At 38.3% G+C, this 72,089-nt stretch overlaps 1 protein-coding gene and 1 long non-coding RNA gene across 2 annotated transcripts; both read right to left on the bottom strand.

Moving 5' to 3' along the window:
* Nucleotides 1-22,048: 22,048 nt before the first annotated feature.
* Nucleotides 22,049-45,429, bottom strand: LOC134595143 (uncharacterized). The gene is made up of 3 exons (XR_010090328.1): nucleotides 45,361-45,429; nucleotides 37,038-37,097; nucleotides 22,049-22,112 (listed from the first exon to the last, which is right to left on the bottom strand). It is a non-coding gene; the product is annotated as an uncharacterized LOC134595143 (long non-coding RNA).
* Nucleotides 45,430-51,604: 6,175 nt separating this feature from the next.
* POU4F1 (POU class 4 homeobox 1) lies at nucleotides 51,605-53,710 on the bottom strand. The gene is made up of 2 exons (XM_063444686.1): nucleotides 53,267-53,710; nucleotides 51,605-52,630 (listed from the first exon to the last, which is right to left on the bottom strand). The coding sequence occupies exons 1-2, from the start codon at nucleotides 53,387-53,389 to the stop codon at nucleotides 51,629-51,631; spliced, it is 1,125 nt and encodes a 374-aa protein (XP_063300756.1). The 5' UTR covers nucleotides 53,390-53,710; the 3' UTR covers nucleotides 51,605-51,628.
* Nucleotides 53,711-72,089: the final 18,379 nt, after the last annotated feature.

The raw sequence follows: 72,089 nt of genomic DNA, 5'->3' as shown, positions 1-72,089 counted from the left end.
ACTTATTTATTATTTTTTCACTGATTCAACACAAGAGACATAATATTATTCCCTGGTTTACACTATTCTGTACTGTTACCTCCAATTCTCTTTTTTTCTTTTATATCAACTTAATGCAGGGGTTAACCCCCATATGGAGGTACCGGTCAATATAAGGCTCCCAATTCTTTTTAATTTCTTTCTTTTTCCTTCAGTCTAGTAAGCTTTTCAAACACTTCTAAGGGACCTGATCTAAAACTGGAAGGATAAAATTTTGATTGTGGCTTTAGTATTGATGGCAGTTGAGGTAGTATTTATAGCAGCATGTGTATGGGTTTCTTCTTGAATTTTATGAGGAGTGTAGTTGGATGTGGTTTCTCTATTGTTAAAATATCTTTTTGGGAAGCTTTCCTTACGAATTTGTTTATATCTAAAAATTCCTGGAATAGCTTAAAAGGGTTAGTTGGGGCAAATTTGAATCCCTTACTTAAAACAGCTAATTGGGTAGAAGAGATTCCTAACTCTTTCTTAGTTTTAGTGATTTCTATTCCCCTAACTTTTCTCTTTTGTTTTCTTCCTTAACCACTTCCTCCTCTAAAGTTAGGCTTCTTTTCCTTGCTCTTGGTTGTTGGAATATTAGCGAGTAGGGCTTAGTGTTTGACCTGATTTCTAAAAAAAAAATATCCTCTGTGTCTCCTTCTGAGTCAATTGACAATAATTGATCTTGGTTGATTTATGTAAGCATAGATTTTTTTGTGAATATCTAGGTCTTTGTGGTCTTGGGGATAGGTCTCTGTATGTTTTTTTGTTTTTTTATCATTCACGTATAATGTGTGGTTGTTATAGGCGTGATGTTTGGTCTGGTGATAATTTGGAGAACTGGGAGGTTCTCTTTTGTGCATGTAGTGTGAGGATCTTCAATATCTGTTAATTTGAGGCAGATATTGAGGTGCTTTTATAGTCTGGGATTTGCTTGCGTGACCATAGTGAGAGTTTTTGTGAAAATAAGAATTCTGGGGGTAGTGTTATGGGTTCTTAGACTTGTTTGTGTCAAACTTAGGTGGGGAATCATTTCTTTGAAAGTGGGTAGTACGTTTAGGTTGATTGTATAATTGGGGAATCGTAGTAGTGGAGCTGAGCTTTATTTTTTATTTTGGTGATACGTTCTGATTTGATTATTTGAATAATCATGTTTATCTCGGACATATTTAGTCACCTTTATGTTTTTAGTGTCCATTTCAACCTTTTCGATCATATTTTGAATAGGATTGGTGTGTCTACAAATAGTGTAGTTTTTTTTTTTTTTTAAATCATTAAATCATTTTCTTTTAAATCAAGAGATATACTTAGAATCTTAAAATAGCCAGTGATATAGCTCAGTGGGCTAATGCATCATCAATAGAATCTGTTCAAATCCTGGCAGGCTTGACTCAGACCTTCATCCTTCCGAGGTAGATAAAATAGGTCCTATTAAATTGGGTAATTTTAACAACCCCTGGATGTTGGGCTAAGGTAACATCCCCAGGACGTACTTGAAAACCAGAGTAATCTGAATGTACCTTTCCTGGTTAAATACTTTGTTATTATTATTACCTCCTGTACTTACTTATATAGAGAGCACTATGGGCCTTCTCCTTTTCTTTTATTGTATATGATCTACACTGCAACTACCACCAGAGGGATATCCTACAAGTGGGGAGTTTAAATATCACTGCACGCTGTCTTACCTGGAGCTGGTTATATCTCTCTTCTATGTGAGTTGGCACTTCTGAACCTCAGTGTTATCTGTAGCCAGTTTTACCTACAATATTGCACTATTGGTTCCCTCTGTTTTTGCTCTTTTTACTTAAGCTGCTGCATAGGCGTGCGCAGCCTGTTGCATTAGGGTGTGCACCCTAAAGCACAAACACACGCCGCGTGTATATGTATTTTTATATACACATACACACACATACATATATTTACATACATGCATACACACAAATATACATAGATGCAGTGTGTGTGATTGTGAGCAGTGCAGCGTGTAAGGGGTGCAGTGTGTGTGATTGCGAGGGGTACAGTGTATGTGTAATTGTGAAAGGTACAGTGTGTTGTAATTGTGAAGGGTGCAGTGTGTTGTAATTGTGAAGGGTGCAGTGTGTATGATTGTGAAGGGGTACAGTGTGTGTAATTGTGAGGGGTACAGTGTGTGTAATTGTGAGGGGTACAGTGTGTGTAATTGTGAAGGGTGCAGTGTGTGTGATTGTGAGGGGTACAGTGTGTGTGATTGTGAGGGGTACAGTGTGTGTGATTGTGAGGGGTACAGTGTGTGTGATTGTGAGGGATGCAATGTGTGTGGGGTACAGTGTGTATGATTGTGAGGGGTGCACTGTGTGGGCGACAGGGGTTAGGTGGTTGGAGGGGCAGTGACAGGGGGTAGCGGGTGGAGGAGCAGCGACGGGGTAAGGGGGGTAGAAGGACAGGTGGTGGGGGGTCGAGGGGCAGTGACAGGAGGTAGCATGGGTAGATGGATAGTGACAGGGGTTGGGGTAGAGGGGCAGAGTAAGGGGTTAGGGGTAGTGACAGGGGTTAGGGGGTAGAGGGGCAGTAACAGGGGGCGTGGGTGAGTGGAGGGGCAGTGACAGGGGGTAGTAACAGGTGTTGGGGGGTTGGGGGTACTGACAGGGGTAAGGGGGGTAGAGGGGCAGTAACAGGGGGTAGGGGGTGGAGGGGCAGTGACAGGGGGTAGGGGGGTGGAGGGGCAGCGACAGGTGGTAAGGGGGGTAGAGGGACAGGTGGTAGGGGGGTCGAGGGGCAGTGACAGGAGGTAGCAGGGGTAGATGGATAGTGACAGGGGTTGGGGTAGAGGGGCAGAGTAAGGGGTTAGGGGTAGTGACAGGGGTTAGGGGGTAGAGGAGCAGTAACAGGGGGTGTGGGTGAGTGGAGGGGCAGTGACAGGGGGTAAGGGGGTAGTAACAGGGGTTGGGGGGTAGAGGGGCAGAGTAAGGGGTTAGGGGTAGTGACAGGGGTTAGGAAGGTAGAGGGGCAGTAACAAGGGGGTGTGGGTGAGTGGAGGGGCAGTGACAGGGGGTAAGGGGGTAGTAACAGGGGTTGGGGGTAGAGGGGCAGTGACAGGGGTTGGGGGTACTGACAGGGGTAAGGGGGGTAGAGGGGCAGTAACAGGGGGTGTGGGGGAGTGGCAGGGGGTAGGGGGAAGTGACAGGGGTTAAGGGGGTAGAGGGGCAGTGACAGGGGTTAAGGGGGTAGGGACAGGGGTTAAGGGGGTAGAGGGGCAGTAACGGGGTGTGGGGGAGTGGAGGGGCAGTGACAGGAGGTAGTGACATGGGTTAAGGGGGTAGAGGGGCAGTGACAGGGGTTAAGGGGGTAGGGGGTAGTGACAGGGGTTAGGGGGGTTGAGGGGCAGTAACAGGGGGTGTGGGGGAGTGGAGGGGCAGTGACAGGGGGTAGGGGGGTAGTGACATGGGTTAGGGGGGGTTGAGGGGCAGTGGCAGGGGGTAGTGATAAGGGTTAAGGGGTAGAGGGGCAGTGACAGGGGTTAAGGGGGGTAGGGGGTAGTGACAGGGGTTAGGGGGTAGAGGGGCAGTAACTGGGGGTGTGGGGGAGTGGAGGGGCAGTGACAGGGGGTAGGGGGGTAGTGACATGGGTTAGGGGGGTTGAGGGGCAATGGCAGGGGGTAGGGGGGTAGTGACAGGGGTTAGGGGGTAGAGGGGCAGTAACAGGGGGTGTGGGGGAGTGGAGGGGGAGTGACAGGGGTTGGGGGGTAGAGGGGCAGTGACAGGGGGTTGGATGGGGGGCAGTGAGTGACAGGGGGTAGAAGGGGGTGAGTGAATGGGGTGGGGGGCAGTGAGTAGATGGGGGTGGGGGAGCAGTTAGTGACAGGGGGTAGAAGGGGGTTTATAAATACCTTCCCTGGTGGTCCAGTGGGCGCCCTCTCTCTCTTCAGTCTGCAGCTCCGCCGGGAGTGAGCTGCAGACCACATGGTGAGTCTCGCGATCTCCAGTCAGAGCGTTGCCGCGGCAACACTCTGACAGGCTGGAGATCGCGAGACACCTCAGTCTGCAGCTCACTCCCGGCGGAGCTGCAGACTGAGGCCGGATCTCTGTCAGGGCAGACTGACAGGAGGGGCCTCGCACCCGGCGGCATTGTGGGCACGCCGCCGGGCCCCCTCCTGTGTCGGTTCGAGGACCCGACATGTCAGTCTGCCCAGAGGCAGTGCAGCACTGAGGTGTGATTAGGGTGTGCCCAGGCACACCCGGCACACCCCGTGCGCACGCCTATGAGCTGCTGATGATTTGACCCAAGACATCACATGAACACTTGAAGACAATTATGATTTATAGACTTTTTATTGCTTACTTCTGGTACCTTTTTACTGTATTTTAAATTATTATACCAGTTATTTATTTGTTATATACGTTCTATTTTGGCGGACCCTGTATCTCTTGTTCTGTTCTCTCCTTCAACTTTATTGGGCAAAAGTACCCTCCTGCCTCTAAATCTCTTAATAAACAATTCAACCAGATCTATGAGCACTTCTCCATTCAAAACTGATTGAAGGCCTAAAAGAAACAGAATACAATTTTATCTCCAAGGTATTTCTGACAGCAAAAAGGGCATTATCTTGACTTTTGAACCAGCTGTCTCTACTTTATTAACTTGAACTTCATTACATTCTATCTAAAGTTAGAAAAATGTTCACTATGACTGCAGCTTCCCTTTCTGCCATAGGTGGGGGCATGGACCTTAGGGTGAACCTTTGATTTTGCTTTTCCTTGATTCCTTCCTCTTTGAAATGGATCTCTTCCATATTTTCTTCTGCACCAAAGAATTTACTGCCACTTTGAACAATATGTTCTGCTTGTTATTTTGCTCCCATTTTGCTTACTGACATGTTTGCATGATATTTGACATGTTGACCTTATTGGTTTCACAGTTTTACTGCTATACTGTTCTTCTGTTTGAAAAGCCTCATACTGTACCGAAAATTCCTTAAACAAAGAATTAAAAAAAAAATAGGACTAACAAAAACCCTAACGCCAACATTAATCCTAACTACAACCATAATACAGTCTTAAAATGTCATGTAATATAAAAGATACATAATGTAGAAGGATTTAATAGGATAAACTATTATAATGCCATCTCAGGGTTTAGAAGATATTGATAAATTATAAATGATGCCTCCAGAAGCCCAGAAGAAAATATTTTCAATTTATTATATAACATATAGTTCACTACTATTCATACTCTGTACTCTCTCTCATATTTGTGTGTTTATCTTCCACATACGTAGTTAGAGTGGAGTAACAAAAGTAGTTGGGATCCTGGTGCAAGATTTGTTTGCGGCCCACTACTGAAAGGACCCTGGTCTGTTGTGCAACTTCCACAATGCTTTGCCAGCTGGGGATCTACTACTTGCCAATCCATGCAGGGTTGTATTTAGCACTGAGCAGTTTTTGCATGTTTAAAAGTAAGCATGTTTTTCTATGGAGTATGTATGTGTGAATGTAGAGGGTGTATTTTTGAGTAGTGTTGTGTTATGTGTTTTTATGTACTGTTGCCATTTGATACAGCTGAGTGTTTACTTGTGTGTAGTGTTTGCCTGTGAAGAGGTGTAACTGTGTGTAGTATTAGTGTTTGATTGCAGGGGTAGTTTTGCGTGCAATGTTGGAGTTTGAATTCTGAGAGTTATGCACATGTACAAATACACTGTCTCACACACACATCTGATCAGCTAGGGCGCAGCTTAGCAGGGGGCGCCGGATCCCGAAATAAGGACCACTGGGGGAGGGGAGGAAAGGACCACTGGAGGTGAGGGGAGGATAAGGACACACACACACACACAGAAACATACAATGCATCCACTATACACACACTACATCCCTTACACAAATTGGTATCCCTATACACTACATTCTATAAGAACACACACACATTACATCCTCTACAATAACACATCCCCTACACACATACACTCCACTCCATGTGAGAGAACTCATGGGTGGGCCATGTAGGTGGATTTATGAGTGGGCATTGTAGGCATACTCACGGTAAAGCACTGGGAGCCCAGACCTTGAGCTGTGTAAGGGGCCCCAAAAAATAGAGCTGCTTCATGTTCGTTAATTGTTGTGAGCACTGTTACAAACAGTCTCCAGAGAGCCTCTTCTACACCAGACCTGTGGAGCCAGACTGAGCCCATCATCAGCCTCTTGTCCTCATCTGGTGGTAAGTAGGCAATCCAATATATTATAAGTGGCACTATTCTCTAATTTACCTCACATTAAATGGATACTATAGTCACCAGAAGCACTACAGCTTAATGTAGTGGTTCTGGTGTCTGTAGCCCGTGCCTGCAGGCATTTTAATGTAAACACACTGTCTTTTCAGATAAAAGACACTTTGTGCAGACTGGCGTTGGCCCATATGGCAGAGCAAATGGGCGGGGCATTGTGATGTCACATGGTGGGCAGGACATATGGGGGCGGCAAATAGTTTTTTGCCTAGGGCGGCAAAAATCCTTGCACCGGCCCTGCTATGATATACATACACTCACATATGCACATAGACATATACACACAGACAAACACTGACACATATAGGGATACACAGACACACACACTGACATACATACAGATACAAACAGTGACTCACATACTGATACTAAGTAAAGACATGCAGATACATAAACACAAACACAGATACACAGATGCACAGATACACACACTGACACACAGGCAGATACACAGACAGACACACACACACATACACTAAACACATACAGATGCACAGTTACACACATAATGACACACATACAGATAAACAGACACACAGAATGACAGATACAAACACTGATAGAGATACACAGAAAAACACAGATACACAAGGGTACACATTGATGCCTAGATACACATACAGATACATAGATACACATAGAGACACACACATACAGATAGATACACAGACACACAGGTAAATACATTGAAATGCATACAGACACAGATAGATACACAGAAACACATACAGACACACAAATAGATTCACAGACACACATGCAGACATGCATTGAAAAAGTACACATTTAAAGCCACCCTCCAATTTCCTATCTTTTGGGTACAGGAAGATGGCTTCTCTGGGATCCAGTAGGCTGGCTGAGGCTGTTGGGAGTCAGAGGCTCTCCCACTCCACACCCCTTTCTCTCTTCCTTTTCCTCCCACGCAACTCTGTGTTACCTGGGAGGAAGTGACCTTTAACCTAGTGCTGCTGAAATTACAGGAGGCTAATGGTGCTGTTAAAAGTCTGCAGCCTGAAAACACTTTTTCATTTGGTGGCCCTAAGTACATGGGCCATTCAACGGGCTCCCTGAGCATTAGTTCCATAGTGCATAATTACATAGCCTGAAAAAAACGTGCACCCTTCAAGTTCAACCTTTCTCACATTTGTTTTTGCTGTTGAGCCAAAAGAAGGCAAAAAACAACACAAGAGCCAAACACAAGTGTTCTCACTTGACTTGTGCAAGATTTTACAGAATACCATCATCACTGTGGTTTAGTGCATGCGAATATCATCCATGCAAATGTTTAAACTATGTAAACACCCAAAAAGTGCATAAAGATGGACAAATGAGTGTTCAGCAAAATATAAATATTATGTATATATTTTACAGTACACTGATAGAAACATTTTCCTGTAATTTTGGTCAAAGATCAAGTGATCTGTAAAACATCAATATTTCTACATTTAGATATTATATATTTATTAAGTATATAAATCCTCATTTTTTATCTCTATCAAGGTAACTTGATCAGTGAATAAAATCAACATCCAGTGGCTCTCAGATAACCATCGATCATCTATTTTCCAATTAATCATCTCTTTTTCTGGCTCCACGGACAGAACTCCAAATCATGAATCAAACTAACCTGTTTGTCCATTGTCCATGTAATTTGTTTTATGTTACATCCATACGGCACTTCGAAGTTACAGAATTTTAGTAACTCATCTATTGGCTGAAATTGGGATGAATTGCAATGCATTTGAAACCACATGCGCAAGTCTAATTTGAAAGAAGCGCCAGCAAAATTTAACACTACCTCTACTTCTTCTCTCCTGTCTCACAAATAAGGTAGAGTGCCAAATTTGTAACCAAGGAAAGCCTGTATATAGAGAGAGACAACCTTTGCAATGAACGCTAAAATGTGTACATATATCTGTTTACACCATCATCCCGTAAAGGTATTTTAAGACATGTGTTTCTTATTTGTTTAGATAAATAAAAAAGTTGCAAAACACAATTAAAGTTACCTGTACACTTACTTGAAATCCAGCAATTAAATAGTTCACTGCAGCCTGATCTAGCATTGTGTTCAGCATCATCGCATTTTGTGTGATGATACCAAAAGTAAAATCCTTAAAAAATTGAAGGATGTTAGGAGGGTGCACCTCAATGGTGACTTTCTGTCTGATAGCCCATAAACTCATGTCTTCTCAGAAGTGGTAATGGTTTACAGAGAAAAGGAACAAGATCTATGCACAGCGTTTAGAGGTTTTTTTTACATATTGCAACAGCTTAACGAAAATTACACAACGCATTATTTTTATATTTTGTTTCTCACAAAAAAAATTATACGTGACACTATTTTTTTCTTAATTAAAATGTCCCTAGTTGTAAGATTATATATCCTGTACAAAAAAAGTAATGCGTAAACTATACAGTATTACATAATTACTAATCCTTTAACAATCAGTCAACAATACAGAATGCAGTAAAACCCATGTAAAAATTTTGTGATCAGTAGTTTATTTACTGTTAAAAAAAACCTTCTGGCGACTTGTTACCCTCTTGCTTTGCGTCATGCACCATGATGCTGCTTTTAAGAATAATAATAAAAGGTATGTTTTAATGATTTTGCAAGCATGTGACGGTGGATCTTAATTATCTTCTGGGGTTTTTTTTGAGTTGTATTTATTTTTTTATTTTTGGGGGGAAACTGTTTGCATAGGAAGAAGATGAGAAAGTATTGGCTTTTGCATTAAGGATATATTTAAATGTAGTAGTTATTGGGTTACTAGTCCATTACCTCTTTTTTTTTATAGGTAATGGATTATTAGGCAAGCACATGATGTTGATTTACAATTTAAACCTGTTAAAAATGATCGAGTTCACTGGCTAGTGGCTTGAGGAACAATACCCAAACTGCAATTTGGAACAACATTTAAATCAGACTTCCAGGAATAGTTATCCCAGACTTTCAAATATGATGAGTATGTACATTGTTAAATAAATACCCTGGCTCATTATTATTCACCTCCATTGTTCTCTTATATACATATGTTATCCGAATATCATCGATGTGCAATATGTTTGTTTTCACATTGCCTGTTAATGCATTTGTGAGGTCATTAACCCCTTAAGGACACATGACATGTGTGACATGTCATGATTCCCTTTTATTCCAGAAGTTTGGTCCTTAAGGGGTTAAATTCTAAGCGGAAAAAAAAAATGTTCACAATATGTCACATCAAATTTAGTTGTAAATATGATATGCCTATTTTATACTATCACAATGGAATTAACATAAACTCAGATTTTGAAAATTCAGAAAAGATGCAAACTAAAACAGCAATAAAGCAAATGGACCATAAATAAAGTATATAAATAATATACATGAAAACAATGCAGCAGTTTTCAGATTTAAAATATAATCCTACAAATGTTATTTATTTCTGTCTTTAATAGAGGGGCTTTTCTAGAAACATATGGCTATAAATTCACAGATAAAGCCAGACTTTATAATTCTCCATGCTAAGTCATCTGATCTGATAAACAATTTCTAATGATTCATACACTTTTATATCCAAATAAATTGCAATGGCAAATTATGATTCATCACTTGATTGGGTATAAATTGTTATCTCGCCTACCTGTCATTAAATTACATGGAATTTATGTATCCTTTAGCATAAATATAATTCTATAATATTACTTTTCTCATAAGCTAATACTGTGTGCAATTAACGTTCCAGGAAAAGTAAATTTTGAAAAGAAAAACTGTGAAATAATTTCTATATTTCCTGCATCTAAGCTTCTTAGATTTGCACGAGGGAAAAGCACTAACCTCTGTAGCTCAGCAAATGAAAACAGAAAAAGATAATAGTGATTTAAAGTGCACCACATGGCATGACCCAAGTCTCAGTGCACCGAGTGTAAAATCTTGTTTGCTTAAATTATTTGTTTCTTCTGTCTAATGAATGTAATTTTAATATACAAATTATAACACTCGCATTTCTTTGAAATGTTGATTTAGTTTAATTATGAAAATCACCAAGGTATTTTCTGGCTGCGGCATCACTCCCTGTACTAAGATTAATCACATCAACATCATTCATTTAATCTTCAAAAAGCAAGCAGTTGTCCACAAGAGCTTTCAAATCGCTTCATTAGTGCAATTTCTCAGACTCAAATACGTTGCTGGCAGCATACGATTGAAAGTAAGGAAGGTCATTGTATTCCTCTATTCCTTGTTCTAATTAATTTTGGAATGTTTCGATATTTTATGTAAAGTTATATGTGCGGGGATGCCTGTCTCTCCGATGCCTGTGTTCTTGGCAGCTACACTCTAACAGACATTGGGATTAAAACTAAATAAACTGTGATGTGAATTATGATCAACATCTCAATTTGTATGAATCAGCATTATCTAGCTGGCTCTTATGATATTTCAGCAAAGATTAGATAATTTCTGAAATAGTAAGATGAATAGAATGTAAGCTTTGTAGGTAAATGTGTATCTAGTGCCTAAGGTCCTCATCCAACTATAAAAACTAATTAAGTAGTAAGAATAAAAGTATACTATAGAGTCTGATCAGAAGCTTCCTGACTAGTGAAGTGTTGATCCACAGTGCAAAACAATAAAGTAGCCCTCTTTTTGGAATGCAACAAATTTGGTTATGTACCTTCTATACCCCTCTTATGATGCTTAACACAATTTTGGAATGAGGAATTCTTATTTAAGTAGACCTGTCATGGCCCAAACAACTTATGCTCATTAGATTAAGCATACAATCCTAGCTAATACATTGAGCTTGCAGTTTTACAAGCAAATGTATAGATTAGGAGAAAAACTTTTTTAAATTAGTTTTTTTTTCCCAGCTGTCAGTCAATGCCTCCGCATGCAGAGGCATTGACTAACAAGGGAGAGTAGAAGACAACTCCCTCAGGAGGTCCTTCTACTCTCCTAAGCATAGCAACCACAGTGCACGCACTGTGGTTGCTATGGAAACTCTCTAGCAAGTGAGTTGTAATGGAAGAAATTTCAGGTAAGTAAATTTTTGTTCACAACAGGTATGTAATGACCATACTCAGACTATATTCTTCTTTGAAGAAAATCTACTTCGTTGGCAATAATTTCAGAACAGTTCATAAAATAAACCTATTTATTGTGTTCTTTATTTTGCTGCAGATGTATTATACAAGTTTTACCTAGAGTGCTTATGTGAAAACTTCCTTAATTATCTTCTCAATTACCCTTATCCCTTGTAAAATACATCTAATATCAATAAATATAATTAATTATGCCATTTATCATACATTTATATAATGTATAAACAGTGCAAGTCTTACTTCTGCACTTCCTTGTAATTGAGAGTACTTAGAGGAGAAAACTGAAATTGACATGAAGACAATAATATAGTTGGAATGGAAGAAAGAAACATGGCATAAGAATAATCAGATAATTGTAACTGGAGAATGAAAGAAAGTGGTTAGAAAAGAATTTATAAACCACCATGCTCAGAATTATCCAAAGTCATTAATAATTAATTATTCCTGAACTGGAAGTAAATTGTGGGGACTGATGTATGCACAATTGTGTTATTTTTTTGTTATGACAACCCCTGACAAACTTGGATTCAAGTTCAACAAAAAGCACAGGGCCAGTTTTTATTATTATTTTTATCTAAGTTTAGCTTAATTCGTCATAGTATTCCCCCCTGGGCTAGACCCACTTGCAACAGTGGATAGAATTTTTAAAAGAGCTTAAAGCCATCTACATGGAATTGCTTAGGTATACTTAAAGGGATCCTATAGTGCTAGGAATACAAAGTTGAATTGCTAGCACTGTAGCTCCCCTCGCTTTTGTGCCCACACCCTGCAGAGTAAGGGTTAATAAACCCTTATTGTACATACCCGATTCCAGCACAAATGTCCCTCGGCGCTGGGTTGGGTCACTTTAATGAGCTGAAGTGGTCTGGGTGACTACAGTGTCCCTTTAAGAGAGCATCTTATTTTGAGAGTAGTTCCAATGCTTACCTTTTACTTTTTATTGTATCATTTCTCTTTATCCATATAATGGGCCATACTATATACTGGTCCTGTACTTTTACTAAACTGCACTACTAATTGCTAACATAATATCACTGCTGACAGGTGTTCTGTATTACGGCTTTCTCATTGTCTCTATATAAGTGAGATTTTATTAATGTAGATATTGCCTTATGAGTTTTCCTTTGTGTTTTTTAAGTTTGCATTTATTTCGCTGCGTTAACATTTAGAATGTAGGATTAAGGGGAGTCCCGGAGGAATAAATGTATCCCTGAAAGGGTTAACCACAGGAATGTATTGTTATTACTTTTATATACTCTGTTCACAAATTTGTGTAATTGGATCTTAAATTTAAATTTAAAAAAAAATGTTAAACATATAATTAAGCATGTACAGTTTCAAGGATACCATGTCATAACTAAAGAGTAAAAATAATGATTTTCATTTCGAAACAAAATATTACATTCTCCTTCCGTACTTTATGGAAAATAGAAAATAAAAAAGCATTACCAAACATTCTCTACTGAATTCTTAGCATTATATCATAAATTAATCCAATGTATAGGAAATCAAATTTTGATAAATGTGTAGGTAAATGTGTCTCAACCTCCTAATCAATGCCATTAAGAGAAGAAATGTCTCACTCGTTCTTTGGGCAGTGATAATTATTCAAGTTCAACTATACCCTGTTTTTCTAAGGTACTAAATTAAAAAGAAAACACACTTCTGGCTGAGATAGAAAACGGTATATATAAACTGGGATGTTCTTAATTAGCAAGAATTGTCTACTTAGATCTTCAAGATAGAAAATTAAAAATATCTCAAGACTATCTAGAATATGTACAATTTGAAATTACTATGTAAAATATTTTATGAACATTAGCATAAATACAAATGAGTTACTTGACATTAGTATTGCAATTGTGGCTCCTGTTTAAATAGAATTCAACTTTTCTAACTAGCACGAGAGAATTGTCTTCACAGAACAGTGAGCAGCACTATAATTTCACCTTCCTGGCCACGTCTTCCCTGCCTTCCATGTATCCTCATAAAATATTTACAGACCTGCTGAATGACCACTCAGATTAGCCTAGAAAAACTCTTGCAGAATCCCTGATGATGTCATGGAAATGTTAAACCCATTATGCTAAGTTGGGCCCGCCATCTACTCTGACCTCTTGGCATAAACATCATAAGACAGATAGATATTTTTACATATGAGTTAGTCTAAATTCAAATCTAGAACATATGCTCCTGCAGTCTGCTATCATCTCAATCAACACTGATAAATATTTAACAAAGAAGAAAAAATATGTCTCGAGAAACCTATTTCCCACAAAACTTTGCTTAAAGACTGTGAATATTATATATCTAATTATATGAAAATATACTTTTTGCTTTGCAGGATAAATAAAAGATTTTTTGTAAACATGCTCTTTAACTAGATGTCCTGTGTCAAACGTGCAACTCTGTATTGTACGTGCTGTCTAGAACATACTTAATAAAGGAAGTACACGCAGAAGTTTCATTTTGATAAAAAGTCGTCCTTATTATTGTTTGCTTGTATCATATACAAAAATGCGTCAATCAAGATTTTTTTGTTTTTAATTTTTAGGGAGTTTTTCAAAATAATTTTTTTTTTATATGACCTGATAGCGACAATCTAGTTGACTGAAATTACGTATAAACCTTAAGTACTTTTAGTGCATTAATAAATTACATACATATTGCATTTTACATAAATACATTATTTGTGTGATTAAAAGTGATTGCTTTAATGTCAATATTACTGAATAAAAGTAATGATGGTCCAGGCACTCAAGTTCAATCCAGTGGGCAGATTTATTTGAGCAAAATCGAAACAACATTTCGGCCCACAACAGGGCCTTTGCTTGACAAGTTGTATACTTGGATCTGTTATTTATCTCTAAAAAAAATACAAGGGACTTGGATTTAATATTGAAATGGTGCCAAAATGAGACCAGTGACTTTTTAGGACCCCAATCTGGGATCCAGCTCCTCTCAGCTCCCTCTCCCCTCCCCCCCCCCCAGCAAAGCCGCTGATAAAAACAAAAATTAAAGCACTTCATTGCATAAGCTACGGATCCTGAAGCTGCAGAGGATACCAACGTTTTTAGGGGACAGAAAGGGCTCTATTACTTGGCATATCCAGATCAATAGGTGTCCAATAGATGTCACCTTTTTACCGATTTAATTATTGATCCTTTTTATTTTACACTTGATTTCTAATTTGGCAATTTCTCAGGACTTCACAATAATTTCTAAACTAATTTAACCTCAATGAATTTACATTAGAATTCAAATACTATTTGAATGAATTGAAGAAATATATATATATAATATGAAACGTCATAAAATAACTTGACTTATTGTTTTTATGTCGTACAGTATTTATAACTCTGATATATGTATGTGTTAGAAAATATAATATCTCTTAAAAAGCACTGTACGATTTTCAATGTGTCTTTTCAAAAGTTATTTACTCACTTGAATTAATCTCCAGTCTTCCTGCCCCTCATCCAAAAACTGGCAAGAGATTTACCTGCAGTAATCAAAGGGAAATAAAGGAAGGAAGCGTTAATCATTCTCCGTACATTTATTTCCATAATGGTATATAGTAATGTGGTTTCACCAGAATTGAACTTGTCAATGTTGTTTAAGCAGGAATCTGTGAAATCTTTATTGCACCATGATTGAATATATTGCTGTTGGAACATTGATGGAAGGGAACATCTGCATCAGTGCTGGAAGACAAATGTATTAATACATTAAATGTTAAGTTTGGAAAAGTTGACAACTGAGTAGCATGTAAAAACATTAGCCAGTTGGAGTACTAACGGACACTGTGTGAGATTACACTATCTAAAATACAATAGCAGAAAAGCTATGCCTAGGACACAAATTAGAAAGTGATGCTTTTGTAAGGCTGGCCCCAAGAACTACTATTATTGTGAAAAGCACAGACTTACGAATGTGAGTGTATCGGAGTTAAACTCCTTTGTTGCCTACCCTTTAAAATGATAACTTCAATGCTTCATCTGGATGCCTTGTTTATATATTCCAAAAAATTTGCAACTGTAAACCACAACTTCACAATGAAAAATCTGTGACTGATGCTAAGGTTGTGCATTATGATAATTAGAAATCAGTATATTCTCAAGGAGTTAGTAGGATGATTCTGAAATTGAATGTGTAGATTCTTGAGGTCCCAGAGCAAGAGGACAGATTCTCAAAGTCCATTGACAAAAGTGAATTGGCAGACACATTTTCACAATTTTATAACGGATGGTCAAATTATTCAGGTCAGTGGAGCGATTGAATGGGTGGACAGATTATCAGTGTATCAGTGTGACTCAACAATTCTTGGGTGTGAATGAGCAAAATTCTCAAAACAAATATCAATATTTTTTGGTGGGGATGGGCAGATTACAAGAGCGTATAACAGGATTTATAATGTATGGTGCCTATCATACAACTCATGGATTTTATGCAGTGTTTTTGTTTTTTCAGTACAATTATTACTCACAGGTCTGTATCTATGAATTCTGTGTTTGGTGGAGCAGGACTTAATGTACAACTGAAAGCAGGCAGGTTCTGTTGAACAGCTGTCGGTCAGATTACAGTAGAATTTGACCAAACTTGGCTCTCAGCCAGATACAAAAAGTGAAAATTAACAAAATCTTCAAAGTTTCATTAAATGCAACAAACTTAAAAAAAAAAACAAGAATTGAAAACTTGATGACAGTTGTTCTTTAAATGCAATATGTGGGATACATGTGCTGCCCATATGAAATCACTTAAAGGGACACTATAGTCACCCAGACCACTTCAGCTCAATGAAGTGGTCTGGGTGCCAGGTCCCTCAGGTTTTAACCCTTCAGATGCAAACATAGCAGTTTCAGAGAAACTGCTATGTCTACATTTGGGGTTAATCCAGCCTCCAGTGGCTGGCTTCCGGACAGCCACTAGAGGCACATCTGCGATGCTGGAGGCACATTTCGCCTCCATCACGCAGAGTGTCCATAGGAAAGCATTGAGAAATGCTGACATCGGACGGGGGAGCTGACGTCGGCGGGGGAGGAGAGGTCACCAGCGGCGAGGGAGCCCGGCGCTGGATTAAGGTAAGCTGCTAAAGGGGTTTTCAGCATCACGGGAGGAGGACCTGAGGGTGGGGGCAGCCTCAGGAAACTATAGTGTGAGGAAAACCGCTTTGTTTTCCTGACACTATAGTGATCCTTTAAGCAAATTAATTCCACAAATTACAGTGGAGCGCCTTGAGTCTTTTTTTGAAACATATAGAATTCATAAGCACATACAATATGGTGGGGAAATGGTCAATCACAGCACATAATTTTTTTAATAAAAGAGTATTTGGAAGGGGTACCAAAATAATAATTTCCTTAGGGAACTGAGGATCCTTAAACACAACCCTGTCTCCTGTCATGTGATGTGTCTTTTTTTCTTTCAAAGGTGAATGTGGGACTGATAGAAGAAACTCTCCATGAAGGTGATATTTTCCTTCTACTGCTAAATGTCAATATGGGACTGCTCTACAAGACGTTATCCTTCAAACAGGTGATGATGTTTCTACTTGAGGATGAGAAAAATTACTTTAACTCCATGGATTCTTCCCATTGTACATTAGTGGATGGCACAGAGTAATTTTCAATTAATTGTCAGACTGTCCAGGAAAAAAACAAGTATGAAAGTACAAGTTACTATGAAAATAATCCAGAAGACAGATTGTTTCATACCAACAACGCATGTTGAATAGGTGTGCCCATTATTGTGGATATACAGAAGTGATGGGTTATAGGAATGTTTATAGCCAAGTAAAACGTAGGCTGCAAGTCATGAAAAGGATTAAGGGATCTGCATATCTAATAACACTTCCAAAAGACAAAGAGGCTCACTTTAAATGTCAGGGGTATGACTGTGGGGTGGACATGAGTGGTGCTGTTCTGGGAAATTGTATTATTAATAATGTTTGTAACTAAAATTTAATCTACAACAAATCAATACATTTACACAGACTGATTTCTAAACACTTTACCATGTGTAATATTTCAGAAGCCTGCTAAAATTAATAATCTTTAATAAGGTATACTTAACCATTTTTTTACCATTTCACCACCAGGTGCAGGGGACTGCGATGGGGACGTCTTGTGCCCCCTCGTATGCGAACCTGCACCTTGGTTGGTGGGAAAAACATATCGTTTATTCTGAACGTATGAAATGCTATATGGACTATGTCCATACCTGGAAACGTTATATAGACGATATTATGGTCATCTGGACAGGTACAAAGGAACTCTTTATCGAATTTGTGGGGGTTCTGAACGTAAATGATCTTAATCTACGTTTAACTATGGAAATTGGGACATCCTCATTGAACTTTCTTGATTGCACTTTCACTATCACGAGCGATCTAAGGATACAAACTTCTCTCTACCGAAAACCGACATCAACTAACAATATGCTCAATTGGCATAGTTACCATCCTAACCCTCTGAAAAGGGGTATCCCAGTGGGACAATATCTTCGACTAAAAAGAAATTGCTCCACTGAGAAAGACTTCATAGAAAAAGCAGCACTGCTAAGAATAAGATTCAAAGCCAAGGGCTACCCTAACAGGTGCCTCAAACAGGCTTATCAGCGGGCACTTCTTAGTGACCGTGAAGTGCTGCTAGACAACATCCCTAAACCCACACCCCCGAAAGTAATCCGCTGTGTGGCGAATTTCGACGCTGGCTGGGATATATCTAAAAAGATTATGGCTAGATTCTGGCCATTACTCACACAGGACAGACATCTTAAAGATGTGATTCCATCACACGTCTCCATAACAGCTAAGAGGGGTAGGAATCTAAAGGATCTGTTAGTTCCAAGCCACCTGTCCAAACACAACAAACATAAGAAAAATTGGCTTAATGTCTATGGTACCTATCAATGTGGACGCTGTGTAGCTTGCAGCTACATAGATAGAGACTCTAAATCCATAACTGACTCCTCTGGTGCACATAAGACATTGATAAAACAATTTTTCAATTGCAATTCAACTGGACTAGTTTATCTCCTCACATGCAAATGTGGTAAAAAATACGTAGGGAAAACTATACGTCCCTTCAAGAGGCGCATGATGGAACATGTTCATTCAGTCTCATCAGATAGAGACACCCCTGTAGCAAGACATGCTAGAACACACCAAGGGGATACCTCTAGAGGCTTCAAATTTGCAGGGATAGAAAAAGTCCATGTGGGCAAAAGAGGGGGAGACCTGGATCTCATCCTAAGGAGGAGAGAGTGTTTCTGGATTCAGACATTAAACACCATGTCCCCTAATGGCCTCAATGAAGGTTTTTCCTTCACCCCCTTTATTTTATAATGAAACCTTTTTTATAATGAGAACTTTTTTCTCAATAGTAATTTTTCCTTCACATTTCGTTATACTTGTGGTCTGCTAATGTACACACTCCTCTGTACATATCACTTCTTTATCAGGCCATCATCATGAACCATACTACTAGCGACCGAATTTAAGTTCTACCAGTCAGCAACTAATATATAGTACGAAGGTACCCATATGATCCTCTCCAACTATGAGGCTATATGGACACAGCAAGATTTAACCTTCGGCTGGGTAATACTTATTTAGTTCCCAGTCTGTCCTATATGTACCAAAATAAGAACGTCACTTCGGCTGGACAATAGTCAATATGTTCCCAGTCTGTTCTATATGTACAATAATAGGACGCTACTATTATGTACTATAAGCCCACCATTGGATTATCCCCATTGATGTGTTTTTTAACCAGTCCACTGCTGTTACACTCATATTGCGGTTTAGCCTATGATCCTGTCAGCACTTTACACTGGATTTCGGTTTCGGCACTTAGTCCCGCCCCCGCCCGCTCTGATTGGTCAGAGCCTATAAGACGGACAGCTCGAACACACATCACCATTGGTGGATGTATCTAACCATAGCTTCGGCATTAAGCCCCGCCCTGGACCCGCTCTGATTGGCCAGAGGCTGTAAGACTGATGTCTCTTACACCTATCATGAACGAGGGGCGGATCGAACTTTAAACTCCGCCCATGTCGTTGCTGATTGGACGAATTTCGGCTATGATTTATACTTAATAAGCTCTCTCGAGCATTTGCTCAATGACAGCCTTTGAGAAAGGCGCTTTGTACAGCGCCGAAACGCGTTAGGCAGACATGCAGAGAATTTAGATGATTTTATAATCACGGTTTTCTCACGATTTTTCACTTCACTATGTTAGGGGTGTTGTATTAGGACAAGAGGAGCTGGGGCCTGTTTGGAGATTTTTTGGAGGGAAGAAGGGAGTTGTACTATTATTACTACTATCTGTTGGCTTTCAGCTAATATACTAAGTGTGTAATACGACTTTATTAGCCTTGCTTTGACCAGTCAGTGCATACAGCACTGTGGCTAGTTCCAAGAAGTATTGAGTTCGTTTATATTCAACAGGGGAACATCTAAGTATCCCAATCTACACTACCTACCAGTCAGTGCATACAGCACTGGGGCTAGTTCTAAGTAGTGTTGAGTCTGTTTATATTTAATAGGGGAACATCCAAGTATCCCACATCTATACTATCTACCTAGTACTTCATGTTACTGTCCTGCATTTAGCTATAAAGGTGTGACCAAATGTATATTTCTGCACTATTTTAAGTTGCAGTACCCTCTTGTATAACTCTGTGACGGCCACATGATCCACCTGTGACCTCTAAGCAAGTATGTAACATTACCTGTTGCAATATCCTAAAGTGTTATATTGTTAAGAGCTCATTGGCTCTATACCTCCATACGAATATACACTTCTGTGGTCCAGCTTTAAGGGTTTGGTTCTGTAACGATTCAGCCGGGTAGTTAAGTGTACATTGGTACCTCCCAATTGTATTCCCCAGTAATGAGTATACATCTAGAGCACTTTTGCCTAAGTTGATACCTCATCCATTACTCCCTGAGCCCCTTTCAATCTCCTCTTGCACAGTTTTGGGTGATTTTCTACTTTAATTAACCACATTTATGTTGTTTTATTTGTTCATGGTTAAGTATACCTTATTAAAGATTATTAATTTTAGCAGGCTTCTGAGATCTGTATCTTACTTGTGTTACCTAGACCTTGGGTCTTAGGCATACACTACCTTTACTGTCCTACTGTATATAATACAAGGGTTACCCCCTATTGAGATACGATCTGGACACACTTACCCTATCCCCGCAAGGGGGTACTTTCTTTTTCTCATGTGTAATATTTCTCTATTATACTCTAAGACACAGTAACAATATGGAGCTCCTAGAAAAGAAGAACAACATAAGGAAGAGGCACAATTAGGAAATGTCTATCTGCTACTGCATGCTGTTAAGCTTGATCGGTTTGGAAAGATGGACCCACAGCAGCTGCCAGATAATGAGTGGAGAGGCCAATCTATATCCAATAAGAGGCCATTATGAACACAATTTATTTGTCTAGTCAAATATTTATCTACCTACAACACAGCAATGTCCTGTTGGAGATATACATAATTAGTACAGAACAGCACTGCTACATGTGCTAATATTACTGGCGTACATATAGGGGCTGCAGGGGTCGCAGGGGTCGCATGGTTCGCAGGGGTCGCATGGGTCGCAGGGGTCGCAGCTGCGACCGGGCCCGTCACTCCAGGGGGCCCTGCGGACCGCTGCAACCGGGTAACTTTTGCGGTCCCAGTCCCCGCGGCAAACCACTGGGGCTGCCATTCAAGGGGTCCATCGGGTGGCCCATGCTGTGAGGGCCACTCGATGGAGATGGATTTTCAGGGGGCCCGGTCAGCGCTGCGGCGCTTTAACAGCGCGATCGGGCACCCTGTGATGACATTACTGCTGGGAGGAAGTGACTGCCCCAGTCACTTCTCCCAGCAATCACACAGAGCCCACGCGGGAGGAAGGACAGGGAGTGGGAACTCTGACTCCCACCAGCCTGAGCCACCACGGGACCCTAGGGAATGTCACCCTCCTGCACCTAAAAGGTAGGAAAAAGGAGGGTGACTAAAATATTTTGTATATGTGTTTGTTTATGTCTGTGTGTCTCTCTGTGTATGTGTCTTTGTATGTATGTATGTGTCTTTCTATGTGTGTGTATGTGTGTGTGAGTGTGAGAGTCTATCTGTATGTATGTGCCTGTGTGTGTGTGTGTGTGTCTGTCAGTGTGTATGTATGTGTGTCTATGTGTATGTGTGTGTGTGTCTGTATGTGTGTGTGTGTGTCTGTCTGTCTGTCTGTATGTGTGTATGTATGTATGTATGTATGTATGTATGTGTTTTTGTATGTATGTGTGTCTTGTGTGTGTGTCTGTCTTTGTGTATGTATGTGTGTATGTGTCTGTATGTATCTGTCTCTATGTGTCATGTGTGTGTGTGTCTCTATGTATGTATGTGTGTGTATATGTGTGTATGTATGTGTGTGTGTCTGTCGGGGGGGGAGCCCCGTGGATCAGTTTCGCACCGGGGCCCCATGGATTGTGTGTACGCCACTGGCTAGCATGTACTAAAAAAAGAACATTGAGAGACCGTGTTTTAAAGGTTAACCTCTTCTCTCTCAACCCCTGTAATACATGTCGATGGCTTAAATACACAATACTTAAAAATAAAGGAAGCCAACTTACCTTTCCATCATTTCCAAAGCTGCTACACAATTCAGAATTTGTTTTCTCTGCTGGGCAGGATTACTGCTTTTGACTGGAGTATCATTAACATGTTCCTCCCTTCCTATGGTGTCAGTCTTTCAGAATCAGCCAGAGAAGAACTAGGGGTTAGAGAATATTTCAGGCATACAAATATTCAACAATAGTACTCTGTAATGTCATCAAATTAAGCTTGCATCCGGTAAGTACTGACATATGCCTTGATTTAATATTGATGGCTAAGTCTTCCAAATTATTTGATATTTTTGGATAAACTTGATTTAATTTTATGAATATTAGATTTGTTTTAATATATTGATATTTATTGATTTATATGTTATATATGATATATCTTTGTGTTTATGTGTGTTTATCTTTGTTTCTATGTGTGTGCATGTGTCAGTGTGTGTATCTTTGTGTCTATGAATGTGTATGTGTCACTTGGTAATGGAAAATGAAGAAACCAGAAATTAAAATAAAAAAATACAGACACTTGCATCACACAACCACTGTATGCAATCCAAATATTGATGTTACTTACACTGATGCCCTTCACAGATACACTTCACACAAATAACACCCATACATCAACATACATTAACACTATTTACAAATAATTTTCTGCATTCACACAGACAAATACTGACACATTAATCAAATAACTGCTACAATACACTCATGCATTTGCCCACACTGACCTGCCATAGAAATATAACCCTACATTTAAACAAACTGATAATGTTTTTTAAATATACCCGAGCACTCTCTTGCATACTCCACACATTACACACCACCTTGGTCCACACACCAAGACACTCTGCATTTACACCCATTACACACAAATACACAATTTTGCACAACACACAAAATAATTCTTGCATTCACCCACTCAAAGGTGTTATTGAATTCATACATACAGATATTACAAACAAATTAACACATATATTTACAGTAAAAAATTATGCATGTACATAAATAATTCCGCAGTGGTACTAGGTATATAAACAAGTATCTACACTCACAATACACACAGCCAGACATGCTTTCATGTACATTCCCTTTACACTATATTTATTTTCTAAACTTAAAAACCTGACAAAAAATGCACTTTTTATACAAAATGGCCACATTAGAAACATTTTACAACTCAATTTTTTTATGCCCGTGTATTTTGACCTATAATTTTAATTACATAGTTAGTTCCCTAATATTCTATATTTAGTGAAAAAGCAATATATTTATATTTGTATGTGTGTACATTGGACAAGGGGGCAGAGGGAAATAAATTTGTCCGGGGGCCCTGATTGCCATCAGTCCGTCCCTGCTACTCTGCTTTCAGTTTGACTACTCTGACCTTAAATTTCAAATTCACTTTGGATTCTCACTTTAGTTTTTCATTAACAAATAACATAATGTGGAAATATGTCAGTTGAAATCTAGTATAAAATAGCAATTTCAAGTATTGATTACTGTTCAGAAGCCCCAAAAATATTAATCATGTATTCATTCATACTCTATAAGGGGGTTGATAAAAGGTTTAAGAGATTATACAGTATGCCTTATCTTGCAATATTTCAGATGGAGAGAGGACTATAAGCATAGAAGCAGAAATACCAATTGTTTCCAATTTTTATAATAAATATGACAAAAAATATAAAATATGGTCAAATATGGATATTAAATAATAAACCTACTAACAAATTTGGGATCGCATCTTCCTAAAAATTCCACTAGAATATAAAAATATACATCTAAGGGTATGATGTCCACTTATTGTAAGCATAGTTGTCTTATATAAACCATACTATACAGTACATAAAGAGTAGTTATGGCTGCTTGCAATGAGGCCAAAGACTGTTCAGAATCTCTGCTGTGGGCTACTGTATCTGTTTGCTATATGTATACTCTCAATCCATTCTAATATCAGAAATAGCAAAAATAAATTGCTTTTTTTTTTAATTATTCTTAATCCCTTTCAGTCATATTCTAGCTACTAAGAGATACTCATACTCTTATCCATTTTGTTAAACTCAACTCATTAAATTACACTTCAATAAAGATATTATTCCTTTTGCTTATATGTCAATTTATATGCCAATTCCTTAAGGGTTTTTCCCAATCCTTCCAGATGTACATAAATCAATTTAGCTATTCGCCATCCACTCAAAAGTACATTTGCCCCAATTATTCTCCACCACTCAAGTATACTCCAAAACAATCTGCTATTGTACATCCAGTGAGGTATACTGTTACATTAGTATCCATTAATTCAGGAATACATCAAGCTCTTCAGTTATTTGCCATTATTTTGGGTATACAACATGTCCTTTAGTTATTGTTCATTCAGGTATATTCAAGTACTCTAGTTATTCTAGCTCCACTTAGATAATCTACAACACCCCTAGTTATTCTTCATCAATTCGGGTGTACCCCAAACCCATCAATTATCTTCTATCTAGTTAGGTAAGTTCTAAGACCCCCCTTCAGTATTCTCATCCATTTAGTTCACCTCCATTTATTCAGTTATTTTGCAATTCGTTAAATGATTATCTGTTAGAGACATACTCTAATCATTTTATCTTTTCTGTTCTGGAAATGTCAGCTTCTCTGCACTGTATAAAGTGTCAGATTATTTGGAATCAGAGTATGTGGGTTAAAGTTTTCCAAAATGCTCATTAGGACCACTTTTTATTCTCCAAACTGCAGATATCACACATCATATTTTTTTGTCCTGCCATTTTTACAAGTAACTGTGATCTTAGATGGACAGTTTCTCTGCCAATAGAGCAAAGGTGTCATAAATAATGCATTTAATGCGTATCCTTTGGAATTGTATTGAGACGTCCAAAGGGTGATGAGAAGCACAGATCATAAATCTCACCTTAGTAGCAACCGTGTCTAAGGATGGCTATTATAGTCAATGATCCACTAAGAAACTCAAGAATTCAGGAGGGCTAGACCAATTAAGAAACAATAAATTCCATAAAATCCTGTTACACATGTTTACTTGGAATTTCAATTTGTTAACATTTATACTTAAGCAAAAATATATATATATTTAAGAGACTATTATTGAAAGATAGATGCCCTTGAATAATTAGACAAAAATTAAAATTGGGTGGTGAATTATTATCTTCATAATTAAGTAACATCTATGTAGATCATCAGTGAAAATCATTTTATTGAGTATCTACTGCTTTTGATTATAAAAGCCATTTATATTTAATATTTGATCTAATATTATTTACACAAAAATTAAGTTAATGCTCAAAAATAATAAAATCCCTAATGACTGACTTTGTATCTTCCATGGATTTAACTTTGAATTCTTGGAGTGGACTTTACATGGATTATGTGAGATTTAGAGATTATGTTGTTGAGTTACGAATTTTTGATGCAAATCTGTGTCATTTTTATACGAAATCCTTGGAGGTTTTTGTCTGTGACTTACGCCAAAATTGTATGAATTTTGCTCACAGCAATAAAGTAGCACTGTTGCTATGGATTGTGAAATATTGTTGCAGGATTCACTTGCTAAGTACAGCAACTATTAGTTTTATGGCAGTGAAAACATGACTGTACAAAGTGTAGGGCAAGAGAGTGGACATATGGCTATGAATGGTAAACCAGAGCACATTGGGCACAATGGGCACAATGCAGTATAAATGAGTTCTCTTACAAACGTTCCTTATGCTTTCCTACAGCTCTGAGCTGTAAGGGATTGCGTTCAGCTTTACTCAATGCTTATATTGTTTTTGCTACAAGACTATTCTGTTGAGGGCTTTTGTATGCAATTTATTTCATTTTCATTAGAAACCAACCACCCCTATCTCTACATTCATGGCAGCTGCTACCTACAAGACTCACATGAACCACATCAGCATAGACTATGGACAACCTAGGTACCTATCTAGGGTATATTGCCAAGACTACTTGAGCCATTGAGTAGTACAGTCGTGTGGACCATACAGAGGAATGTATGTGGGCATTCCTCTGCCCTGATCAAAATACCAGGTAGAAGAAATGTCTAAGGGAAAAGGGTGAGGGGGTGGTGTGGAGAGATGCATATAAGAGATGAGGGGACATGGACAGACAGATGAAGGACAAGGGGGTTGGAGAGACAAATAGGGACATTGACAGATATGAGGGACATGAGGGATTTGGAGAGACACCTGAAGGTTGGTGGCATAAAGAGACACGAAAGGAGATGGGGAAACACATGAGTGGCATGAGTGAATGGAGAGACAGATGAGGTACCTGTGGCATGAAGAGGTAAATGACGGGCACAAGGGTTTGAAGAGACACACACGGGACATGGGGTAAATGAGGAGACTGGAAGGTCAAGAACAAATCTTTTGGAGGATAAGCAGAGGCACAACAGGGAGGGAGACAGAAATGGGTAGTGTAGAATATATGGATAGTTAAATTTATCGATTGTTGAAAATATGGAGAAGGTTGCAATTTAGAATTTAGGAACACAAAATGATGGAATCCCAGTCTGAGAGCCAGATTCTCTAGAAAATACTCTATATATCTAGTACAATATCCAGAGTCCTCAATGGCATCTATTTCACATAATACATTCAGTCCATGCTATTATAGTAATGTGGGTCTCCAAAACCCTACCCTGCATTTAGCTTCCATATCTGCAACATTAAATGAGCTCTAGTGCGCTTTTGATGGTAATAAGATGTTTTAATGCAGCACAGAGTTTGTAAATTGACACTACCACTAAAAGTGGAAATATACTTATTTTGTTTTATATATATATATATATATATATATATATATATATATATATATATATATATCTCAGCATAACTCTAATTCACACTGCACATAACACATACTGATCAACATTGGCAGTGGACAGGACCTGGGAGGAATTGCCAGTGATGCAACTTGCATTAGTGGTGACCCCAATAATGGTATTACCTGTCTTAAAAACTGGTGTGTTTTTAACCCAATGAAGTTGCATATCATCCTGGTGTCCACACCCCTTCCAGCCCCACAAGCAGAAAACAATGCAGAGAGCACTGCTAAAGCGGTCTCTGCATGGTCTTAGTGCCATAGCATGTCTAATGATGTACTTGTGCTTCATTGCCTGTAGAAGGTTTCCTGATGTCTCCAGATGGAGAACATTAGGGGAAAACAACGGGATGCTATGATATTGCCCTAAAATAGGAGAGAGGTCTGTTTGACTTCAGAGCACAATAATCTCACTGTGTGTCTTCTGGATGGATAGCAGTCAATCTAAGCAAATAGAAAGGGAGATATGTTGAAAAGGTGTTTCCAACAGCAAGATGGCAGAGTCAATATGTATTTAAGAACCAAATCAACAGAAGGGTTAATGCTGAGCAGCAATTATGCAAATGGAAACCTGGTAACTGCCTTTGGGTCAAAGGCCGGTTACAGCCTATCAGATCTAGAGGAGGGTTATTTAGGCCCAGTTATCATCCTGCTCAGTGCCCTGTCGTGGTTTCCCTTGTGGTTGTCCGAGAGCGCGTTATTGATTCTGGTAATTCTGGTTATTTGACTTTGGCATTGTTTTTGACTTCCCTGTTTTCTGGCATCCCTGACTCCTGGCTTTTCCTGATCGTCGTGTCTCTTTCTGTATCCCGTGACCTTGGCTATTCCTGACTATTGTTTGGTACGTTAGTCCGGCCATTCTAAGGTCCGGTATATGTTACCTATCAGTCCTCTGTGTTACACAATTCTACGTCCTGGATCATTCTGTAATCCTGACAGACAGTCCCTATTTTGGACCCAAAGCCCTGTGATCCTCTTTTCTATTCTAATTCCCTCTTTTTTAGGAGCTCCATTTTTTTTGAGTGTCTGTGTGTATAACAGAGCTAAGAAAATGTAAAAAAATATATATGTTGTTCTTATAAATTACATTTTAGTTGCTTAAATTATTAGTTGAGCATGTAAAATTTCTCAAAACATCCTTGTACTTGACAACACACCCACTAACACCCCTTTAAGTAGTGTCCTTTTTTTGCCTATTTGAAATGTTAGGAGCTATGCAACCCTAAGGGGCAGTCCATGGACGGACAGGCATGGCTCGCTTTTCAGTACTATTCCCTAGATGTTATCACACACTGATTACTCTTGTTTGAATGACTTCTGAGCACTAGACTTGTGCACAAACATGGTTAAGCTAGTACAAGCAAACTAAATTCCTTGTAATCTGTGCCTAAACAAATCGATCTGTCCTAGACTTCACTTTGGCATCTTTTTTTAATGAATAACACTCAACAGGTAAATCAAGGATGGATTCATTAGTTTGGATGTAGATTAAAATGAAGTTTATTTGCTCGTTTCAGCTGAAATGCATTTGTGCAACAAGTCTTATAACAATTTGTGACATTGATGTTATTTGTGCACAATATGTGACATTTGTATTTAAGTAAATAAATCTAAAAATACATGCAGATGTATTTGAAGCAGTGTTCATTTTGTCGACTAACAATTTTAGTCAAATTTTAGTCGACTAAAATGTTTTAGATTAAGTCAACTAAAACTAGACTAAAACTAAAACAATTCAGATGACTAAAATACAACTAACACTAAAATGGCTTTTTAGTCAAAAGACTACGACTAAAACTCCATTGAAATTAGCAGCTAAAATTAACTCTGTACAGAGGGGCTGTGGAAGGGGCATAAGAGACAGACCAGGGTTTGGGAGAGAGACACCTAGAGAGGCTGGGAGGACACAAAGAGACACAGAGGGGCTGGGGAAGGGGCTAAAGAGACAGATAGAGGCTTTAACTAAACCCATTAGATTTTAGTTGTGTCAACTAAAATCTACTGGGGATTTAGTCATCTAAAGCTAGACTAAAAAAAATCAGATGACTAAAATACAACTAACACTAAAATGGATTTTTAGTCAAAAGACTGATTAAAACTAAATTGAAATTTGCCACGAAAATTAACACTGATTTGAAGTAACAGTTTGTGGCTTACTAGGTAACAATTGCAATAAAGCAGCGATTTGGTGACTATCACTTTTAAAACTCTGTATACTAAACCTAAACAACTGGTGATGCTTAATATTTAATCTATAGATGATATTTGCAATGAAATAAGCAAAGTTAGAAAAAAAATGCATCACTAAAAACCAGAACTTCTGAACCAGAATCTGGAAACTGATATACTCTGTGAAAGTGCAAATGTTTTTATTGTATATTAAATTCTATTAGTATTTGCTGTAATAATTAATTTTAGCTAATTGTTGAAATATATAATAATGTTCAGATTTATTATTAATAAAATCCAATTTGCTAAGTATCATGGAACATTTAATCAATTATACATTCTATGGACATCTGTGCCAAGTAATTAATACATTCACTTCTGTAATCTTTAATTTAATTAACTCTTTTAAAGACTCATATTTTGCATATCTCTTTTATCATTAGTTTTGGGGGTAGCTTCTAAGATCATGAGAGTTTGTTAAGAATCATTTAGAAACCAGTCAGGACACATTTTTATGATTATAGAACTGTTAAAGATATAAGATATAGTTCTAATGCATGCTCTATGGTTAACATGTTAACATGTAAATAATAATTATGACAAAGTATTTAACCAGGAAAGATAAATTCAGATTACTCTGGTTTTCAAGTACGTTATTTATTTATTTATAAAGTATTTTACCAGGAAGGATACATTGAGATTTCTCTCGTTTTCAAGTATGTCCTGGGTTCACAAAGCATTGCATCGTTACAATAGGGTACAATAAAATACAAAAACAATATTAATACACAATATATGCAAAATTTTACATAGAACAGATAAGAAACATATAATCAACCATGACACGTGCATTCTGTTTTGATAGAATATGTAGAGATGGATCTCTTAAAGGATTTTAGGCTTGGGGAAGATTTGAAAGTGTGTGGGATGTTGTTCCATAATTGTGGTGCTCTGTAAGAAATGAAGGAGCCGCTGTCTTTTTGTATTGAGGTAGACTAAATAAAGTGCTGGCACTAGATCGGAGGTTATAGGAGGTAGGAACAGCCAGGGAGAGCATTCTGCTCAGGTAGGGTGGGAGCTTCCCAGAAAAGCTCTTAAACACGAGTTATACAATGTATTAAGCTTATTTAGGTGTGTGCATATACTACATCCCCATAATCAATGATGGGCATCAGCATTTGCTGCACAATCTTTTCATTTATTGTAGGGCTTGGGCAGGATTTGTTTCTGCACAGGGCACCTAGTTTTGGATAATATTTTGATGCAAGTTTTTCTATGTGGAGGCCAAAAGATAGATTGGGGTCTAACAACATACCCAAGTATTTGAAAATAGGTCCTGGGGATATATATATACCAAAAATATACACCAAAAATCAGTCTACTTGTGCAAGTCTTCTGGATGCTTTTTTAGATAGATAGATAGATAGATAGATCAATTTTAAAGTTAAGATGAGTGGAGCAGCTGCCCTACGATCAGAGCTGTTATCAGCTTACTGACAGCCCCACTTACATTACTGCAGGAACAGCTAAACTATGCTAAACATGGTCCATGGTAAACTGTAATGTTTGTATAATGTGACACTGCCTAGCAAACACATGCCATACAAACATGTGGATGGTCAGGGAAAAGGATATGCTTCCTCCTGTAATTTCTATTAGGGCGGCCAAGTGGAGTGACTTATAATTGAAGCAATTTGTGCAATTAAATAATTAACTGTCTGCCAGGATGGACCAGGGACTTCTTGGCACCATAAAAACATATATATGACATACAGGTTGTATTGATTTTTGGAGAAACCCTTATATTTTTCTTCTTTTGATTCTCACAGACAGCCTGTATCTAAATGACTGTCAGCTATTCCTTCTGACCAAATGACTTGATGGATGTCAGTGGGCACCCAATCAGCACTAAGAGTGCCATTAAGAAATAGAGGGACAAAAGCACAAGAAGTATAGTGGAGTTCCATCTTGGAGTCCCTTTGTGGCAGGTCTTTTGACCTATTGATGTGCCTTTCTGGCCACTGTTAGTGGCGGACCACTTGTGAATGCATTAATCACCTTATCTGTTATCATTGTATCTAACAGTTTTACACTTTGTTTTGTTTTATGTTTATGTTTTTAAGTGATTAAAAGCTGGAATATAATTTCCTAACTGGAGTATTACCAGTATATTCCGGGAGACCGATAACCGGTGTATGTATATTATCTCATTGGTGATCCTCATACATGTAGTTGTAGCACACCACACCATTTATTGTGCTTTAATCCTTTTATTAAAATGGTGTGGATTAAAGGGTAATCCAGGCGTGGACCCCTTGCTCATGGTGCCTAGGGTGATATCAGCTATGCCTCACTGATGATGCCTAACAAGGCTGAAACAATTGTCTTGGGTTGCTGAGTCTCTCGTGCAGAGGGAACTTGATGGCATTTCGGATCTAGATTGCCCGTATGGGTGGGACCAGTCTGATATGTTTCAGAGATGTTTTCTCTGTAATGGCACAAGATGAGCTAAAACCAGATTGAGATCTGAGCACTATTTAACCCCCTGATCCCCCCTTGACCCCATAAATATAGTCAAATCTTACTTTTATTCTGGTCTGCTGCTGCTGTCTCTGTCCCTGATCTGCCTGCTTGGCTGAAATCATCAGAAGTGGGATTCTCAGTAACTCACAATGCTATCCCATAGGAAAGTATTAGATTGGCTGCGAGTGTCAAAGGAGGCAGAGCAGGGACAGAGCCAGCACAAGCCAAACAGAGCCCTGGCCAATCAGCATCTCCTCATAGAGATGTATTTAATCAATGCGTTGTGCAGCACTGCCCCATGAAGCACCGGTAGTAGCCATCTGAGGAGTGCCCACTGGAGGTGTCCCTAGGCTGTAATGTAAACACTGCATTTTCTCTGAGAAAAGGCTGAAGGGAAACCTCAGACATTCCACTTGTTGTGGACCACATCTCCTATAATGTCTTACAGTCATAAAGTTGGCAAACCATTAGGGGTGATGTTGTCCACAACATGTGAAGTGCCAAATGTTAGCTACCTCTGCCCTAGCTTATTAAATTTGACAGCACAATCCAAATCAGAGTGACAAAGGGATCCCCAGTCCCCACAGCAATAATATTAACTCCCCAAAGTTAGGTTGTTAATGGTATACCCACTCCCCCTGTACCAGAAACACCACCATTAGCATCCCTCTGGCACTGGTAGTACTTTCCTTTAAATTGAAGAATTCCAAAAGGAGGTACGATTATTTGACATGTATAACGCTAACTATGAATTAAAAAATAACATGAAATCTCATACCCCAACATTGCCCCTAGGCATTTAAAACTTACCAAATGCAGTAACTACCAAGATATTTGTACATTTCCACAAAAAGGAAAAAGAGCATTGACAAAATGCTTAAATGACAAAATTGCATTCACATGTATCAATGTATATGCTTGAAATCCCACTATCAATGACTAGAGATAGGTATGGAATTATAGGGGGGTTTCACTTCCCTGTATTTTTAATAGTATGTATATTCATTTGTATTTTTAGCAAATATGGGTTTATGGTGTTTCAAAAATAAAACGAAATGTTGAAATCCATACCTATTTATCTTCCATCTATATCTTAGCTCCCTGACATTAAATGTTATAAACTCTGCCCTTTGCACTTGGCAGTCAGCATAGAGAAAGCATACAGAGAAAAGGAGAAATGAAACAATTGTTCTATTTCTCTCCCACATTTGCAATGTTTGCTCTGGCTTTTCCTTGTCTGAACTGGATTAAACCTGCTAAATCTTTTGAATAAATTAGAAAGAAAATTGAGCGTTTAATGAGTAAAGGTTCACACAAGTTATTTGTGATTTTCACTGTTTTATTTGATGGTAAAAATCCAACAGAAGTGACAGTACCCCTTAAATGTATTTTTTATATTTAGTTGGTACTTAGTACCAGAGGGGATGATGCATTAATGTGTGCAATGCCTTTGCTGCCAAATGACAGGGCATATCTTTAGCAAATAGACTTAAGAGGTTTGTACTATTGATTAGAAGTAGGACTGTGAATCTGCAATAATGGGACATAGGACTGTAAATCTTCTATAATGGGACGTAGGACTGTGAATCTGCTATAATGGGACATAGGACTGTGAATCTTCTATAATGGGACGTAGGACTGTGAATCTGCTATAATGGGACATAGGCCTTGGAATCTTCTATAATGTGACATAGGATTGGGAATCGTCTATAATGGGACATAGGACTGGGAATTTGCTATAATGGGACATAGGACTTGGAATCTTCAATAATGTGACATAGGATTGGGAATCGTCTATAATGGGACATAGGACTGGTAATCTGCTATAATGGGACATAGGACTGGGAATCTTCTGTAATGGGACATAGGACTGTGAATCTTTTATAATGGGACGTAGGACTGTGAATCTGCTATAATGGGACATAGGACTTGGAATCTTCTATAATGGGACATAGGACTGTGAATCTGCTATAATGGGACATAGGACTGGGAATCTGCTATAATGGGACATGGGATTGGGAATCGTCTATAATGGGACATAGGATTAGGAATCGTCTATAATGGGACATAGGACTGGGAATTTGCTATAATGGGACATAGGACTTGGAATCTTCAATAATGTGACATAGGATTGGGAATCGTCTATAATGGGACATAGGACTGGTAATCTGCTATAATGGGACATAGGACTGGGAATCTTCTGTAACAGGACATAGGACTGGGAATCTTCTATAATTGGACATAGGACTGAGAATCTTCTATAATCGGACATAGGATTGGGAATCTTCTATAATGGACATAGGACTGGGAATCTGCTATAATGGGACATAGGACTGGGAATCTGCTATAATGGGACATGGGATTGGGAATCTTCTACAATGGGACATAGGACTTGGAATCTTCTATAATGTGACATAGGATTGGGAATCGTCTATAATGGGACATAGGACCGGGAATTTGCTATAATGGGACATAGGACTTGGAATCTTCAATAATGTGACATAGGATTGGGAATCGTCTATAATGGGACATAGGACTGGTAATCTGCTATAATGGGACATAGGACTGGGAATCTTCTGTAACGGGACATAGGACTGGGAATCTTCTATAATTGGACATAGGACTGAGAATCTTCTATAATGGGACAAAAGATTGGGAATCTTGTATAATGGGACATAGGACTTGGAATCTGCTATAATGGGACATAGGACTTGGAATCTTCTATAATGTGACATAGGATTGGGAATCGTCTATAATGGGACATAGGACTGGTAATCTGCTATAATGGGACATAGGACTGGGAATCTTCTATAATTGGACATAGGACTGAGAATCTTCTATAATGGGACATAGGACTTGGAATCTGCTATAATGGGACATAGGAATGGGAATCTGCTATAATGGGACATAGGATTGTGAATCTTCTATAATGTGACATAGGATTGTGAATCTTCTATAATGTGACACAGGATTGAGAATCGTCTATAATGGGACATAGGAGTGGGAATCTGCTATAATGGGACATAGGATTGGGAATCTTCTATAATTGGACATAGGGCTGTGAATCTTCTAAAATGGGACATAGGACTGTGAATCTTCTATAATGGGACATAGGACTTGGAATCTTCTATAATGGGACATAGGACTTGGAATCTTCAATAATGTGACATAGGATTGGGAATCGTCTATAATGGGACATAGGACTGGTAATCTGCTATAATGGGACATAGGACTGAGAATCTTCTATAATGGGACAAAAGATTGGGAATCTTGTATAATGGGACATAGGACTGTGAATCTTCTATAATGGGACATAGGACTTGGAATCTTCTATAATGGGACATAGGACTTGGAATCTTCAATAATGTGACATAGGACTGGGAATCTTCTGTAACGGGACATAGGACTGGGAATCTTCTATAATTGGACATAGGACTGAGAATCTTCTATAATGGGACAAAAGATTGGGAATCTTGTATAATGGGACATAGGACTTGGAATCTGCTATAATGGGACTTGGAATCATTTGTACCATCTCACTACAAAGTCAAAACCAAGATGCACATCGGCGACCAAAGCACATGAAACCATAGTGTTAGTTACTTTTAATCTCAGGGATCAATATTTTGTTTCTTAATCCCATTCAACAAAATAATGAATGTCCTTAGTCACAGATATACAATATAACTGCCCAATATGCAAGCATGACATATCCATCATATTTATTACCTGACCCATGGGACTACAGATGATCCCCTCCATGTGAAAGCACATTTTCTGAGCATTAGGGAGATAATTATATAAATTAGACCAGTTCATTGACACCAAGCAGTCTGAGGGCCCTAATGTCAGAACTGTGAAACACATGCCAAGTTTAGTGAGAGTTACCCTCCCACATGGCACTTTCTATACGTATTATGCAATATAGGATATATGTATTTGGGAGGGGAAAAAATGCCATCTCTCTGGCATATGGAAAGATTCAGTCTCCTGATTTATTATTTCTCCTGGACCCCTTGATGGAATTATTTCCCCATAATAAATGGTTCTCTGTTAAGGATGGGGTAGCCCAGGTTGTGTAATTGTGGTTTTATTTTTAGCTGTTTTTCATTGTAGGGTTATAACATTAGGAGCACCAGACCTGATATATCCAGCATAAACCGCAGACTTTTTAATTAGGAGACTTGATAGTATTTGTATAGAAAGCCTGCTTTCTTAAACTATACCTTGCTTGATACACACAATAGAAGTCAATTTCAATAGTTTATGTTGCAGTAGACAGATTTTATTCTGGATGGATATTTTATCCTACTTTAAACCTATCAGTAAGCTTTCCTACCAGACTGCCACTGTCTAACAGTTACCACCACCCTACCTGTAATTCCATGATCTATATCTCTGTACATGTAAGCCCTGCCATCACATAACACACACTCAGAGCTAATCAGACAATGTTTGCTGGAGTTTGTCCAAATCATACATGTCAACTTTTGCTTTTAGCCAGAATAGCGAAATGCACTTCACACCATTTCACTATTTATTCCAGTATATTCACTGCTCATGTAACCTTTTTCTGTTTTCTTTCAGCTCGATAGCATGTTCCTGATTTTTTACCTAGACTTGTTTTTTTTTACAGCATAGTTTTGAGAAACCCCTTGACCTGCTGAACTTGTGAGCTTGATTATTTCTGAAATCCTGACTCCAGCTTGTCCAATGGTTAATAGGATTCTGCTTGCACAGTTTGGTTCACCTTATCACACCAGTATTATATATCTCCATCCTTCTCTCTCCCCTTCTGTTATATTCATTAGAAAATAGCTTCTGTCTTATTCTGTGCCAGTAAAGATCAGAAGATGACCTGACTTGGTCTCAGGTTGGACTTTTGAGGACATAGCCTAAAATGAAGGCACTTGCTTTATTAAAGGAAGGGGCTGTACATTTAATAATATTTTTTTTTATTATGTGCTCTTTGCTATCGATGTCTATGTACAAAACATTAATTTACAAAATAATTACCAGGAATAAATATCAGAATCATACACCCTCTAGTACAAATTGTATCACTATATGTTAATAAATAGTCCAGTTAGTTAGTGCATCAACTATAGTTCAAACCTCAGGGCTGAAAATTCTGTTCTTAACGGGGTCAACTCAGCTTTCCATCCTTCTGAAGTTGAAATAAGCATCATTAAATTGGTTCATATTAACATATATGCTTCATGGCATACTGGAAAAGGAGAGAAAATACATTATTCCTGATAACGTGAACCCCATTTAAAAGTTTACAAAATGCTTCACAACATATATCTACTAGCTTTGTATTCAGCAATTCTGATATACAGAATGTATTCTCAATGTAATAAAAACATACTTTGATTTAGTATTTTTTTTATTATATTTATATAGTGCTGCACCTTCTCACAATTAAATTATATTTCTAAAGTCTGAGCCTTTATAAAGTGTCCATTAAGGATATGTGATTTTTATAACATTAAAAACGATATTTGGAAATAAATGCTTACCTACAGATGGCAACTTTGTTAATCCCCAGTGCATTGTGGTTCAGTTTGCAAGTTCTGGATCTAAAAGCATTTTTCAAAAAATGTCAACATTCAAAAACGTAATTCTGTTTAAATGCCAACATGCACAATCAAAACTTTTTTCAATCAGAGAATCTATATGTTTTAAACGAACAGGAATAAATGTGACAAAGATTACACATGGGAAAAAGAGCAGGCCCTGTGCATTTTTTATTAAATGTATTACATTTTAGTAACCTGTTATATATATATATAGAGCACCATAGATTACTGGGTGGTCTAATTTATCTAAGGTGAATAAATAAAAAAAATCTGTTTTGTTAATTTTAGCATTAATCAATCAGTTATGGGGAATGTGAAACTGATTAACAAAATGTAGGCTAAAATATCCAATATTTAAAGTCATAGACCCCCAATTTAGCAGAGGGGGCCATTTTCTTTAAATGAGGACTTTCCGCCTAAATATATGAAGTCAGTTGTAAAGTCGCAACTCGATGATAAACCCTTTGTGTCTATTCTAGGGACCATAAAACATTTGTATTACAGAGTCCTATAGTAGTAATCGATTTATCAGTCTTCCAATGAACTCAAAAAGGTAAAAAAGTGAAAACAGATTCTTGTGACTTACTGATTGTAAATATGTATGTCTACTACTTCCTGTTGTGAAAGTTACATGTATATTTTAATAAATGATTTCATTAAACAAGATCATGGTGGTTGTGTCTGTTTTTTTTTTTATATAATTCTTTATTTTTCTTGTGCATGTTTATACAGTTAACATCTTGCCTTACTATGCCACAATAGCTTGAGCAGGCCAGTTAGGTACAGTGGAATTGACATGGCATTCGATTGACAGCACATTTTTTATATTGATATCAGAAGTAACAGTTATGTCAAAAGAGATGTGGTTTTAAACTATAAAGTAAGATAATTCAAGCTTAGTCTCACGTAAGATTAATTATGTACTATTAACGTTTACACCATTATGCATTAACGTCGCCTTGGATCCCTAACATAGGAGGCTTAATAATAAGATTAGCAGATTATAGTACAGTAAGTAATAAACTCGCCACAACATGAAGTTTACTAGTTATGAAGTACCCGTAGATTATAGTAAGTAGTGATCATGCCAAAACATAAAATTAACTAGCTATGTGACCTCAGTAGATCGCAGTATGTGGTAACCATGCTATAACATGAGGTTGACCTACTATGAGACCTCAGTGGAATTTAATAAGTGGTAAACATGCCATACATAATATGAAGTCAATTAGCTGTGAGACATAGTAGTAGAGTTTGGACTTACTAAAACATAGTAAGACGTGGAAGTTTATGCTAGACAGTGTGTCTGACCGTTAACCCTCATTAGTGGACGCTTGGTTAGGGCTCATGTTGTAAGTAACTAGCTAGGTAATAACATATATAACGTGATATACCACTGGAGTTAAATCTTAACAAAAAAAAAGAAATATATAACATTACGAGTAAGGGTTACATATATATCAAGCTAAAATGAAAATGAGAGTCCGTAAAGTTCAACTCTTACATGAGTGATCACAGGCAGGGACAGGTAAGGTGTTTGCATATTATAGCAAGAGTAAGCCAAGTAATGAAGTGGAGCTCCTTCCCCCGAACAGCAAATGAAAGGGTATGGGGCAGGAGGGATTGTTAGGGGTTCCACTCGCTTCCTTCAGCCGATGCCGCACATAGTCCAGAGTCGGTGTGGCTCCGCTTTCCTCCCTCTTTTTATTCGGTTTCTCTCCCCAGTGGGCTGTGAATGAGCTCTCCGCTGGTTTCGTCCCCCTGGGTTTTGTCTCGCTGCGTCTTGGACAGCGTCGCCGTGGGCTTTGCGGATGGTAGCGTGCAGGTTTGTACTTTGCCGGTCCGCGGTTTCTGGGACCGCTGAGTGAGGGGTAGATCCGAGCTTGTCCCGTGGCACGGGTCGGTGGGGTGTGGTAATCGAGTGATCCGGCTCCATTTCCCGCCTCTTTTTTGAGCTTTGGCGCTGATTTATTTTGGGAGTCGCTCTGGGTTTGCGCGGGGGATGCCATTGCAGGGTGCGTCGTGTGGACGGGCGGATCCACGCCACCATCTCTCTCATTGCCTTCCGATGAGGTTGCCTTCTGGCTTTGAGCTTTGCCCAGAGGTAAGAGCATAGCAAGCTTATAAAGTCCCCTGTGTGCTTGGGTGGTGCGATGCGTGGGTGCTTGGACTTAGGCCGCATCCGCGACGCCATCTTAGTTGGGTCCTGTAGTCTCCGTCTGTTTGACGACTGAGTCGCTTGTGCAGGTATGATTGTGGGGGTATTCGTCCCCAGCGGGGACCGGGATGTCCCCCACCGGTCCATAGGGGGGGTTAGCAGGGCTATGACGGGTTCCCGCTTAGGAGTACGCCCCGGGCCAGGAGATCGGTCGTCTTCCTCAGGCTGCAGGCTTTGCTCCGGTTTAGGCCGCATGGTCGTGTGAGGCTTTTCCGTGTTGTATCGGTGCCGGGGTTGTATCGTTATGTTCCCAATGCTGTTCTGTGACTGATCCCGGTCACCGGTTGCCGCTAGTACTATTGTATCAGTCGGTAGCTTCACACTTTTGTCCGTGGTTGCTGGAGCTCTCAGCTGTGTCTGGTTTTTAATTGCTTCTTCTCTTTCTATTGCAGCTTAGCAATTGTATAGACTATGCAAGGTAGCAGCCAACAGCAAGTCCCCAGCAGACAATCATCACAGATGAAAATCAGCCTAAGGGGGAAGGGGTCCAAAGGAGTCTATTCACTAAGCAACTAGTTGTCATTAAATGATAATCAGATTGCAAATTGTATGCCAAAATAATTGCGTTGGAAGAAATCTTTCGGGAAGACTTTCAACTCATGACTGTTTAGTAAATAAACTCCAAAGCTACAACCAGGATCACAGTTAATTCCACCATTCTTTTAAATATATATATATATATATATACATTACACTAGCGTTGTAACACATTTATGCAATGTATAATCATATACTGTAACTAAATCCCAATAATTGTTTTTTTTAAATATATATCATTACAAAAATGGATGAATGAACTGTGAGCTTGGCTGTATCTTTTGGGTTTATATACATTATTCTAACTAAAATAAAAAGGGTTGAATAAAAGACTGCCATTAACCTACATTAAATAGAAATAACCATTCCATACAATGTCCATACCAAAGGTCCCACAGACTGTCTCAATAAAATTATAGCAAGGATTGCACGATTTATGAGTTAAAATGAACCCTGTTTCTACTTCTGCATGTAAAGTAAATAGCATCACCAAATTAATAAAAAACTATTTTCATCCACCAAATATTGTCAGAATTATTTTCATTGTCTTTCTACATATAAAATAGTGCTTAGTGATTATAAACATTTGAAGACATTTCAAACAGAGCTGACAGTTTATTCTATGTGGATAATATCAGATGTTAGTTGAAGAAATGTACTTTAAGTCACATATCTGCACTGTTTAGGGAATACACAGCAATCCTATTTCCCTGTGTCCTTTACAACATTTTTACAATTGTTCAACCATCAAGAGTTGGATCTCCAGGGTATTAGCTAGATTGCCTTCTCTCTGTGGCTTCACTTCTGAACTATTCCAACTGCACTAGTAATAGACAAATCACTGAAACAGGTGCAGAGCACTGTGCTAATATAATATATATATATGTATATATATATATATATATATATATATATATATATACATACAATTTACTATATATACTAAACACACATTTATATATATGTGTGTGTGTGTGTGTGTGTGTGTGTGTATAGTATATAGATATAGTAATACACATTGCACTGAAACAGAGCACTGCACTAATATATATATATAATTATTTTATATGTTTTTTATTTTTTTTTACTATTTATATACTATACGCACATATAATATATATATAGTAATGGACATTTCACGTAAATAGATATGTAATATATATTTAGTAGTAGAATATTTCAGTATTTTTCCAGTGAAATGTCTATTACTATATCTATATTATCTATCTATATATCTATATATCATACAAGATCCAGCACACACTACCTCATTCAGTAAACAGAAATGTTAAAGCTCACAATGTTATATATAAGTACTCTGCTCACATATATATATATATATATATATATATATATATATATATATATATATATATATATATATATATATATATATATAAAACCTGTGTTTTCTATACCACTGCTGCTTGCATTTTATTTTATGATTGCATGTTTCTGTAAAGTAGTAGATTAACAATTACTTAAGTTTTTAGACATCAGAAAAATACCCCTATTTAAAAAAAAGAAATTACAGGATATGTATGCATTTCTGTGTTCCTTGCATAAGTAGGAACCTTAGTATCAGAATTTTTAAATAAGCTCTAAAAGTTTTGAGAAGCAAAGCTCAATTCGATGCAAAGATCGTATTATATTTACAATTTAATCATGGGGTATTTAAAATAGACATTTCCATCTAAAATCCAATCAGGAATCAACACTTTACCTCCAAGCATTAAATTATCATCTTGATTTTGCATTTGTAAACTGCTAGGGAAAATGTGATTCCTGGATACTAAGAGGTCAAGTGAGACTGCTCAAATATTTTTCTTACAAAATGACGGATTTATTAGACAAATAAGTAGTCCGGCTGAAGCAAAACCCCCAGTGATTGAATTTTGACGTTAAGTCAACAACAACTCAAACTACATCAGTGCCTCAAGATTTAGTCATGATGGTACAGATTACTGAACAAATAAGAGCAAGAAATGAATACAAATTTCCTCTGATCTGCCCCTGGCTCCTTCTCATTGACATTATACTTTATAAGCTACCCCTATTCACTGCGTATTCTAATTAAGAAATTGGGATAATATGAATATTGTAAAATCGCCTTGTTTTTATTTTCTACTAAGCTATCACTTTAAAGATAGAAAAAAAAAACGGTTGCCATTAGCTATTATTAATAATACAATGATGTCGATTGCAGTGACATCTCTGGTGTATTTAAAGTGAACACCTGCTAAGCATCATGGGAAAAGTAGTTTGGAAACAAGTGGTGCGCCAAGTTAGCATTTGAATGTTACCTGTCATGATTTGGCTCCTTGCTTTCAGGACCATGGCTTCATAGGAGAATTTCTGTGCAGCTGTCCATGGTGCTGAACTTGTGACTGCCACTAAACGGATAGTGTTTTATTCTGTTCGAACTAGTACAGAATCTTACATGACTTCACACAAGTATATATGGAAAAGCCCTGCTATTAGAAAGATTCTGAAGGATGTTCAATGGAGACTGTGCGAAGTAAACTAAATAAAAATGTTTTTTTTTTAAAATACAAAAATATATTTGTTGCCATTTCTTGCTTACTGACTTGCAGAACAAGTTGGAATAAAATGAGAATTCCATAAATTGAAGGTATAACATGGGTGTATTTCATACAAAAATCATAATTACTTTTATTATAAGAAAAATTTTATCTTCTTATTTTATTTATAATTGTGTATTTTTTAAGAAACGAATTGTTTCTATTAGTGGCTAAAATATAACAAAGAATGGTTTTATTTTCAAGTTTTGATGGATGGAGTTTGGCAACTTGTAATAACCGTTTTATGTGAGAGATAAGTGTTGCATAATGAGCCCCATGCATGCATAAACAGAGCTTGGCATTATTAACCCACTGTCTACAGAAAGCTTATTTGGGGGGGGGGTCTATTTACTAAGCACTGGGATTATTTGCAGAGATACGGTAATTTTAGAACCAACTTTAGAAATATCAGGAGTATATATACATTTAATAAAAGTAGTATATGACAAACAGGAAATCTACTTGTATTTAAATTAAAACCGAATCGAAAAATTAATTGGGAAAAAAATGCTGATTTTAATGTCGAAAATTGGCGATTAAGTCTGAATTTCCAATTAGGTTTTTATTTAGTACAATAATTTCACTAGTCAAAGTTACCATTCTGAACAGTTTTTCCAAATTAAGGCCAACATACCTCGGGTGGAAAAATGTATGAAATTCAGCTAATTAAAATAATGTTTTTTGTTTGTTTTTTTTCCTTTAGATATCTGCAGCCCATCCCCAGTTGGGTACATTAGTATCAATATAGTAACTGGGTCTATCTAACACTTTATAAAGATGACTTTCGAATAATCTGACATCAGACTGCTCTGTATCCTGTCAGGCCTGTTCGCTTCATCTGTCATGAAACCAATTGGATTTTATTTACATCCATTAGCTGGTTTAATTATTGTGCAGATAAAAAGCCTGAAGGAATTAGGTCCCAATGCTTTACCTGCAGCGACAGATATATAGGAGTGTGATCAGAAAGTAGAATAAAATGCTTGATTGCCCTCTCAAACACTCCAGCACGGCTCACATATGGACCAAGGATATTAGAAAATTTAAGATCACCAAATCTAAATGAAACTTAAGGAGAGAGAAGAAAGGAAGAATCCATCGAAGAAAATCTTAGGATTTCAATGGGATTAAAAAACAAACACATTTTGCAGGCTGTATCCATGACTTTATTATTGGGCTTGATTATGTCATTTGATGCAGCCGTATACCAGCTCCTAATATGCCATTAACTGTTTCAGTGCTGGCAGACATTATATTTTATCTATCGATCTATCTATCTATATATTAATTATCTATCTATCTATCTATATACATATCTCTATCTATCACAATAGTATATAATGTTCTTAAATATAAAATGTTTCTTTTTAGATGTATAAAATGTTTATACTATTGCATTGTTATTTGCTAAGGTTCCAGAGTTATTTAAACCTGCATTTTGTATCGCCTGTGTATGGTTTGTATAAAAGGAAAAAAGGAAAATATTAGTCAGGAATGGTGTAGGAGGGGTACTTTTTGTTTTGATTAATAGATCCATGTGGCTAACGGCCTGACATATGGTGTGCGAAGCTGCTTGAGATAGTACCTAAGGCATCCCCTACGGCCATTAACATATTAGAGGCTTATGTGCACTCAGACAGTCAGACTTCATCTACAGCCCAGCGCAGAAAGCCTGCTACCCAGGGCTGTTTGATATAGGCTTTCAATAATGCATCAGTCCTCAATTTTAAGGGAGATGTTTGTTGTTGCTGAAGAAATGGTGTGTAGAGTCATAACAAAGTTCAGTGTCAAATTCTTGTTTCTTTTAAACATCCAACAATAAAAAAAATTATTAATACAAAAAAAAAAAGGTTCGATTTTTAAATGCTATTTTATCCAAAAACTGTCAAGGAAACCAGGCGATGTGCTGTGTGTGTGTGTTTGAACATACCTATATATACACACAAACACATAGCATGTAAACAGTTACAAAAAAAAAACAAACGTTACAAAACAAATCTACTGGACAATCTTTAAACAGCTGGCTACTTCACTCTACCTTTCCCCCATCCCATGCTATTACATTTAAATGGAGATCCGAGGAAAGTTATGGCACATTGGAGAAGTGACTAATTTAGGAATTAACCTTTGCACGCCGCAAATCACCCCAAAGCTGTGTGTTTGTTTGTAAATCTTGAAATGCCCCTTACCTCACACTGATCTGGCTTGTTACTACTTAGCACTATTAAGCAAAGGGGAAGCTCACCTCTGATCTCTCTGAAATAGTGTTAATAAGGGGCTTTGATGAGTTAGTCTTTTACTTTCACAGAGAGAGCCTGCAGGCAGATAATAAACTGAGCGTCTGGAAATGATAAAGTCCTAGGGAAAATAATAGCATGCCCTCCCGTATATGGACCACTCGAAATTAGCATATCTCATATCGTGTTATTTATCACCACAAACGGTTAAAAAGTTCAGAACGTTCTAATGCCTACAATAAGGATACAGCAATCTGTCCTGACCCATCTGACTTTATAATATATATAAAAAAAATATTCTTTTTTTTCCCTTCTTTTTCATTAAATACACTGAGCCCCTCTGCATATTCTGTCTCTAAATTGCTGTGCCCCAGGTTAATTTGAACGATATCAAAATATAAAAAATAAAAAAAATGGTAATAAAGATTTGCATTGAATGCTAGTAGTGAAAGCCATCAGGGTGATTTTAATCCCAGTGTAAACAAGTTTAACATCATGCTACCTAAACCTAGCTTTCATCTCAATGGGCTCTCCGGTGCATAATGCCCCTTTAATAAAGTAGCATAGGTGAAGAAAATTAACATAAATCATTATTAGTTATTAGGATTTGTACTAAATGACTCTTTGAATAGAACACCAAACCCCATCTGCCACACGCAATAGATTGCAGATAAAATAAATGTCCTTACCCCATTACAATGTTCCTGTGTCTGTAGCCAAAAGCCAAACAATAGCAATAAATACAGGGCTTTTTCTCTCCACTATTCAGCTGTGACTGTTTCATCAACTCTTCTGCTAGGAAAGGCTCGATAGCAGGCAGAAAATATTGCATTTTATATCACCAAAGGGCGATTAATATTGCATTAACTGTATTTAACATTTTTGAAGAGCCAGTGATCTGCAATGAGTAAATTTCTCTTAGCAAATACAAAGTATGTCAGGAGAAGCAGGAAGGCTAACAGAAACGTATAAACATCTTATTTGTTTAGTGTTTTGTATTTTTTAGAATGTTACTGCTATAGAGTGCAGTGTTTGAAGTAGAGAAAGCCATGCTAATGGTCTGTTAAAGGATTCTGACACTGGAGACATCCAAGTCTCTGCCTTCATTAAATGTTTATTGTCAACACTTCAGTGAAAAAGAAAGAGTCTGGTGTAAGTGAATTTCCACTGTTGGATGCTGTCAACATTTTGTTTTATTCTGATCAATGTGTACAAAACTTTGTATACATTATGTTGAAGCTAAGAAAGGCAAGAGGTTTGTGTTCTTAGGGAGGATTGTTCATAAAAGCTTCTTCCTATCTGACCTATATATTAGAAGTACATAGAGAAATATAGATATAGATATATATTATATACATATACACATATAATATATACCTCAAATATACATATAAATAGACCGAAACATTATGTGTATGCATCATATATGTGGATGGATGGATGTTTAATAAACTTGCTTGTATGAATGTCTGTCTGTCTGTCTGTCTGTCTACAACTTTCATTGGATTACATTTAATCTGGCTGAGCATGATGTGACAGTGTTTTCCAACTGATTTGTTATTTCTGTCCACACTATACAGTAGCTTTCATTGAATGGAATTTTTCGTTTATTAAACCACTTTGTTCTTTAGGTTTTGTTCTTGGGGAAAAAAGGAAAGTAGTGTTCAATGTATTTAAGATTATCATCATCTTTAAATGTATTGCGAATCGAGGGAGAGAGAGAGAGAGAAAGACAGATAGATAGACAGAAGGACAGACACACGGAGAGAGAAAAAGATAGATGCGAGAGAGAAAGATAGATAGATAGAGATAGATAGATAGATAGATAGATAGATAGATAGATAGAGATAGATAGATAGATAGATAGATAGATAGATAGATAGATAATAGAGAGAGATAGATGATGGATAGATAGATAGATAGATAGATAGAGAGATGATAGATGGATAGATAGATAGATAGATAGATCTATAGATAGAGAGAGAGAGATGATAGATGGATAGATGGAGAGATAGAGAGATGATAGATAGATAGATAGATAGATAGATAGATAGAGAGAGAGAGAGATGATAGATGGATAGATAGATAGATAGATAGATAGATAGAGAGATGATAGATGGATAGATAGATAGAGAGAGAGAGATGATATATGGATAGATAGATAGATAGATAGATAGATCTATAGATAGATAGATAGAGAGAGATGATAGATAGATAGATAGATAGATAGATAGATAGATAGATAGATAGAGAGAGAGATAGATAGATAGATAGATAGATAGATAGATAGATAGATAGATAGATAGATAGATAATAGAGAGAGATAGATGATGGATAGATAGATAGATAGATAGATAGAGAGAGAGATGATAGATGGATGGATAGATAGATAGATAGATAGATAGATAGATAGATCTATAGATAGAGAGAGAGAGATGATAGATGGATAGATGGAGAGATAGAGAGATGATAGATAGATAGATAGATAGATAGATAGATAGAGAGAGAGAGAGAGATGATAGATGGATAGATAGATAGATAGATAGATAGAGAGAGAGATGATAGATGGATAGATAGATAGAGAGAGAGAGATGATATATGGATAGATAGATAGATAGATAGATCTATAGATAGATAGATAGAGAGAGATGATAGATAGATAGATAGATAGATAGATAGATAGATAGATAGTAGATAGATGGATAGATAGATAATCTCCTTTATAATGTTACATTATATACCGATGTTTCCTTCCCATGTTCTGTGCCAGTTAGCCATTTTTCTGCCCAGTTAAATTGAAATAAGCGGTTTCTCTGTGAGTCTGCCTGGTGCTATGTTTTTCTTGCCGCCTTACCCTTGATGCAGCTAATAAAATAATGATAGTGGTGATCTTCTGACAAACGCTAGAAATACATCAACTTCCTTGATCTGCAGGAAAATGTTTTATAAAAAGAGAACTTGTTGTGTATCTCTCCTCCCACTCTGCTGTCTTGACAACAATTACTAAAGTTTTTAATTAGCCTCTTGTTATAATTCATTTTATTAATTTTCCAAATCTCAGTCCATGAATTATTAAATGCGGCTGTGTAATTGTATTTACAGCATCTCCCTGTATCACACGTGATTAAAACTGGTGGTCCAGATATTTCATTTGCCATCTATGAATTCTTATCCTTCATAACTGGCCACCTGCAATCTGATCTGCCATGCCTGACAATGTTACATTTACCATACAGCAGCTTCATTTAAATGGGCAATACAGCGAATTATACATCGGAAATGGCCAACAAACCATTTATTAAGTTGTTTATTTTATTTATTAGTTTTTATGTGTCTGCTCATGCTGATCATAGGGGCTAAACAATTAAAAATGTAAGCACGACTGTCCTTTGTAATTAAATAATGTGATAGATAGATAGATAGATAGATAGATAGATAGATAGATAGATAGATGGATAGATAGATAGATAGATAGATAGATAGATAGATAGATAATTAATAGATAGATAATTAATAGATAGATAGATAGATAGATAGATAGATAGATAGATGGATAATTAATAGATAGATAGATAGATAGATAGAGTGCACAAATAACCATGTAGACAGATTAGATTAGAATTTTGGGTAAAGTGCATTTTTGAAATAATCTCAAATCACCTTTAATTTTTTCGATGAATAAGTGTGTTCAGCCATACATTTACCTTGGATGTTAAGGGAAATAATTGAATTAATTAATCTTCTATCACCTTGGAAATTAAGGGAATTAAATGCTATAGAAAGTTGAGTTTATTTTTTTTTGGGGGGGGGGGGGAGGGGGTATTTGTTTTTCTATTCATAGCACTTGTTGAGTGAGGACAGAAATAGCCTAAATATCAGAGGAGAACTAAATCAATGGTATCATATCAGTGACCGCCTATTTTTCATTTATGACACGCTGTATAGAAATCTATGGGAGAACAAGTGTTACACAAACATTCTAGAATGAGAATCCCCTTCGAACTCAATAGTACAATAGTTATAAATAAGGCTCTGGATTAGAATATCTAGCAGAACAATATTAAAACACACCCTTTCCCATTATTTGTTATGGAATATTTTTATATATGTAGACAACGTTTGTTAGGTTAAATGTTCAATATTTTTGGGGTTTTTTTTTTTCTTTGTTGGATAGTTAACTCTTAGGGGTTTATTAATATAAATGTTCTATTTTAACTGTTGTGTAGTTAATTGTTGTGACCTGAAATCTCAGAACTCAACCTTTAGGAGATTCAGAAAAGAATGTAAGTTATGAAGATGAGTTTAATATAGTTGTTTTTTATTTCTAATATTCGGTTTTCAATTCGAATTAAATCACGATTTTTTATTTATTTTTTATAAAATTGAATCCCGAATTAAAATATTACGAACTCTGCGTTGAGCTAATATTCCAAGGATGCTATTTTGTCCTACGTTAATAATTCGCCAACCGCCATTCACTATTTAGTAAATAAACTCCATTCGGAGTTATTTACTAAACTAAAAATAGACGGGAATTAACCAGGTAATTGCCATATCAGGCCAAAATTGATTAGCTTAAACAGTCTCTTTTTTATCTATATTTTATCAATTTAAAAAAATTAAATCGTGAGAGGTTTTATTTTACAAAAATCATGTAGTGTCAGAACTGAGTAAGAAAAGATAGCATCAGACAGTTAACTCATTCTACACCAGAAAACATGCTGTGCACAAAATTGCATAGTATGTTGTTTTCTTTTCTTTCACTCAATAATCAATAATGGGTTGGTTTTTTTTTTTTTTACTTTTTTTCAATAATATATATATACATATAGATAGCAGCTGAGGGTTGGTTTAATGCTAGCTGTACAGTATTGTATTTGAACTTTCTTTTTGGTATCCTCTCTAATACAAGTCCCCAATAAGAAATTAGAAGTCTTCCTTTGATCAGTGATAGCAGTAGGTGGCATCCTACAGCACTTAATGAACTGCTAACGAGAAACATGTTAAGTCAGATTTTGATTCTGTTTAAATCAATTTCAGTGCAAAAAGAAATGTTAGTAAAATCATTTTGTTTTTAACATGGCATTTCAAAGTGCAGATCTATTTCCAGAACACGAAGCAAATGAACTGTTCCCATAATACGAATTCTTTCTAAGCTACATGTGATTTAACTTAGATTAGGTATTTAAATCTACTTGACTGTCATATGTCATGAACTACTCTGAATGGAATCTGTACACACATAATATCATAGATTTAAAATGATTATAACAAAATCAAATAATAATAATAATAATACATATATTTTTTTTAATTTCTATTTTTTTCTTCTTTTTGTAATTCTTGTTTGAAGTTTTAAAGGGAATACACTCAATAACTGGAAACCTGGTGTGTTAAATCTTTACATTTATTTACAAATAGCTTGTCACTGTTGCACATCTTCCTATTGCAGCTGGTGCAGAGGAACATAAATAAAACGTTTAATGACAAAAACAGATTAAATAAAGCGAAACATATACATAAAAATGATATTTTCATATAAATACTTGTAATCTCACACCTTGATCTTTTTTTTTTGTGCATGAAATAAAATATTTACAATACTTTTTCTCTGCATCACACAATTACTGGACAATAATGATGTGGATTATTATCTTTTTTTTTTTTCATTTTTGGGGTATTTTAGGGGTGTTTTATGTGCGGTGGTGGGTGAAGACAGCCAAAAAACAGTGAAATCACAGCACGCACAAAGTCTACCAGAAACTAGTCTATGTAGTGCCCGGGTTTAATGCATAGAATGTTTGCTCTGCAAACAAGAATCTAAAATCGAGTACAAAATTACTAGATCTTCATCTCCCATTGCCCACACTTAATATTTCATTTTTGTCCTTAGGGCGAAGGTTTGGAGCATTTTTTAAATACTATACAAAATATTGTTTAAATAATCACTACCCATTTGGACATTGATATAAAGGCAGACTCATAGAGTACTTAATTTATATTGTTGCAGAAATGACTGATTTTTCAAATAAATGCAATTGCCATAGTGCACACCTTTAAATAATAAAGCACTTCTCATATCGCTTACAATATATTGAAATGCTTCAATCATGCAGGCCCTGGGTGACAAAAACTTTTCTTATTTATAAATAGAACAAATATTGTCACTATTCAGAATAAAATCTTCCTCCCCTTTTCTATACAGAGGTATAGTGGGGGACACATAGAGGGTAAACTAAGTTTTTGGACTGCAAAGAATTATTTGTCTTAATGGAGGATTTCGCGTATAAAGAGGTGATTGGAGAAGTTTTGTTTAGTGCTTTTAATAAGAAACAACAAAAAAATATCCTTAATTATTTAGAGTCTGATATCACGCCTTATATCTTGTGATAGCTGGAATATTGCCCTCAAATTGTATATATAGACCTCATAGAGACCAGCAACATAGAACAGAAAAAAGGACAGCTCAGGACAGGAAAAATCATCAATATTTTACCCCCTTCAGTATCAATGTGATGTGTGCAATAGCTTCTTACAGTCATTCAATACCAGGACATTATATTATATTCCACCTGTACCTATTGACAGGTGGACTTCCAAAAACATGTCTACAATTCCCAGTTAGTCATTAAACTCCTATTTTTTTCTCTATATATTTTTTTTAATTTAATTTAATTGAATTTGTAGTCAGCCATTTCAATATTGTCCATTGGTCCCGGCAATAAATATATTATTTTAGATTTTTTTTAAATTATTATCATTAATAATAATATTTTAGGTTTTAATTTTCCACTCTAATGGAGATCAACTAAAGTTTAACTGGAGTCGTCTCCTTCCAACAGACAGACAAAGTAACCTAGGAAAAAATTCAAGGAATAAATAAATAAAAAAAATACATACATACATACATAAATAAATAAATACATTGTAACATTACGGTAGGGGTGACATTGGGGGCTAGTAATTTGCAGAAAACTTCATTCTTTTCTGTTTCTGTCTCTGGTTACAGAACCACACTCGCACTACGTTCTTTTTGAGGTCCAGTTTCTCAGCTATGGCCGCTATCTTCTCTGAGGAAGGTCTGGGCTGGACAGCGAAATAAGCTTCCAGGGACCTTTTCTCTGGAGCAGCAATTGAAGTCCTCTTGCGCTTCTTTTCCCCCCCATTAAATAGTTCTGGTTTGTTCATTTTTTCCCTCTGGGCCCCCTCTGCCTCCTCCAACCACGCTTGTAAGATGGGCTTGAGGGCTATCATGTTGTTGTGGGACAGGGTGAGGGATTCAAACCTGCATATAGTGCTTTGGCTGAGGGAACCCACCCCAGGAATCTTTAGGTTGGCCAAGGCTGACCCTACGTCCGCCTGAGTCACCCCGAGTTTGATCCTTCTCTGCTTGAACCTCTCAGCAAAGGCTTCCAGCTCCCGGGGGTCGGTTTCCGAGTCGCATATTGAGGCTAAGCCTGCTGCCCCCACCGCTGAGCCCACCTGCCCCCCGGGTCCATGGTGAGCAACTAAGCCAGGGTGCTGAAGAGCAGAGGTCATGTTCATGGCCGCCTGGTGGGAGAGGTGGCTCAGGCCATGCATGTGGCTATGTGGATGGGCTGAGGTGGAGATCAAGCCTCCTCCACCACCTCCGCCACCGCCTCCCCCTCCATTGCCTCCACCACCCCCGACTCCATCATGTCCTGTGCTGCTCATGAGCGCCAGAGACGGGGACGAGACATGATCCAAGAGGTCCCCGGCTTCCAGACCCTGGTGGTGATGGTGGTGATGGTGATGATGGTGGTGAGCTAGTGGCACGGTAGAGTTGGAAGAGCATTGCACGCTGCTCATCGTGTGGTAGGTGGCATCTGGCTTGAAGGGATGACTCTTGCCCTGGGACACGGCCATATCCACCGCGGCTAGAGCTTCTGCCCTGGCCAGGAGGGTCTCGTCCAGGCTGGCGAAGATGTTGCTCTGCAGCTGCCGGATGGAAGGGATAAGAGACAGGGGGTTAGAATGGAAGCGTTCCAGAGGATAGAACGTTTGAGACATTGTATCAATATCACCGGAAAAAGTACAAACAATGTCACATTACACAAAAGCGGATACACGGGCTGCTTGTGCTGGCTCTCACATGGAGTTCGGCGGTAGTAAAAAGCTGGGGGAAATGTTTTCATTTTTTAGGCCGAATCTAAAAACAAATACAAAACCCACCCCAACAGCAAAACATAGAAAGAGTATGGAGCTGGAGACATTAGCCTGTGAGGTATGGGGGTGGGGGGGGGGGGGGGGGGGAGATAGGCTCACATGAGGTCTGCTGACTACAGCAAAGGAATACATAAAAATCATTCAGGGTGGCTTTTCCACATGTGCCTTCCAGTATAAGTTTATTAATACACAAACATATATATATATATATATATATATATATATATATATATATATATATATATATGTATGTATATAGATATATAGATTTATACATAGGCGATGTAACACGAACAGGAAAAGGGGAAAGGTCAGGGAAAGTCAGAAAACAAGGGGAAAGTGGAAGTAACTTCCAATATGTCTAATACAAAATGAACCGAATCTAATCCCCATCATGTGAGGTCTTACCGGTGGAGTTGGCAGGCATGCTCTCCTTATTGCTTCCGAACTGGAGTGCAGGGAGGTGTATTTGTGCTCAGGTAAGCTCGGGTGCATGGCAAAGTGAGGCTGCTTGCTGTTCATGGACATCATCTTGAAAGAATTGCATGGAATCCAGAAGCACTCCTTGAAGTGAGAGGAATAAAGTGGCCCTGGTACTGGTGATGAGGAGGCTGCAGGTCCTGTCCTCTGTGTGCTGCTGCTGCAGCTGCTGCTGTTAAAGCTTGTGATGGCCGCACAGTGTGCCTCCCTCCAGCCTCTCGGTCTCACTTATCTGTTTGGCTCTATCCTATTGCTGGGATGAGATGCTTTCTTACACCTGAGCCCCAGATCTCGCAGCTCCAACCGGCTCCTCGTATCGCGAGATTCCAGGCTCCAGGCTTGACAGACATCAGCTGTCTGGGGTTTGTTACATTTACTGCTCAATTGGCAGTCTGGGCGGTGCTGGGACTGGAGGCTGCTCTTATAGTGACCAGCACACACTAGGGCAGAGCAGGTGCAACACCTGGAGATGGCCACTAGGCATGCGCTACCCTGCACATCCTCAGCATCAATGCCATTATACAAGGCACACATAGCAAGGCTCACATACATACACTTATACATGTATGCAAATTTGTACACACATTATACTCATTGTACCCACATAATTATACCCAATGTAACCATATAATAATATACATATCTGCACACATTCATAGATCTATATATATACACAAACACACACAATATATATATATATATATATATATATATATATATATATATATATATATATATATATACCAAATCGAAATCGAAAATGGCATCTGGTACCTATATTTATACACATATATACCAAGTAATGTATGTGCCAATGACAATAACAAGAGATAGATATAGAATTAATATTATAAATCCGTGTTGTTAATGTAAGGGATTTGTTAGCTGCTAAGTGAAGGGAGGAGCTGTTTTCATACAGAAACAGAATGTCTTGTTTAACCCCTTCAGTAAATTTAGAATGGGTTAACGGTAAGGTTTCCCAGTTTAACGCTAACAGCCATGCTTCCTCTCACACAGCAAGTGGGGACTGACTGGGAGAGTGCCTTATTCTGATGCACATTTACATTAGTGTCCATTTACTTCGCACACCGATAAACATATCTGGAATGACAATCTCAATTAGCATTTTAATGAATTATCTCCCAATACAGTGACCCAGAAAAAAAGCAGCAAGTAAGCAGTGTTGTATGTGAGCTGAGTGTCTGGACTGTGAAGACCTGAGCTAATAATAATAATAATCTATCATCCCACAGCTCCCCATGCACTGTGTGTCCACAGATGAGATGCTTTCAGTGCAGGCACTGCCTATCATAGTGAGGGGAGGGCACTGGGTACCACTCCTTGTGGCATCTCCGGGGATGAATATATGAAATCCCAAGTCAGCAGGGAATTGACTAGAAGCTAAGTAATTCCTAGACAACATCAGACATCATATTAACTTTTGTCTAGGATGCTTATTGTTATTAATATATTTATACATCATTCTGAATTTAATAACATAGGGAGAATTTGAACATTTTGGACATTCTGTTAATTTGATGTCTGCCTATAAATGCCCAAGTTGAATATTGATAGAATGTACTGTATAGTATTTCACAAGTCATATACATTATGATGGATAGATAAATAGATGATAGATACTAATTAGCAAATTCGAAGTTACAGTAAAATGGAAACATAGCTGAGTCAAATTATCATTAATGACGCTCACTCGTATTTCATTTCACTGTTTAGTAAATAAACCTCAGGAATTCAAAACACTTGAATATTTGAATAGATCCGTATAAACCATGATCCACTTAAATTTGTTGAGAATCGACCTGAAAAAACAGTCCATTTCCCACATGTCCTGGTCCTACAATTCAGCAGTCTGACACTGAGCCGAATAAAATGTAATTTCAAAGGGAATAAAATATGTATGGGACTCAGAGATAACTGATTTCTCAGCTAGGATAAGGAATGGTCTGTGTGCCATGTGTGGCCTTGTACTGAAGGTAGGTATTGCATGCGTATCCTCAGCCTTCACTGTGTTCTCCCTAACCAGTACATCAGACCATTCATTATAAGGGAAACATCTAAATATATTAAATAGAAATTCATAGATACAAAACGGAATGTTCCAGCCAATTGTTCAATTTCTGTAACTGCTATTATATCACCTCATTATTCGATTCATGGACAAATGTATCCCTCTCTCTATTTAAATCAGTGTCCTGAATTATATCTAAATACTCAATAAGAGACTCACGTGCTAAACATGCATTAACACATTTTACTGGAAATAGTTATACACCTTGATTGTGTGAAGTGCTGTCGAAAACTTTGTATTAAACTTTCCCCATGTTTTTCATGGAATAGTACATACCCCTCACACTTAGCCCCAAAGTAGCCCTGTGGGTGAATGCACAAATAGGCTTTCCATGTCCAAATTGGGGACTTTCCTGACATCAGCAAAGCTCTGCTAATTACTCGTGTACATGCTGCAATAACACACTCTTCAGCCAAAGTGTAGAGTGTTGTCATATTAAAAATTGAAGCCTGTGATTGTGATTTGGGTCCCTAGAAGCTCAATGATGATTCCTTTAAGAAGGAAGCAGTAGACAACCTTTTAAAGAGTATGTTAGTGTGTAGTCGAGTGCATGTTTAAGGAATTATTGCCTAGTGGTTTATATTTTAATTCCTGATGCAATCCAATGAAGCAGTTAAATTATAACCAACTATATACCCTTTAAATTCTGGATAAGACCCATCTCTATTGTCAATCCAGTAAGTGACTAATCTGAGCAATGTAGTTCTCATATATCTGCAGTGTGTAGTTTAACCATAAGGCTATAACCATGTAAATGGTACCCATCAGCAGTGCATCCTTTGACATTAAGAAACCCCTTGATTTTACATATGCCAAGACACGAACAGAGGGGCTTGAAATAATAATAAAAAAAATGTTGCCTTGTCATGTAACACATTGCCCTGATTTATTATAAAATTTTAACGAAATCATGCATATTTTAGCAGCCCTTAATCACTGCATGAAAATTTAATTCATGAACTGTAGCGCGTTTAAATGAATGAAGTGTTAATTCATTAGGATTAATTAATTTGTTAAAGGATTGTGTGCAAGGTTAAGGTGGAATAAAACTCTTTTGTTAGTTTCTTTCCTTAGTGAGATTTGGCAATTTAGCTAGCAGTAAAGGCTGGTAATTTTTTTTGGTTTTTTTTTTAGTAGGAGAAAAAAAAAAAGCATTAAAATCACAGCACAGCAGGAATATACATGTGGTTTATCTAATTTAAAAAAAATATACAACTCAAAAGAACAGCTCAAACATTTACAGGAAGATCAGGTCCCATCACTATATATTAACACACTCCAGCAGCTCAGAGGTTAATGTACTGAATTAACCCCATCGGATGTTGACTGCTACTGATTAAAATCCACTTCCAAAATGATCCCATCGAATAATTCAGAGAGGGGGATCTCGTGGGGATTTGGATACCTAGAAAGTTCAGCTAGAGATAATGAGGTTAGACCAGATAGAATGGAAGCAAAGGTTATCTAATTGGGTCACACACTATACACGCTTTATTTAGGTAATCTCAAAAAATGTGCATTGAGAAGTCTTGTGTTGGATCCACACTGTAGAAGTAAGATATGTATCTGTAAAATATATTTCACTTCTTTTTCCATGTTATATAGGATGCAACAATAAGTGCAGCCATTCAGCACGTGTAGTAAATGTCACCTAGCATATTAGCAATGTCCCTTCTGAATACAAATTGACTTCTCATTGTATAGATGTTTTGTAACGAAGAAAAAAAAATGGCCATTGTTCTCTACAAAATTGTGAAACACAAGGGACATCTGTCATGTACCAAAATCAATTAAGGGTTAGATTTCTTTTTTTCTAATATAGATGATCCCAGTAGCAGACACTAAAAAAAGCATTTTCTATTGGATATGATACAAATAGTAGCAATGTATACAGACACCACACTCACATATCCGGGTAAATCTTATAGTGAACAGGGAAAAAATGCCATTTAATAAACAGGCAAGGGCCATTAACCCTTTCCTTGGGGATGTCGTATTTCATTGACAGGAGGTAGTGTTAAATACACAAATCATTTTGTCACTTAACATTCTTTTTTTTTTTTTTTGCAGATTTTTGTGAATTTTATTATGCTCAGCCAAACAAGATAGACTACATGAGCATCATGAAAATAGCAGATCACAGACATTTGGGGAGTTAGAAAAAAATATATATGTATCTAGATCCTCACACATTATACAATTAGAGAATGTTCGTGCGAATGCGGGGCTTATATGACAATACTGTGTTATTTAAAATACTATAAATACAAAAAGTGATGATGATATTAAGCATCATATTGTTCAGGAGAGATTTACAATTGGTATGTGGTGTGTCATTGACAATTAACCTGATTAATTAGGGCTTCTTTTCTGACATGTAATGTTTTTCCATAAGCCTAACAACCTGAACATCAATGTTTTAGAATCTAATTATATTTTGACTTATTTGTAGTTAACACAGTATAGTAGCAAGAGATCAACATTTGCGTTTGAAACAAAAACTAAAAAAAAAAAAAAAAAAAAAAAAAGAGTAAAATGGACGAAAGAATCAGTAAGTATAGAAATAAACAAAGCATGGCAGTTTTAGGACACGTGACCGCAATGGAACTGTCCAGCATTCAGTAGCAAGGTGCGACCTAAAAGTCTTCTTCAGCATAACAGTATAAAAAGTGAACTAAGGATAATATTTTCTATGAGGTACTTTATAGTTAACTTTTGGTAGGTATTTTCACAAAACTCCCACCACGCTTAGGCAAGCAGAACATTCCTGACACAGCATTTTCCAAGGGTGCTTATACCTCGTTGGAGAAGCCTGGGACCAAATAAAAGAAATCATAGATATTTCACAGTGTGTGAGTTTAGATTGGAAGTTAGCAAACAGTATAATTACAAAGGCAAACACAGCCCTAACATTCCTCCATGGTTTATAGACTATTTAATATCTACAGTTACAGCTTGATCTCCTGAGGAATTAATCCTAATTCACTCAGTTTGTGGATAAACGTTATAAAATCGCTGCAAAATCACAGCAATGGCTTAGGTTCATCTGACATTAAAGTGAAACAAGTTATATTTAATTCTGGCAGCGGAGATCTTATCACCCTGGCAAAGATCAGGCTTCCCTTCACTAGGTATACATGTTCTTGAGTGTTTATATATTAGCCTGAGTTACATGATGTCTCTGTGCTTAATCAGACTGTGTACATGCTCCATACCAAATTCATAAAGGACAAACCACTATGGACACCTGAGTCCAGTCTTATCAGTAGCTCCACCATTGAATAATCACATTTGGACTTAACATCCCCCTCTCCACTCTGGCAAGAGTCTTGGGCTTTGCTACTGGTACCTTCTGAAACTGTACCAACTGCACCTTATGTGACCATGCTCCAGGAAGGAAACAGCCTTCCGGAAGAAGAGGCTTTGTAGCGGAATGGATGCTCTAGCTATACTTTTATTCCCTTTTGTTCGGCTGTCCGTATGGGCTCGTTCGTTTACCAAATTAACTCTGTGTGGTCCCCTTGTTTGCACCTTTTAAGTACTGACCGCCCCTGGCTATTAACCACAAATGGTTATTAGTTCAAGTGTTCCTGTGTGGCCGCTGTTCGTAAACCCGTACGCACGTGTTCAATCAATCGGCGGCCATTTTGTCTCCCAAATGCGCGCAGCGGTACATGGTCGTTGACAGCGTGAAACTAATTTTGGATACACGACCCCGCGAACACCCGGTAAACTGGTACTAATGCCTAGCCAACTTCCTGAACAGTTAGGAGAACGGCGTTCGGGAGGCATAAACTACTGAACAGGGGGAGCATTCACATCCTAACAGCCAGGGGATAGATTCATCAGTGTTCATGCAAGAACCCTCGAAAGATGATCGATCATTGCCTTGTTTTCTCTGGAACTGTTTAGGGGCATCACCTCGTGCCGACGGGTCAAAACTTAATAAGGAAGGTGTTTCCGAACCACCGGAGGGATCTGAGCGATATTTTATCAAAGTGTGCACACAGATCCAAACTATACTGGGATATGACTTTCATGGGGTTCTAAAGTATTACAATTTATTTTTGGGGTGTTTTAAAATATTGTAGATTTTTCTGTACCTGAGAGATAATTGAGTGATAGATTTTTCTCACGCAATTATCTCTTAGGCAATGAGCCCTGTATTTTTGTATAAGAGACCCCATGTAGGGGTCTGTGCATAAAAGCCGTGTGTTGCCAAAATAATATCAATTGACTTCCAGAACTATGTGTCATCTAGTTGCTGGGGGGAAAGCGTCTTGGATTATTATACTGCTTCTTTCAGCTACGAGGAAGGAATAGCAGATATACCTATGTTGGGTATTGGAGCTCCGCTACAGGCTTCAGGAAAAAAACAAAGAGTAAAAAAATCACAACTTCAGACTTCTGCCCAATGTGTTATCTCCAGAGAAGTTAGGGGGGAAACAGTGAAGAAGAAAACAGTAATTTTACTTACTGTAAATTCTATTTTCCTTAGTAGAGTGGCAGTACTGCACAAGTGGGTTGTTCCCTCTTATGTGAACAAGGAGCTCTGAAAATATATAAAAATTGAAATACTCCAACCTACCTGTTCATAAAAGGCAGTAACCTCCTTCCATCCACAATTTTCTAAATAACCATAAGGAGACCAAATGCTGCAAAAAATAATTTATTATCCAATGAGAGGGAAAAAATGCAGTACTGCCACTCTACTAAGGAAAATAGAATTTACGGTAAGTAAAATTACAGTTTTTCCTGTCGTAAGTGGCAGTACTGCACAAGTGGTATATAACAAGATCCCTTAAGGCAAACGGGCGGGTAATTAGTAAGCCACAGCTTGGAGCACTTTTCGCCCAAAAGCGGCTTCAGAGGAGGAGAATATGTCCAGCCTGTAATGCTTTATGAAAGTGTGGAGCGAGGACCAAGTACCAGCTTTACAGATATCTTCTGGAGAAGACGATGACCTCTCAGCCCAGCAAGTAGACATGTCTCTAGTGGAGTGTTCTTTGATCGGAAAGTGAAGGGAGACATTGCTGGTTTTAAAGGCCAACTTAATTGCTTCAGTAAGCCATCTTGCTAATGTAGCTCTGGAAGCATCTTGCGGTTTTAAACGTCAAAATCTTCTTCAAAGAAATCTCTTGTAAAGGTTTGAAGGGGGAATTGCACATCGCCTTAAGTACTACAGACAAATCCCAGGCGGGAATGGCAGAAATACAAGGAGGACGTTTTAGATAAACAGACTGAATCTATGAAGAAGCCTGTTGGACGCTAAATCTTTTACTGGGGCAGTACTTTAAGTGATGATACACTAAGGCCAGAGTTGAAGCCTAATTGAAGAAAAAACAGGATACAAGAAATGGAAGACTAACCATCTTCAATATCCTTCGATAAGCACCACTGTAAAAACATTTGCCAGAATGCCAGAAGTAAAAACATTTGCCAGAATAAATCTTAGTGGTAGAATTAGGAGTGGAGGACAGGAGGGTTTCACAGATGGAGTCTGAAATACTCTGCTCCTTGAGAATTATCCTTGCAACAACCAGGCGTCAATCGAAACATCCTCAAATTTTCCATAGGGATGTCTGGGCTTTCCAGTAAGGTTGGAGATCAAGGAAGAACCCAATGAGAGACTTCCAGCTGATTGATTTCAGAAAACCAGCTTCGGTTTAGCCAATAAGGGAGGATAGTTAACACCCTTGCCTTGTCTGCACAGATTTTCTGTACCATTCAAGCTATTAATGCTACTGGAGGGAAGATGTATGCCATTTGGAATTTTCAAGGGATTGAAAATCCATCCAGAATGTGGCGAAAGTGACCTCGCCACTGGTTTTTGGAGGGGCCTGTTTGCCCGCCTCCTACCTTCTGACTATGGCCTCAGGGAGAGTTTGCCTTTTATAAACATTGTTTGGGCTTATTGGATTTTAGGACACTTTTTCTGCCCCTTTTAATCAATGGGAAGGTGTGCTTGTGAGTGAGCTTGTGTGTGTGTGTGTTTGTGTCCCCTCCCCCCATTGCCCTCAGGAAGCATCCTTCAATGGAGGTACCCAGTTGGGGTTCCAGGTGATCCGTTACATTGGTGGCAAGCGGTGGGATGGCGTCCTAGTGCGAGGTAAAGCAGCTCAGAGACACCGTTCATGGATTTACAACTTGAGGGCGACGCTAGTGCTTGTGTGTGCCTGCTTGTGAGTGAGCTTGTGTGTGTGTGTTTGTGTCCCCTCCCCCCCATTGCCCTCAGTAAGCACTAGGAGCATCCTTCAACGGAGGTACTCAGTCGGGGTGCCAGGTGATCGTTACATTGGTGGCAAGTGGTGGGATGGCATCCTAGTGCGAGGTAAAGCAGCTCAGAGACACCGTTCGTGGATTTACAACTTGAGGGCAACGCTAGTGCTTGTGTTTGTGTGCCTGCTTGTGAGTGAGATTGTGTGTGTGTGTGTGTTTGGGGCTCACCCCCCATTTTTCTCCGGCAGGGCGTTGTCCCAGGGACCCTGCCAGAGTAGTTGGAACTGGCTGATTTGTCCCTCCTCAGTCAAAAAAAGGACTTCCAACAAACTTTTTAACCACTGAAGGGAATTGGCTGCATTTTGGATATGTTTATATTTGACGTGTGCTGATTAATTTATGGAGATTGGAAGTATATTTTAGAAGTTATAAGAATTGTGTAAAAACTGTATTTTCCTGCCTGTGATAATTACATCAACCCATTGTGTACAGTAATTATATCACAGGCAGAGGGGAGGGTTTGTTTTCCTAACTGGGAGTATTTAACTGTATTATAATGTATTTGATTGGCTGTGCCACAAAACCCTGTGGGTGGTAACATTGTGTAAAAACCTGTATAAAAGAAGCAATACAACCACAGCTCTGTTTGTTCCTGCTTATACTCCAAACTGTGTGTCGTCCAGTTATTGGAGGGAAGAATATTTGCTCCTGTGTCTGCTGTTCCAGCTTGCAGGAGATTCAATGGGGAAAGTCCTTGTAAGGACTAGAGCTAATTCCCCATTCGGTTCCAGAGTTCCCAGGACTGAGTAGCGTCCAGTGCCTGAAGGTGTCTGCTGGAGTGCTTGGAGCCCTCAGGAAGCGCTAGGAGCATCCTTCAACGGAGGTACCCAGTCGGGGTGCCAGGTGATCCGTTACACAGAACTAAAAGGAAGATCTTGTTTCATAATGTAAGCAAAGTTTCTTACTTTCACGTTCAGTCTGTTGGCCATAAGATCCATCTCTAGTAGTCTGAACTTTCTGACTAGGATCTTGAATGTGTCTGGATGAAGGGACCATTCTGTCAGAGTCCAGCGTTGCCTGCTCAGATTGTTTGCCACTATGTTGTCTGAGCCTTTGATGTAAGTTGCTGAAATAAACTCCAGTTCTATCTGAGCCCAAGCCATGATCTGAGCGCAGAGTCTTTGTAGTGTTATTACCTTTGTACCACCCTGACGTTTCATGTAAGAGACAGTAGTGAGATTGTCTGACTGAATTCTCACTGATTTGTTTCGGATTTCTAGATTGAAAGCTAGAAGGGCATTCCAAACAGATTTCAATTCCCTGTAGTTTGAGGACTGAACAGCTTCCGTTTGGGACCAGGAACCTAGGTGAAAGAGTGATCCCAGATGTGCACCCCAACCTGTGACTGATGCATCTGTATTTATGGTGACCCAATTTCTTTGCTTGAATGAGAGACTGCTTGAATGAGAGACAGATTTTCATGAATCTTGAGTCCATCCACCAGTTCAGTTGACTTTTTACTCTGTCTGAGATATGAATCTCTTCGTCCAGATCTTCTGCTCTTTTGGACCATTTTGACAAGATATCCCATTGCAGAGGTCTGACCTGAGATCTTGCACACTTTACCGCTGGGATGGTGGATTTAAGGAGGCCTAAGCAGCTCATTGCTGGTCTGACCGAACATCGATTCTTTCTCTGAAGAATACAAATCTCTTGTTTTATTCTTCTTAGTTTCTTTCTCGTCAGGAAGATTTTTTGAGCCACTCAATCCACCAGTAGGCCTAAAAACAGTATCTGTGTGGTGGGAAACAACTCAGATTTTTTGGAGTTTATTATCCAACCGTGAGCCTGCAAAAACAAAGTGCCAGGCAGAAGATTCCTTTCCAGCTGTTCATTTGATTCTGCCTTCAGCAGCGAATCGTCTAAGTAAGGAACGAGTGCAATGCCCTTTATTCTCAGTGCGGCTGTTAAAGGTAGAAGGATCTTGAAAATACGAGGGGCTGTAGATTGGCCAAATGGAAGTTACCTGAACTGGAAATGTGTTTGTGTTTCCAATTAAATCAGTTTGTGTTTGCCTGATTTAATTGGAAACCTAAAAAAATGTCTTGAGCTTGCGGCCATAGGCACATGAAGATAGACGTCCTTGAGATCTATTTTCGCCATGTAATCTCCCTTTTGAAGAATATGAGTGACTGAAAGGATATTTTCCATGTGGAATCATTGGTACTGAATGCAAGAGTTGACTGTTTTTAGATCTAGAATAGGATGAAAACTTTTGTCTTTTTTTTAACGAGAAACAGACGAGAGTATACATCTTTTCTATGACTCCTTTGTTTAGGAGGGTCAATGAGGCAGTGAGAAGGGCTTCTGACTTCTTTTTTGAATTGTATGTTGACACCAGGAATGTTGAAGAAGGGGTGCTTATAAACTTCTTCTATAATATGCCATATCCAACTGTTGGAAGTAGTTTATTTCCATTTTTGAACAAAGTATTTTAGATGGCCTTCCACTCTTCTGGCGTCAATGACTCCTTCTTTTATCCTGGTAGCCCGAACCTGTTTTGGATTGGTATCCTCTCTACACAAAATGGTTTCTGAAACCTCCTAGATTTATCTTGAAACCAAAAGGATCTTTGACTCCTATATTGTAACCTCTTGGTGTTAGAGGATCTGAATTCTTGTGGCAGGGCCTTTTTAGTATCAGCCATTTGTTTAATGTGTAGATCCAAATAGTTTGTTCCTCTCAAAGGGCAGTTCGCACAGATTCGCTTCAGATGCTGTATCTGCTGTCCAAGATCTGAGTCACAGGGCCCTCCTGGCTACTGATGACAGACCCATGATTTTGGCAGAAAGTTTGAGACATTATTCGGTCAAATCTTATAAATAAATTCATTAGATAGACGTAAAAGGTTAAATAACTGCAACAGGCCTTTTTTCTGCTTTTTCTGCAACCATATCCTCCAAGGAGAAGAGCAAGGCACCTTGCGCCTTTGCTACTGCTGCTCTTGAAATTGCTGCTCTGCATTGATAACCTGCAGCCTAATAAGCCCTTCTGCACAATGTTTCTGCACGCTTTTCCATAGGCTCCTTTAACCCCTTAAGGACACATGACATGTGTGACATGTCATGATTCCCTTTTATTCCAGAAGTTTGGTCCTTAAGGGGTTAAACATGAAATTTCCCCTATATGAATGGTGGTTTTCTTGGACAGCTGGGCTACCAGGATGTCAACTTTCAGTAGATCTTCCCATCTTTCTTCACTTTGCAAATTGTTTAGAAACAAAAGCCCGTCTTTCAGGATTTTTCCACTCCCTCTGGAGCAGCTCCAGACTTCTGGGATTAGTAGGGAAACCTTTTGCCTTACTTTTAGTGGGTACCATTCCCTGAAATAAGACAGTGACTTCCTTAACCAATTTTTTAAGTTCCTCTGGAAGAAAACCTTTATCCAGATGGGAAACATTCAATCTTGAAGAATTTGAACATTCACCTGAAGACAGATCGGATTGCGAAGATGACATCAAACCCTTATGTTTTTTATCTTCCTTCTCAGTAGTCTTAGCAGCACCGCTGTCATGCTTTATCGAATTCTTAAATAATTCTAACGTTTGAGATAGGTTTTCCAAAAACCAGCTCATTGCATCTTCTTTTGTTTTGATTTTTCTAAGGGTTCTGCAGCACACTGGCTGCATGCCTTTTTTCTGCATCCGTCTGGCAGCAGAACAGCACATTCCATGTAGCCTTCCTTGGAGGTGGAGCCATCATTTTTTCTTTGTCCTTGTCTTGTGATGCAGGACTGGACATATCTAAAATAAAATAAGAATATAAAAATATAGAATTAGAAATAAAATCTGATGCATTTTAAAGTAGAGACTAAATAATCTCACCTCAAAATACCTCACTGCTGTGTGGGAGGGCTGGTGACACGTGAACTGGTTACTGGTAACCACCCAAGTGTCAGTCTGTTCAGTTCAGCTTAAATTGCCAAATTTTCGAAGTTCCGTTCACGTTTGTGCATTGGCATTCCACTGCTGTGCGCAGGCGCATAGCCTGCTTCTGGATTGGTGGGCCGCCCGGTACCTCCTGCTTCCTACCAGCATAATGAAAACACCCCTTCCACTTGCGTTCCATAATGCTCGTGTGGAAGGCTTATCTCTCTCACCTCACCTCCCAGGGAGCTTTCGGGAGGTGAGGTGAGAGATAAGCCTGGCTGTAACCTGTGAGCCTCACCAGACTGTCCTGGAGCATCTTGTCCGTCCCGAAATGTGGATGGAAGGAGGTTACTGCCTTTTATGAGCAGGTAGGCAGGAGTATTTACATTTTTATATCTTTTCAGAGCTTCTTGTCCACATAAGAGGGATCAACCCACTTGTGCAGTACTGCCACTTACGACAGGAAAAAACCCGAAAACAATAATGTTGGGTCAAAATAAATAAATCACACAAGTGTAGAGTAATCAAAGTGTGTCCTTTCTAGCAACAGTTGGAAGTGTAAACATTCCCCCCCAGTCAACCTAAAGGTCAGGATAATGGGACCATAGTGTAAAAAACGTGTAATTGCCCAAAGTGCTCCTTTAACAATGTGCTCTCAGTGGTGTATGGGGCCAAAATGTGTATGTACGGAAGCACTGTACCAGGGTCACCTGTACTGGATGGTGGTGGGACCTCTGGCTTCAGGACATTGCAGAGTACTATCAAGATAAAAGTTTTCTGATGACAGCTTACTTGGGTACTTGATCTTCAATTACTATGAAAGGGACAGGTACTTTAGTGCAGGTATTGGTCATCATACCTTCTCACCGGTCTTACATGTTCCCAGCTTGCACCGCTGCAATCTATAATGAATGCGGCTGCGAGGCTTATTTTCCTGTCCGGTCGCACCTCCCACGCCTCCACGCTCTGTCAGTCCCTGCATTGGCTTCCAGTTAGATATAGGACCCAATTCAAAATTCTGGCGCTTGCTTACAAATCCCTACATAATGCTGCTCCAACATACCTATCCTCCCTCATACACAAGTATGTCCCGTCGAGACCCCTGCGCTCAGCCCAAGACTTACGCCTATCCTCTGCCCGGATCCCCACCTCTGATGCTCGCCTTCAAGACTTCTCCAGGGCTGCACCTATTCTGTGGAACTCCCTTCCCTCCTCAATCAGACTTTCACCCAGCCTCCACTTCTTCAAAAAATCTTTGAAAACTCACTTCTTCATTAAAGCGTATCAATTAAACTGTCAGCAGGTTTCTCATCCCCCACCCCATGACTCCTTTCCTGCAACTGTCAAAAATGACCTACCAAGCACTCAATAAACCCTTCTATAACAAACGATTTAATTCCCCTACTTTAACCCTTTGTGTCACTATACCCCACTCCCTCTAGCATGTAAGCTCATCGAGCAGGGCCATCAAACCCCTCTGTTCCTGTATGCCCAGTGGTCTGATCTCAATTATGTGTCTGTTAGTCCACCCATTGTACAGCACTACAGAATTTGTTGGCGCTATATAAATAATAAAATAATAATAATAATAATAATCATTCCTTTAGTGCTGTGTCCCATGTGTCCAATGTCTCAAACCTCTGGTTACATGCAATGGTGCGTAGCTCCCCACCCATAATCCGAATATAAATAAAAATAAATCTCTAATTGCCATTTTAACCTCTAATAATAAGTGCAATGGCGTTTGTTTTGTATTACAAAAAAAATGGGTACTATTTATTTTATTTTATTGGGAGGGATGAATTTCTGTGCCCTGTCCAGTTATAAAGGGATTCTAGAAACCTGGTCTCTTTTTGGTGGATCACTTTCCTTTGTGGAATTTCTCACTCTAGAGAATAACTCTGAAAGTTTATTTTATATTGGTGTAGAGTTTTCAGGACAAATAGTAGTTTTGTGTCCTTCAGAGCAATGGGTTTTAACCCAAACCAGTGGTTCAGGCTATAGTAATTCCCCAGTTAGGGATTGAAATAGCACTGAACTGGTGTTGGTCTGTGAGAGATGACTGAGAGGCACTGTACTGGATTTTATTTAGAGATACTCCTATAACTACAGTGTAGTAAGACTGGTACTCTCTGCCAGTTGCTATATAGACCATGTGAGGGTTCTGATAGTATGTGTCTTGAACTGCTTCTCCCAAGTGCAGATCTATTTATACCTTGCTTTGTCAGAGAATGAAGTTCCCTGAAAATATGTACTTCTGACTGAAAGTAAATACATTTACCAGAAAACAAAATACTTGCTAATAGTGAGCCCATTTCTATTTAATTCGTTTTTCATTAGCTTCGATCAAGTTTCCTCAATTCAATCTCATTCTTTATTTCCAATGAACCAATATGGATTCCATCCTGTTCACTCAACAAAATCCCTCAGGGTTCATAACTTTCTTATTCGCGCACTTCATTCATAATGCTCATCATTTCTGATGTGCTGCCATAATTGCAGCTCTGTCAATGTTTAGTAGACATGTGCATTCATTTTAAGATGAACATGTGCAAAACTATTGCAAATGATTTTGCCGTAGTGAGCATTTTTCTGACCAAACCCAGACCAATCATCACATGCTAGAGAGTGTTTTAGCAGTCAATTGTTTCTCAATTTCTTGCAAAATTAGACCAATCTAACACTGTGGACATGCATCATTTTGCTGGCTAATTGTTTTGGTTCAGGTGAGCATTTACCTAGTTTTTACATTTTTCGTAGCTTAAAATCATTGCAGATGTATATTTTCCACATTCTTTAGCATTTCGACTGAAGTTCAATAACCAAATGTTTTATCAAATTTTGGTCAAACCAATAGACGCAATAATGAAAACCGATAAATTTCAAACTGAAAATTCTTTCCGTGCACATGTCTAATTTCTCGGTAAACATTCTTTATACTGGAATTTTTTTGAAAGTCCATGATAGTCAAAAGATATACATGAAACAATGTATGGACTACCTTGCCTCATATAACCGCACATCGGAGTTTCCATTGCCATTTCCCACCATCTGTGAAGTGTGAGAGCTGGTAGTAACAGGCATTATCTCTTGTGATGCGTATGTGCAGGATTATCTATGAAAGACCCTATGATTTTGTACTCTGCCACGTGTGTGCAATAGTGACTTCCACTCCTGACAAATGACATCACCAGAAGCCAATGTGTGCCGTAGAAAAGATTCCATAGGAAAGCATTGAGAGGCTAATGCACATGGATGCAAAATGCTGTGCTGCGCCTATCACCATCTCCTCATAGAGACACATTAAATCAATGCATCTCAAAATAAGAAGCACCTTTAATGGTCATCTGAGTGACTGCATCCAGAGGTGTTACTAGGCCACAATATAAACACTGCAAAAAGACAGCGCTTACAGTGCTAAGACTACAGGGATGTGATACAGACTCCAGAACCACTACATTAAGCTGTAGTGGTTCTGGTGACTGCAGGAGCCCTTGAAGTTTTGTAAATCTGCATAACTACTCCCCCCTTGGCTATCTCTACACAAACTGGCAGGCATGTGTGGAGGTAGCAATGTGTGGAGGGGGAGCAATTATGGCAGGCATGCCAGCTTGTCAGGACCACAAAAGTGACAAGTGTCAGTCTAATACTGTTCATCATATTTCATTTTTTCTTTGTCTAAATTTGGTATAGCATTTTTTAAGGGCTTTGCTTTGTGCACTGGTGCATAGTCTTGCTGGAATAGAAAAGGGCCTTTCCAAACTGTTTCTACAAAGTTGGTAGCATAGCATTTTGGTATGCATTAAGATTTCCCTTCACTGGAGCTAAGGGGACTAGATCATCTCCTGAAAAACAGTCCCTTGCCATTATCCCTCATCCACCAAACGTTACAGTTGGCACAATGCCGTCAGGCAGATTACATTCTCCTGACATCCACAAAACCCAGACTTGCCCATCTGACTGCCAAACAAACGCGTGATTCACCACTCCACAGAACATGTTTCCACTGCTCCAGAGTCCTGCGGTGGCATGCTAAATAGTTCAGTTTTGAAAACTTGTATACTGTAGTGATCATTGTACCAATCGTCGCCTGAAGCAATCCTGAGGCAAAGAGTCAAACCATTTTTGAACAGTATGCCACTTACCTGGGTCCCCACAGTCCTTCTGGTTTTATGACATAATGCTATAGTTGGAGTTTTGGTTTTAGCAATATCAAAACTGCCCTTATTTGGACATCCCTTTTTGGATGTGACTTATCAGTGAATTACGAGCTATTTAAGAGCTTAGACTGCTGCTTTTACAGAACTCTTTACTGGACAAGAGCGGGTCAGAGAGAGCCTGATTACAAAATAAAATATGGACTTTGAACCATGACCAGTGACATACCCATTACTACTACTGGATGAAGTGAAAGATAAGGAGATCAGCAGAATGGGCAGAGTCTCACCTAGTCCATCTTCCATTATACTATCTGGTGATGCTCTTCAACAAATGCTGCAAACTTGGGGTGGAGAAATGTGTAAGTGCCCCTAATAAACTTCCAACATACAGAAATCAGAGTCCATGGTGGCCAGTATTGAGCAAATGTTATTTAAGTTCCAGAGCTATAGTGACAGCACTGCAGTTTATTTATTGAGTGCTTCCATCAACTTATGACAGTCGATATAACAAGAATGCAGAATCATTAAAAAGAATCAGATAAACAAAAAAATTGTATACACTGTTCAAATAAAAAAAAAAACAGGGTGACTGTGATGGAGCTCTCTGTACCCCGGCTGGGTACCTCCACCAAGTCCGCTTACTAGCCGCTTGCTGGGACCCTTCTGCCCCAGTCGCTACAGCTTAAATAGGGTCCTTCTGGAGCTCTTCCACCTAACCAAGCTGCAGCTCTCCTTTGAGGCAGGGATCATCCCTTCTGCCTATTTTTCTCCAGCTTTCATTCCAAGCAGGTAATGTCTCCTCTACATATTCCTCTGGAGCTCTGCTTACAGTGATTGTTGTTGTTGTTGTTGTTATTATTGTCTTTGCAAAGGCACTTGATGCTTTCAGGCCTAACTCTCTTGGCTTTCCCAGGGCTAGAGAGATCCTGCAACCAGCAAACAGCTCCAAAGACTCTGTCACTGGGATCCCTACAGTCCCACACAGGAGACAAGTTCCAAAAGAACCGAACATACAAAAGTTATTTTTCTTGGGACTAGCCCATATGATGATTACATTAAGCTTACCGTGACAACTCAATAAAAAAAAAAAAAAAAAAATACAAGCACTCAAATCACATTAGACAACATACAGGAACTTATAATTACATAATGACATATTTATAAAGGGGTGGGAAAGACAGTACTTAACACAGAACATCTCTCCGGCTTACAGAAATAGCATTATGCAAATCTGCCAGTAATATGCAAAATAGCAATTCTTGCTATTCAGGTAGTGCATACAGTGGTTGCTAGATCCTTGCAACCAACAGGTGGCGCTGTACAGGCTCCACAGCCCAATCCTCCTAGTTGATTGCAAGCATTAGCAATACAGGAGGGCACACTAACATTTAGCACTAAACAATTACATTACACACACCCTGCACCTATAATGGGTACAGGGTGATTAAAACATAAGAAATGTCCCACAACCTACATAAATAGTCTGCCTGAAGGTCCAGGTGATGGTGACTACCGTCACAGTGACTTCACCCAAGAAACACTATATGAAAAAGCAAAGCTACCTAAACTACAAAGAGAAAGTAAGAAATCTGAAGGGGAGGATTGTGGGAGTATGGAGAAGGGTTAAAATACATGGTTTGGTCTAGGAAGATTAAATACAAAATATAAAATGGAATAACATGAGTTAAATGCTTATAAATGGTTTATTTGGCCAATCTGAGCCATTATAGAAAGTCCAATGAGTTAAAGTGTCTATGATCTCTTTTATTGAATACAGCATTATTAACACAACTGCCAACTCCTTACAAGAGGTAATGTGATCTTCTGCTGATTTGTAAAGAGGGAAAGCAAAACAAACAAACAAAAAAGTTCTATTTTTACCCATTGGGTATCAGTTAAATTCTCTGCACACCACAGCTCAGAAAGCTCCAGTTGTGCTTGGCATTTTAGTGTTGGATACTTTGTACAGTAACACATTGTGCATATAGGTTTAATTAAGTCCACATTAAAAAAGCACAAATACACATGAATGCATATTGTGTGGAAGATAAAAGGAAAGTTATACTAATTACAGTCACCCATTTGTATCTTTGGGTTTTGTACAATACACAATCCAGTGCTCATTGTTCATTTAAGTCAAGCAGAATGATAATGAAAATGGAAGGATCTAGTAGTAAAACAGTATTAATTTAAAGGTGCAAACCTAAACAGTGAGTGAAAATCATTAGTTCAGTAAATAACATGCATTGTATTTGGCCCATCTCCAGTACAGTCCCTCACAGCATCATTTAACAGCAAGCAGACACCTCACTATTTTCTAATGACTTCAATGCCCCTCAGCAGGGGATCCATTCT

This window comes from Pelobates fuscus, chromosome 1, assembly GCF_036172605.1.
Source record: "Pelobates fuscus isolate aPelFus1 chromosome 1, aPelFus1.pri, whole genome shotgun sequence".
NCBI classification, from domain to species: domain Eukaryota; kingdom Metazoa; phylum Chordata; class Amphibia; order Anura; family Pelobatidae; genus Pelobates; species Pelobates fuscus.
Note: the sequence above shows the minus strand (reverse complement) of the source record. Positions and strands in the feature narration are given on the sequence as shown.

Coding starts and splice junctions, on each gene's coding strand:
- POU4F1 (XM_063444686.1), bottom strand. CDS start 53,389: ATGATGTCCATGAACAGCAAGCAGCCTCACTTTGCCATGCACCCGAGC. Junction 52,631..53,266: donor CATGCCTGCCAACTCCACCG/GTAAGACCTCAC, acceptor TCCATCCGGCAG/CTGCAGAGCAACATCTTCGC.